At 41.3% G+C, this 60,948-nt stretch overlaps 2 protein-coding genes across 2 annotated transcripts; one reads left to right on the top strand and one right to left on the bottom strand.

Moving 5' to 3' along the window:
• Positions 1–1,610: 1,610 nt before the first annotated feature.
• On the bottom strand, positions 1,611–36,037 carry tmem59 (transmembrane protein 59). Its single transcript, XM_041208791.1, has 8 exons — positions 35,813–36,037; positions 26,037–26,142; positions 23,147–23,241; positions 20,879–21,028; positions 18,897–18,978; positions 15,458–15,581; positions 14,036–14,153; positions 1,611–2,536 (listed from the first exon to the last, which is right to left on the bottom strand). Exons 1-8 carry the CDS (start codon positions 35,990–35,992, stop codon positions 2,384–2,386), a joined length of 1,008 nt encoding a protein of 335 aa, XP_041064725.1. The 5' UTR covers positions 35,993–36,037; the 3' UTR covers positions 1,611–2,383.
• Positions 36,038–36,320: 283 nt separating this feature from the next.
• On the top strand, positions 36,321–54,613 carry tceanc2 (transcription elongation factor A (SII) N-terminal and central domain containing 2). Its single transcript, XM_041208947.1, has 4 exons — positions 36,321–36,460; positions 47,838–47,979; positions 52,646–52,839; positions 54,270–54,613. Exons 1-4 carry the CDS (start codon positions 36,371–36,373, stop codon positions 54,456–54,458), a joined length of 615 nt encoding a protein of 204 aa, XP_041064881.1. The 5' UTR covers positions 36,321–36,370; the 3' UTR covers positions 54,459–54,613.
• The last annotated feature ends 6,335 nt before the right edge of the window (positions 54,614–60,948 follow it).

Here is a 60,948-nt window from a genome sequence, read left to right as displayed (position 1 = left end):
CACATGAGGACACATTCTCCAAATCCGCTCTATCAAGACCCCTCAGGATCATGCATGTTTCAATCAAGTCATCTCTTACTCTTCTAAACTCCAGCAGATACAAGCCTAGCCTGTCCAACCACTTCTCAAAGGACCACCTGTTCATTCCTGGTATTAGTTTAGTAAACCTTCTCTGAACTGCTTCCAATGCATTTACATCCTTCCCAAAAGGAGACGACAATACTGTAGATGGTATTCCAGATGTGGTCTCACCAGTGTCTTGTACAACTGAAGCATAATCTCTCTACTTTTGTATTCTATTCCTCTTGCAATAAACATTCTAATAGTTTCCCTAATTACTTGTTGTACCTGCATATTAGCCTTTTGCGATTCACGCACTAGGACACCCAGATCCCTCTGAACCTCAGAGCTCTGCAATTTTTCACCAGTTAGATATGCTTTATATTCTTCCTACCAAAATGGACAATTTCACATTTTCCCACTTTACATTCTATTTGCCAGATCTTTGCCCACTCACTTAACCTTTGGAGCCTCCTTATATCCTCTTCACAACTTACTTTAGTACCTTTGTATTAAATTTAGCAACAAACATATATGATCCCTTCATCCAAGTCATTTATATAAATTGTAAAAAGTTGAGGGCCCAGCATTGATCCCTGTGGCACACCTCTAGTTACATCCCGCCAACCAGAAAAAGACCCATTTATGGCTACCCTCTGTTTCCTGTTCGCTAGCCAATCTTCTATCCCTGCCAATATGTTACCATGAGCTTTTATATTCCGCAATAATCTTTGATGTGGCACCTTATCAAATGCCTTCGGGAAATCCAGGTACAGTACATCTACCAGTTCCACTTTATCCACAGCACGTGACTCCAATAAATTAGTCAAACATGATTTTCCTTTCACAAAGTCGTGCGATTCTGCCTGATTGTCTTGAATTTTTCTAAGTGCCCTGCCATAACATCTTTAATAATAACTTCCAATATCTTCCCTATGACTGATGTTAAGCTTATAGTTTCCTACTTTGTCTCCCTCCCTTTTTGAATAAGGGAGTTACATTTGCTATTGTCCAATCTACTGGCACCTTCCAAATCTAGGGAATTTTGGAAAATTAAACCAAAGCATTAACTGTCTCGTTAGCCACTTCTTTTAAGACCCTAGGATGAAGTCCATTAGGATTTGTCAGCCTACAGCTCAGTTTGCTAAGTACCACTTCTCTGGTGATTGTAATTTTCCTGAGTTCCTCCCTGCCTTCCAGTTCTTGAGTTACAGCTATTTCTGGGATGTTACTTGTATCCCCTGCAGTGAAGACCAGTGCAAAATATCTGTTCAATTCATCTGCCATCTCCTTATTTTCTATTATTAATTCCCCAGACTCACTTTCTATAAGACCAGCGCTCACGTTATTAACTGTAAGTATTAAATATCTGTTACTGCTTTGCTGATGATACCAGCCTCCAACAACCCGCCAATCATTCCATCTTAGCACAGACAATCCAGAGATCAGCAAACTCAGCGAATTCTGTTTGTTATTGGGGAATAAATCCAAACCTTATAAATATACTTTAAAAAAAAACAGTAGAATAAACAGAGTGCTGCAACAATTGATGAGAGGTGATCAAACCAATATTTATTTTATATGATTCCTTGAACAAAAAAAATCTTGCCCACAAAACCCATTGAGGAAATATATTTGGATCAAAGGCTACAAACACAAAAGCTGGAGTTTGATTATAAGTAAAAAATTTTACAGCAAAATCAAAGCAAAATATTTGAACTTGGAGGAAAAATGGAAATGCATAAAAAGAAAAACTCAGCTGAAATGTAAATAAAAGCCACAAGAGGTTTATCATCAATTAATTACTGACAAATGAAAAATTTAAATTGTGTTCTCAGAGGTTTCTGTGGCTCAATATTTACATAATGTGCGTGCAACTGTTTATGTATCCAAGAGCATATGTCATGTCATGATGCAGGTACAGAAAAAGGAAATACATCAGGCCATAAATTGATTAAAACTTCAGGTAAACGTCCATTCTGATAGTAGAAATAACACATCATAAGAAAAGTTACAGGCAATGACATTTAATATGTACAAAGGAACAATGCGATCAGTGCGATCAAAAAGAGTCCGCTACTAACAAGTTTTCAAACATGCAGACAAGTGTGTTGTGCAACATAAAGCTATCTGAGCTATAAACAGCTCTAATAAAACAGCTTATATCTATAGGTCAGCTTTAAAAAAGTTCCAATTATGTTTGTATCCAGGAATGTAACAAAAACAATATTTATCTTAATTTCAAAATTTCACCTCAATCAGACATTTGGCAAAACTACCACTTCAAATTTCAGAACACAAGTCCAAATTTAATCCCAATTGTCTAAACTGTCGAGTAGTCCAGGTTCACTTTAGTAGGTAAGGGTCCTGCCATGTCCTTTTCATCCTTGGATTTGATGATAATCAGAGAAGATGCTGGATACGGAGTTAGCTTCAATTCATTCATAAACTCCATGTCTCCGTATATGCTCAGTTTCTGTAACAACAAATCACACCTAATCACTGAAAGTTTCCGATTTTCTTTTTTGTTAATTCCCCATGGGGATTTATTTTTGGTAAGGCAGCATTTAATTTCTTTCTGGGTCTCATTAATGGGAGGAGATTTGTGCAGCTGATATGTCTCAGTCACCACCCACACGTGCAGGTTCTGGCAGTTGCTGGCTAACAGTCAATGATGGGGATACGTGTCAGTACCCAAATCACCCCTTCCTCAACACTCTGCAACCCAGGGGCACTGAGTCAAATGCATCAATAGCTGGAAATAGACCACTGATCGAACATTCAATCTCTGATTCGTTCAGCAAGTTTATCCAATAAGTTGCTGAACTATATCAATCTGGGGAACCACCCTTTTGCAGTTCTTATGGTCTAAAAGACAAAATCTGAAGATCTAACAAATATCTGTAAACCTGTGTTTCATGGGGGCAGCAGAACACAAGCATGCACTACAGTAGTCAAATAAAGACAGTACAATTTGGAGCATTAAAAACCCTAGTATCTAATGCCCCTGATGGTTCAGGCATTATGTCAATAAGCAATACAAAGCAGGTGGTTTCAGATTTGACCAATTCATGCCAAAGTTCCAGAACTCATCTGATATGGCAGCATTGGTACAACTGATCTCAGTTTGCCACACGCTCTGAAATCCCACTTCTAACTGCCATCCACTGGAAAGTGGGTGCAAGCTTGCCAGATAAGGATAGTATCAATATCGGGTATGATAACCAGCCTTCACTGTTGAGGCTTAGATGAAGAATGACTGCTTAAGCAAGGTCCCAGAGCCTGCAAGCACTGAGACCCCAACATGAGTCTTCATCTTCAAGACAGGAGGGGAGAAAATAAGGGAGGAAGATGATAAAAATGTATGCAACTATCATAAAAATTTTATCTGAATGGCAGAAATAACCAAGTACTGATTCCTTAGTAATAAAAATAGAAAATGTTGGGGAACTCATCAGGTCTGACAGCATCTATGGAGAGAGAAACAGAGTTAACATCTCAAGTCCGTATGATTCTTCTTCAGAGCGAAAGAGAAGTAGAAATATGGTGGATTTTATACTGCATAAGAGGGGGTGCAGCATGTGGAACAAAATAGGTCAGGGATAGGTGGAAGCTAAGGAGAAATTTGACAAAGATGTCACGGACACAGGACAAAAGTAGCGTTAATGGCAGTTAATGATAATGATTTATTAGTCTTGGTGCGAGAGCTGCTAAGCAGGCAAAGTGCTTTAGTCTTTAATAGGATACAGAATTTGGATTTTTAAATCAGATGTTATCAATGAGATTTTAAATCTATGCTGATGATTCGAATCAGTTCCTTAAATTTTCATAGCTACACTGCTCATTCAAAGAAGAGTGAAGAATCAAATATCAAGAATAAAAATCGAGAGCAGGTTACTGGCAGGCACGGTGAAAACTGGGCTCAGAAGTGCAACCAGTATGATGGGGGGGGTTGGGTGGAAGAGAGAAGTGCACCTTGAATAAGCAAGGAAACTTTAAAATATACCCACCAATCCAAATATGGTGGAAAAGCTTTTCTTTCCCTCAGTCTTAATCTCATTAAATGATAGAACAGGCTTGAGTTAAATGGCCTACTCCTGTTCCTACATTTCTTCAGCACACTGTTATTCCATTCGTCACATTTCTCATTTTCATTTCTCCACCTGCACCCCCCACCCCACCCATTTCCTGTCACAAGATGACATAAAAAGAGGACAATATAGGGATTTAATTACAGTTTTAAAATGCATGGATCATAAATTGAGGCTCTTTCTCTATATTTTCTAGTAACAGGCTTGGAAGTAGATTATCTGTCTTCAGCATCAGGGAATGTTACAATGCATAGAGAATATAACGACGTTGAAAATGGAGAGAATTAGTACTTAATTAGAATTAAGCATTCACAGTTTCTCTAGCTGGCACTGTTGTGCAGCCAAGGACATTAAATTCTCAAAAGCAATTCTTCAATAGGAAGTACTCACTCAATAGGAAGTACTCTTAAAACAAGGATTAAATTAGATGTTTAATTTTTGTCTAAGGATTCTACTGTAATTCCCAATAGCAGAAGATAAATCAAAATACCCAACGACATTACTTGCCACTTATCAGCCCAAGCCTGAATGTTATCCAGGTCTTGTTGCAGGCGGGCACGGTCTGCTTCAGTATCTGAGGAGTTGCAAATGGGTGTGAAAAAAATCATCAGCAAACATTCCCACTTCTTGAAGGGAAGGCCATTGATTAAACAGCTGAAGATAGTTGTGCCTAAAACACTAATTACCCTGAGGAGCTCTTGCAGCAATGTTCTGGAGCTGAGACAATTGGCCTACAATGAGAACCATCTTTCTTTGTGCTAGTATGACCAACCGCTGGAGAGTTTTCAGCCACCACCACCCCCCCTCCGATTCCCACCATCGTCAATATTGCTAGGACTCTGATGCTACATTTGGTCAAATGCTGCTTAATGTCAAGGGCAGTAATTCCCAACTCAAAGTCATCACTTTGGTCCATGGTTGGATCAGGGCTGTAATGAGGTCTGGAGCCAATTGGCCCAGAGTGGCAGAACCCAATTTGAGCATTGGGGAGCTGGGTCTTGCTGAATAAGTGCCACCTGATAACAGCATCAACACCTTCCACCGCTTTGCTAATGATTGAGTGTAGACTGATGGGGTGGCAATTGGATTTATCCTTTTTGTGAACAGGACATACCTGAGCAATTTTCCACATTTTGGGGTACTTGCCAGAGCTGTAACTCTAGTAGAACTGCTTGGCTAGGGGTGCAGCTATTTCTGGAGCACAAATCTTGAGCACAATAGCCAGGATGTTGACAGGGTTCATAGGCTTTGCTGGATTTTTTTTATTCATTCATGGGATGTGGGCATCACTGGCTCGGCCAGATTTATTGCCTGTCCCCAGTTGCCCTTGAGGTGGTGGTGGTGGTGAGCGGCCTTGAACCGCTGCAGTTCACGTGGTGACAGAGTGCCTTCAGCCTTTTCTTCATATCAAGTGGAATATAGGAACAGGAGTAGACCAACAGCCCATTGAGTCTGCTCTGCCATTTAATTAGATCATGGCTGGTCATCTACCTCAACAGCATTTTCTTGCACTATCTCCATATCCGTTGATGTCATTAGTATCCAGAAATCTATCGATTTTTTTTTGAACACACTCAATGGTTGAGCTTCCAAAGCCCTCTGGGGTAGAAAATTCCAAAGGTTCACCACCAACTGAGTGAAGAAATTCCTCCTCATGAGTCTTAAATGGCCTACCCCTTATTCTGAGACTATGTCTCCTGGTTCCAGACACACCAGCCAGGGGAAACATCCTATCTGCATCCGCCTGTCACATCTGTCCAAGTCCACTTGAAGACTCCTTTCGTCCTTCTCACAATTTACATTCCCACCCAGTTTTGTCTCAACAGCAAGTTTGGAAATATTACAATTGGTTCCCACATACAAATAATTTATATAGATCGTGAACAACTGTCGCCCTAGTACTGATCCTTGCAAAACCCCACTAGTAACAGCCTGCCATCCTAAGAATGACCTGTTTATTCCTACTCTGTTTTGTGTCTGTTAACCAACTCTCATCAATCCATATTAGTATATTGTCCCCAATCCCATGTGCTCTAATTTTGTTTACTAACCTGTGTGGAACTTTATCAAAAGCTTTCTGAAAATCCAAATACACCACATCCACTGCTTCCCCTTTATCTATGCCAGAAGTAATATTCTCAGAAAACTCCAACAGGTTTGTCAAACAGGATTTCCCTTTCACAACTCCGTGCTGACTCTGGAAGGAATCGAGTTGGCTGAAGTTGCCATCAGTTCTTCTTGGGGCCTCAGGCAGAGGCCAAGATGAATCATCTACACAGCACTTCTAGCTGAGGATAGCTGTAAATGCCTCAGACTTGTTTTTTCTGCACTGATGTAATGGCCTCCAGCATCATTGAGGATGATGATATTTGTGGATCCCCCTCCTTCTGGTAGTTGTTTAATTATCCAGTACCATTCACAACTGGATGCAGTAGGACTATAGAACATTGATCTGATCTGTTGGGTATGGGGTTGCTTAGAACTATCAAATGCTTCCATTCTTTAGCATGCATGCAGCCCTGTGTTGTAGCTTCACTAAGTTGACACCTCATTTTTAGTTATGCATGGAGCCGCTCCTGGCATGCTCTCCTGCACTCCTCATTGAAATAGGGTTGATTCTCTGGCTTAAAACACAAAGAATGGCAGGGTAGATGATATGTCAAGGCTGCAGTATATGGGAACTCCTGAACAACATTGTGGACCAGGGCAAACACGTCTGCAGTAAGTATTTGCGGCTTGAGGAACTTCGGCTCAGAATCATTGAGCTGGAGGCTGAGCTGCAGACTCTGACACATCAGGGAGGGGGAAAGTAACCTAGATGCTTTATACCAGGAGGCAGTACTTAGGATAAGGTCTTCCTGTTTGGCCAGTGGCCAGGGATAGGAGGGTGTGATAGCGAATGAGGCAGGTAAGCGGACCCAGAGAGCAGGAGTGCAGGAGCATGAGCCTCTGCAATTGTCCAACAGGTTTGAGGTTCTTTCAGCTTGTTTGGATGAGAGTGGGGGCTGTAGGATGGATGAGCAAACTGACCATGGCACAGGAAGCCATCCAAGTGGGGGGGAGCAAAAAAGGAATGTAGTGGTAATAGGGGACAGTATAGTAAGGAGGATTGACACTGTTCTCTGTAGCAAAGAGCAAGAGTCCAGGCAGCTTTGTTGCCTGCCCAGTACCAAAGTTCAGGACATCTGCTTAGGGCTGGAGAAGAACCTGTAGTGGGAAGGGAAGGATCCAGCAGTTGTGGTCCATGTAGGTACCAATGACATAGGATGAGAGAGGAGGCTCTGTGTAGTCAGTATGACGTGCCAGGCACCAGATTAAGAAGCAGAACCTGAAAGGTAATAATTTCTGGATTATTACCTAAACCACATGCAAATTTGCATAGGACAAATAAAATTAGAGAAATGAATGCTTGGCTTAAAGACTGGTGTGGGAGAAATGGGTTCCAGTTTGAGAGGCATTGGCACCAGTATTGGGGAAAGTGGGATCTGTACCATTGGGATAGTCTACATCTGAACCGTGCTCGGGCTGGTGTCCTTGCAAGCTGACTAACTAGGGAAGTAGAGAGGGTTTTAAACTGAATAGCAGGGGCAAAGGATCAAATTTGGGAAGATGTGGTAAACCAAAGAGTAAAGGCAAGGCAAGAGAGACAGGTATTAATATGGGAAATGATAAACAGAATGTGACAGAAAGGGACAGAGTACAATTCTAAGAGTAAATCAGCAGATAAGGCTGGACGCTACAAAAATAATAGAAGGACAAAATTAAAGGCTCCGTATCTAAACGCACGTAGCATTCAAAGCAGATGAACTGATAGCACAAATAGAAATAAATAAGTACGATTTGATAGCCATTACAGAGACATGGTTACAGGATGACTTAGATTGGGACCTGAATATTGAAGGGTATGAGACATTTTGGAAAGACAGGAAGTTATGAAAAGGTGGAGGGGTGGCTTTATTAATTAATAATGGTATTAGCACATTAGAGAAGGATGACCTAAGTTCAGGAAACCAGGATGTAGAAGCGGTTTGGTTTGAGGTGAGGAACGATAAAGGCAAGAAGTCACTTGTGGGAGTGGTGTACAGGGCTCCTAATTGCAACTACACAGTAGGACAGGGTATAAAAGAAAAGAAAATGGGAGCTCGCCAGAAAGGTACAGCAATAATCATGGGGGATTTTAATCTACACAGACTGGAAAAATCAGGTGGGCAAAGGCAGGATGAGTTCATAGAATGCTTTTGAGATAGCTTCTTAGAACAGCACATTCTGGAGCTAACCAGAGAGCAAGCTTTACTAGACCTGGTATTGAGCAACAAATTAGGATTAATTGATAACCTCTTGTGAAGGTACCCCTAGGTAGCAGTGATCATAATATAATTGAATTTTATATTCATTTTGAGGGGGAAACGAGTGCATCCAAGACTAGTATTTTAAACTTAACTAAGGGCAATTATGAGGGCATGAAAACAGAGCTAGCTAAAGTGAACTGGCAAATGAGGTTAAAGGATATGTCAATAGAAGTTCAGTGACAGACATTTAAAGGGATATTTCAGAATACACAATACGTATACATTCCAGTGAGAAAGAAAAATTCCAAGGGGAAGGCCCACCATCCGTGGTTAACTAAAAAAGACGGTATCAAACATGAAGAAAAAGCATATAATTATGCAAAGACAAGTGGCAGGTCAGAAGCTTGGAAAAAATATTAAGAACAGTAAAGAATGACAAAAAGATTAATAAGAAGGGAAAAATTAGAGTATGAGACACAGCTAGCTAGTAATATAAAGATGGGTAGTAAGAGTTTCTATAGATATTTAATTAAGAAAAAGTTAACAAAGTGAGCACTGTTCCTATAGAGAGTGCGTCTGCAGAATTGATAATGGAAAGTAGGGAGATGACGGATGAATTAAACAGGTATATTGCTTCAGTCTTCACTATAGGAGGACACAAGTAACATCCCAGAAATATGTAAATCAGGAAATGGAAGGGAGGGAGGGACTTGGGAAAATTACAAATCACCTGGGAAGTAGTAATGAGCAAACTGTTGGGGTTGTGGGCTGATAAATCCCCAGGTCCAGATGGACTTCACCCTAAGGTCTTGAAAGAAGTGGCTAGTGAGATCGTTCATGCATTGGTTTTAATTTTCCAAAATTCCCTAGATTCAGGGAAGGTTCCATTAGATTGAAAAATAGAAAATATAACTCCTTTATTCAAGAAGGGAGGAAGACAGAAAGCAGGAATCTATAGGCCAGTTAGCCTAACATCTGTCAGAAGGAAAATGTTAGAAGTTATTATTAAAGATATTATAGAAGGGCACTTAGAAAAATTCATGGCAATTAGGCAGAGTCAACATGGTTTTGCAAGTATGTAGTGTGTACTATCTACAAGAGATAGTAGAGATTCACCAAGGCTCCTTCAACAGCACCTTCCAAACCCATGACCACTACCACCTAGAAGGATAAGGGCAGCAGAAACATGGGAACACCACCTGGAAGTTCCCCTCCAAGTCACTCACCATCCTGACTTGGAAATATATCGCTGTTCCTTCACTGTTGCTGGGTCAAAATCCTAAACTCCCTTCCTAACAGTACTGTGGGTGTACTTATGCCACATGGACTGCAGTGGTTCAAGGCAGCAGCTCACCACATCCTTCTCAATGGCAACTAGAGATGGTCAATAAAAGCTGGCCCAGCCAGCGAAGCCCACATCCCATGAATGAATAAAAAAGGGAAATCATGTTTAATCAATTTACTGGAGTTCTTTGAAGGAGCCACATGTGCTCCGGGAACCAGTGGATGTTCTGTACTTAGATTTCCAGTGGGCATTTGATAAAGTGCCACATCAAAGGTTATTGCAGAAAATAAAAGCTCATGGTGTAGGAGACAACATATTGGCCTGGGTAGAAGGTTGGTTAGCTAACAGAAAGCAAAGAGTTGGCATAAATGGGTCTTTATCAGGTTGGCAAAATGTGACATGTGGTGTGCCACAGGGATCAGTGCTGGAGCCTCAACTTTTTACAATTTATATAAATGACTTGGATGAAGGGACTGAAGTGACCTAAGTAGGAAAGTAAATTGTGAGGAGGGTGTAAGGAGGCTACAAAGTGACAGAAAGGTTAAGTGAGTGGTAAAGTTCTGGCAAATGGAGTATAATGTGAGGGTACTAGTGAGACCACATCTGAAGTACTGTGTACAGTACTGGTGTCCTTATTTAAAGAAAGATGTAAATACATTAGCAGTTCAGAGAAGGTTTACTAGATTAATCCAAGGATGGGTGGGTTGTCTTATGAGGAAAGGCTGGACTGGTTAGGCTTGTATCCACTAGAATTTAGAAGAGTAAGAGGGGACTTAATTGAAACCTTTAAGATCCTGAGGGGTCTTGACAGGGTGGATGTGGAGAGGATGTTACCTCTTGTGGGAGAATCTAGAACTAGGGGTCACTGTTTAAAAATAAGGGGTCACTCATTTAAGACAGATGAGATGAATTTTTTTCCGAGGGCTGAGAGTCTGGAACTTTTCCTCAAAAGGTGCTGGAAGCGTATTCTTTGAATATTTTTAAGGCAGAGCTAGATAAATTCTTGATTAACAAAGGGGTGCAAAGTTCTCAGGGTAGGCAGAATTGTGGGGTGGAGTTTACATTCAGATCAGCCATGATCTTATTGAACAGTGAAGCTGACTCGAGGGGGCAAGTGGCCTACTCCTGCTCCTAATTCGTATGTTGATGGTAATGAGAGAGTGAGGGATATGCAGGGCCATGAGGTTATTGATTGTGTTTGAATACAATTCTGCAGCTGATGGCCCAGAACGCCTCATGGATACCCAGTTTTCAGCAGCTAGACCTATTATGAATCTATTCCATTTTGTACTGTGGAAGTGCCACACAACAGGACGGAGGGGATCCTCAATGATAAGATGGAACTTCATCCCCACAAAGACTGTCTCTCCAAAAGATTGTGTGGTGGTCAAAGGTACCTAAACTGTCATGGACCAATACACTTGTGACAGGTAGATTGAGGATAAGGTCAAGTAGATTTTTCTCTCTTTTTTGGTTCTCTCACCACCTGCTGCAGGCCCATTTGGCAGATATGTCCTTCAGGACTTGGCTAGCACAGTTAGTAATGGTGCTACAGAGCCATTTTTGATGATGGGCATTGAAGTCCTCCCACCTGAAGCATATTCTGTGCCCATGCTACACTCAGAACTTCTTCCATGGTGTGCAACATTGAGGAGTAATTGCTCATGGGAAGGAAACAACACCACCAGCTGGAAGGGAGGGCTGTAGGTGGTACTCAACAGGAGGTTTCCTTGTTCACCTGATACCATGAGACTACATGGGATATAATGTTAAGGAATCCTGAGGCTACTCCCTCCTGACTATATACTACTGTGCCACCACCTCTGCTAGGTCTATCCTGCTGGTGGGACAGGACCTATCAGGGATGATGATGAAGAAGTTTGGGACAAGGTATGACTATCTCAGGCTGTTGCTTGACTAGCCTGTGGGACAGCTCTCCCAATTTTGGCAGAAGTCCCCAAATTTAAGTAGGGAAGATATTGCAGGTTGGTGAACAAGGTCTGCCTAGGTCGATGCTGGATGGTCTGTCCAGTTTTTATTCTTATTTGACTTTCTTGTAGCAGTTTGACACAACTAAGTGGCTTGTTAGGGCATTTAAAAAGGGGCAGTTAAGAATCATTCACATTGTTGTGGTTCTGGCGTCACATGTAGGCCAGGCCAGGGAAGGACAGCAGATTTCCTTCTCCAAAAGGACATTAATGAACCAGCTGAATTTTTATGACAATCGAATAGTTTCATGTTCACCATCACTGGGTAGTTTTTAAATTTCAGATTTAATTAATTGAATTTAAATTCCACCCCAGCTGTCGTGGTGGGATCTGAGCTCCTGTCTCCAGAGCAATAGTTTACTGGTTCAGTAACATAGCCACTTAGTTCCCTTAGTAAAATTCCCTACAGTTTTTACTGTAATTTTGTCTTTGACAATTCAGAGTTGGCAACTTCTTACAGGAGATGCTACAAGTTGCCAAATATAAAAACACCTTGTGAAAAGAATGATCAAACATGGCCCACAGCAACAACCATTTCAGAGATAAAAACAATAAACTGGAATAAACAATATGCTGGAAATCCAAAACAAAAACAGAATTACCTGGAAAAACTCAGCAGGTCTGGCAGCATCGGCGGAGAAGAAAAGAGTTGACGTTTCGAATCCTCGTGACCCTTCAACAGAACTGATCTTTCTTTACAAGGAGGGGGAAATATAAGCTGGTTTAAGGTGGGGGGAGGGTGTTAGGATAGGAGCAGATAGTAGATCATCAAAAGATGTCACAGACAAAAGAACACAGAGGTGTTGAAGTTGGTGATATTATCTAAACGAATGTGCGAATTAAGAATGGATGGTAGGGCACTCAAGTTATAGCTCTAGTGGGGGTGGGGGGGCATAAAAGATTTAAAAACAATGGAAATAGGTGGGAAAAGAAAAATCTATATAAATTATTGGAAAAAAAAAACAAAAGGACGGGGGAAGAAACAGAAAGGGGGTGGGGATGGAGGAGGGAGGACAAGACCTAAAGTTGTTGAATTCAATATTCAGTCCGGAAGGCTGTAAAGTGCCTAGTCGGAAGATGAGGTGCTGTTCCTCCAGTTTGTGTTGAGCTTCACTGGAACAATGCAGCAGGCCAAGGACAGACATGTGGGCAAGAGAGCAGGGTGGAGTGTTAAAATGGCAAGCAACAGGGAGGTTTGGGTCATTCTTGCGGACAGACCGCAGGTGTTCTGCAAAGCGGTCGCCCAGTTTACGTTTGGTCTCTCCAATGTAGAGGAGACCGCATTGGGAGCAACGAATACAGTAGATTAAGTTGGGGGAAATGCAAGTGAAATGCTGCTTCACTTGAAAGGAGTGTTTGGGCCCTTGGACGGTGAGGAGAGAGGAAGTGAAGGGCAGGTGTTACATCTTTTGCGTGGGCATGGGAGGTGCCACAGGTGGGTGTTGAGGAGTAGGGGGTGATGGAGGAGTGGACCAGGGTGTCCGGAGGGAACGATCCCTACTGAATGCCGACTGGGGTGGTGAAGTGAAGATGTGTTTGGTGGTGGCATCATGCTGGAGTTGGCAGAAATGGCGGAGGATGATCCTTTGAATGCGGAAGCTGGTGGGGTGATAAGTGAGGACAAGGGGAACCCTATCATGTTTCTGAGAGGGAGAAGGCGTGAGGGCGGATGCGCGGGAGATGGGCCAGACACGGTTGAGGGCCCTGTCAACGACCGTGGGTGGAAAACCTCGGTTAAGGAAGAAGGAAGACATGTCAGAGGAACTGTTTTTGAAGGTAGCATCATCAGAACAGATGCGACGGAGGCGAAGGAACTGAGAGAATGGGATGGAGTCCTTACAGGAAGCGGGGTGTGAGGAGCTGTAGTCGAGGTAGCTGTGGGAGTCAGTAGGCTTGTAATGGATATTGGTGGACAGTCTATCACCAGAGATTGAGACAGAGAGGTCAAGGAAGGGAAGTGTCAGAGATGGACCACGTGAAAATGATGGAGGGGTGGAGATTGGACGCAAAATTAATAAATTTTTCCAAGTCCCGACGAGAGCATGAAGCAGCACTGAAGTAATCATCAATGTACCGGAGAAAGAGTTGTGGAAGGGGGCCGGAGTAGGACTGGAACAAGGAATGTTCCACATACCCCATAAAGAGACAGGCACAGCTGGGGCCCATGCGGGTACCATTTCAGAGTTCACTTAGCTGAAATTTAGCTGCCTGTTTTCATGCCCATACCCTTCACAAATACTTTCCTCATCCTGAGTAACTACATTCAATCTGCAGCTATTTTCTTCAAATTTGGTAGTATTAGGAAGATAACATCAGTCTTACCTCTGATGGAATGTGCTGTTCCACAGCTGTGGCAGCAGTAGCACAACAGATCCACAGCAGCACCAGCACCGAGAGCACCAGGGTGGTGGTTAATATCCAGCGAGGTATCCCTGCATTCCTGAAATAAGACAAACAGTTTGCATTTAGCAATCCTGTATTTCATAGCCCATTACGGCTGATGTAGATTACTGAAAAGAACTGGAACAAAAAAGCTTCGCAAATATATTTCTTTTGCTCTCCCTTCTTGTCATTCCTTGCCTAAGGCACACAGTTCCAGGCCTTTGCGCAAGGTTGTACCAAGAAGACTGCAAGAGTGACCACAGCAGGTCACCTGCCCTGCTTCCCTTCTTGTGAAGTATCACCCATTTTCTGACTCTGCTCAGTGGGACAGTGGGGCATTGGCATCAGCTATGTTACCAGCTTGGGGAGAGTCCTCAATGTCATGTGCCATACAGAAAGTAAGGTGAGAAAATTGTGGTGCCTTAGTGAGCCTATTGCTCATGGGAAGGAAACAACACCACCACCTGGAAGCTCCCCTCCAAGTCATTCACCATCCTGACTTCACTGTCACTGTGTCAAATCCCTTGAACTCCCTTCCTAACAGTGTACCTACACAACATGGACTGCAGCGGTTCAAGAAGGCAGCTCACCACTATTTCTCAAGGGCAACAAGGGATGGCCCAGCCAGCGAAGCCCCCATCCCGCAAATGAATAAAAGAACAAAAATAAAATGAAAGTTAAAAATTAAGTAAAATGAATTAAATGTGATATTTTACAATGTAGTCAAATAGATTTTAAAAAAAGCCTGGCTACAACAATTTTATAATTATTTCTATGCTAACAGTTCAAAGTGGTGACTTACCCTGGGACAATTTTCTAGTTATTGTTGATCATCTAGCTGCTGAAGTTCAAATCTAAGCTCCGAAGGTGGGTATTGGTAGTCTATTATCCAAGGAGAGCTCATATCTGTCTTTGAAAGAATTTCCACCAGTATTTTGAACCTATCACTTGACTTTACTCCCTTCTAGCAGCAATCGATGGACTGCAATCAAGATTCAATAGCATAGGAACTGAGTAGGCTATTCAGTCCCTATACCCTGTTTCATCATTCAATTAAAGAAGGAAGACTAGCATTTATATAGCCCCATTCACAACCAAAAGGATATCCCAAAGCACTTGGCAGACAATGAAATAACTTCTGAAGTGTAGTCACTGTTGTAGAAACCGCAGCAGTCAATTTGCACACAGCAAGCCCCCACATTAGATTATGACTGACATGTATCTTAACTCATCTATTCACCTTAGTTCGGTAACCCTTAGAACACAAATAATCCACTACAAGCAACAATTTTTAGACTGATACCACATCACATCAATCTTATATCTTGGTTTTTCTGAGTCACGATTCACCAAAATATCTACCTTGACAAACATTCCAAGACACTCTGGTACTCCTGCTCATGACCTTCTTTCAAATACAAGCCAGTTCCATGTTCCCTTCTGAAAGCTTTTCGAGTATCATCATAAATAGCTTTGGCTATATGATCTATTGATAAAGAACATTAGAGACATTTTCAGGCACAGTACTTAATTCCCCGCACTAGTACCATTTTTGCTAGCAACCTAGGTGCATGGTCAATACCCATAACTCAAGGTACCAACGCTGAAGACAGCTGGAAAGAAGATCAGGTTTTAAGTAAGTGTTAAAGGTTTGATGATGGTTAGAAATGGACAGAGGAAGGAAACCTAGTTTTGATCAGGGAAAGAATTAATTGAGCTCAAAATTTGGATGATGAGGTCCAATTTCAAAACAGCAATGATACAGAGAAGAAGGGTGTATAGAATGGTATATTAGGAGGAAGTCAGGGAAGCTCAGAGCAACAATGACCACAATAATGACTCAGTAGAGAGAAACAAGGCATTGTAGCAGCTACAGATGAAAAAAAAATCACTTATAAGAATTCAAGTAGTGCAGAAGTGCAAAAGAGGTACAGGGAAATCCTTTAAATGATATGGGGGAAGTATTCCAAGTCCAAGGCAGTTTGGTGCATCATAATTAAACATTTATACAGTAGCCTTAACAGAGAAAAAAAATTCTAAGATACTTTATAAGAACATAATAAATAGGAGCAGGAGTATCCCATTCGGCCCCTCAAACCTGCCCCACCATTCAATAAGATCAAGACTGATCTGCCCCAAGCCTCAACCCCTCTTTTGTGCCGATTCCTCATAGCCCTCAAGCCTGATATTTTAAAAATCTATCTACCTCCTCTTTAAATACTTTCAGCGATCTAACCTCCACAACTCTGGAGGTTGAGAATTCCAGGCATTCACTACCCTCAAAGAAATGCCTTCACATCTCAGTATTAAATGAATGACCCCTTATTCTGTAAATATGTCCCCTAGGTCGAGATTCCCCCACTAGTAGCAACATCTACCCTGTCAAGCCCCCTCACAATTTTGTATGTTTCAGTAAGATCGCCCCTCATTCTTCTAAACTCTAATGAATAAAGGCCTAACCCTGTTTAGCCATTCTTGATAAGTCAACCCCTTCATCCCAGGAATCAGCCTAGTGAATCTCTTTTGAACTGCCTCCAATGCCAGTATATCCTTTCTTACACATGGGGACCAAAACTGTACACTGTCCTCCAGGTGTGGCCTCACCAAAACGCTGTACAGTTGTAACAAGACTTCCCTACTTTCAAACTCTAACCCCCTAGCAATACAGGCTAAAATTCAATTTGCCTTCTTAATTACTAGCTGCACCTGCATGCTAACCTTTTGTGTTTCATGCACAAGAAAACCCAGATCCCTCTGTGCTGCACTTTTTAAGGAGTCTCTCTCCATTTAAATAATAGTCTGTCTTTTGATTTTTCCTACCATAGTGCATGACCTCACATTTTTCTACATTAAACTCCATCTGCCAGGTTTTTGCCCACTCACTTAAGCAGTCTATATCCCCTTGCAGATTCCTTATGTCCTCATCACAACATGCACTCCCACCTATTTCTGTATCAGCAGAAAATTTGGATACATTACACTCTGCCCCCTCCTTCAAGTCATTAATATAGACAGTAAATAATTGAGCCCCAGGATTAATCCTTGTGGCATTCCACTAGTTACATCTTTCCAACCTGAGCAGCACGATGGTACGTTTTTCTCCTTCTACATCACCCCATCCACTGCCTCAACCAAAGGTGCAACTTTTGCTGGGTTAAAGCTCTCTGGCTGTTAGTAGCCCTCTAACACTTGTCCAAGATCCTTCAGATGATCCTGGGTGGTACACCAGTACGCTATTCCACCATGAGCAGGGACAATGTGGGAGGACAGTCAAAACCTAAAAATCCCTGTACTCATTTTGTCTCACAGGTGCACATTTCAACAGGTATTTCTGCAGTGAGAACTGAAATGGTATACAATAGTATACTGGCAACAAAGTTTGGTTGAGCTGATGTCTATGGAGGCTGGAAATCTGGCTAAGAGAACACTGGAACAGTCTGAGGAGATTGAAGGAGCCTGTGCCACAGCTACAAGTTTATGATGGGGTCAAAAGATGATGGATTTATTTTTCCCCAGTGTGCAGGAGGAAATTGTGGCTCATGCAAAACTGAATGTCAAGGTCTTGGCAAGGATGCAGACGAGATTTACTAGAAAAGTACCATGTTGAGGGACTCCAGTTGTCTGGAGAGACTATAGAAGCTGGGAATATTCGCCTTAATAGTGGTGTCCAAATTATATGCCATTTTGATAAAATAGGTAGGGAGAAACTGTTTTCACTAGCAGGAGTGTCAGAATCAAGAGGACACAGGGAACCAGGGAAGCAGTGAAGAAAATGTGTTAATAGTAACTTTCAAAGGGGAATTGAATATACACTCAAAAAGGAAAAAAAAAATGAAGGCTATAGGGAAATAGCAGAAGAGTGTTGTCTGACAGCACAAAGAGGTATTGGAGAGATATGGCTAAGCTCATATGCAGACATGTGGGTCAAGAGGTCAACAGCAGATCTTTGATGAACTCTGGGGCTATGGTGAGCTGGCTGGAAAGAGAAGTCAGTAATCAAAGTGCTCTGATTATAAAATTGGATGAGTAGGAGCAAAACCAAGCACGGGAAATCCTAGCAAGCTAAGATTCAAGAAGACCAATTATAGGATGGCGTGTCCGATCATCCCAAAGATTGTCAGAAGGTCAAAGAGGATAACTAAGGTTGATCACAGTCAACAAGAATGTTATACATGACTTTTGATGGACCCAGTACTGTGGTATGGGAATGGCAGCGATCCATCTGGAGAGACTTAAGCAAAGAGGTGCGGGAAAGATGAGCACGGATCTGAGTGCTAAGGACATAGTAACAAGATTTGAAAGGGAAGAGGTGGTTGGTAAATGTGCTTTAGTTTGTAAAAGTTTTTTTGAGACCAGGATGATGACGAGTCTTGAAATGGAAGGGAACCATTAACAATTCTAGCTAAAATAAGTTAGATAGCACAAACCTGGATTCACACTCCAACATTCTGGTCTGTAAGTTTCAAGTCAATAGTGAATGTAGCCACAGAGTCACTTGTAATTAATCCCGTGCTTTTTTTAAAATCATAGGATGTGTTAAATTTGTGCTGTACTGTTGGACTGAATCCTACTCCACTTGATCAGTAGTGGCAGTATGTAGCAGTTCAGGTATTTAAACATCTGGAATGTTGCAATTCCATTTTTAATCCCAAGTAATTCAGCCTTACCATTTGGTTGATTAGCCCCAATTATCCTTTGCCAAGATAAAAAGCTGCTTTGCCACATACCTGAAAATTAACCCTTTTTAACTGAACAATGGGCATTTGACACAGATTGGGGAACAAAAAAAAAAAGGATTTACCTGACAATGCCTGAGAAGTTTCTTTTATATTTTCTGTTTGAAGTTCAAATTGTGGAACCATAAACTGTGCATCTGGTTCAGACTTGGAAAAAAAAAGGCAGAGAGAAAAAATTTACTATAGTTTCAACTTACAACATAAAGTCTTCTGTGAAAATCATCCACAAGCTCAAAGCCAGACCTGGACAGAGGAAATTCAAAGTATTTCGCTGCCAAAGTACAGATTTCAGTATAAGAACCTTTTAACCAAGATATCTGGCAGGTCCAGAAAGTGAGCATGTCATCCAGATTCTATACCTGTACTGTAATACTGATTCAAAAACTAATATGTGACAGTAATAAAACTAATCAAGCGTAAGTAGCTTTTCTACAATATTAACCCCAAGCTATAAATAATCTAAAGCAATTTTAATATATTTTGAAAACTATCTCTTGCTTTTCCCTAATTATGTTCCCCTTTGTTTTTCCTATTTTAATTCAGCCTTCCAGGTTTTTTAAATACTTTTTCGCTAGAAACAACTTTCAATTAGTTTATAATTACTTACCATCTATCCAGCACACGCACTTCATGAAAAGTTAAGTGATGGGATTGCTGTGCAGTTGACTGATTTGATTAAAAACATATACTTCAACATTCATTATTACTTGTACCTGATTCTTGGATCACAAACTTGAAACAATTATGTTGCAAAAGTTACAGCATAAGGAACGGTTTCAGAGTTTAAATTTATAGTCATACTAGCACTGGTAGGTTTATGCTGACAAAATGTGCATAAATTATCTTCCAAGGACATTCAAGTACGTGAGGATGATGCCTCATTGACAACTAATCAAAGAATTTTGAAGACAGTGCAGAATTTAAGGCTACAGCTGAAAACTCATTCAATGTCAGGATTCAATAGTGTGATTCCAAACCTTACAGATTAGAAGGTCCTGTTGTCAATCCCCAATCCAAACAGAATTAGCTAATTCTCAGCCAGGGGAGAAATGGGCAATGGAGGGATTTGACAGAAAAGAGTGGACAGGAATCTTATTTGATAGCTGCTGGAGGAATAAAAACTGTGTAGAAATCAAGTGAGGACACAATGAGGCTTAGCTGTGGTTTCCACTAAACTCACTCAATTAGTGCGCACAACTTGTCTTATATTAGCTACAGACAAGGTACTGGAGGGTTGCGAGCATCATATAATCAATCCACATAAAGACACTATGGGAGGAGGGGCAAAAACTGAGTGGCACATGCGATGGTAAAAAAATATAATCAAGTTCCTTATATACAATGCAAAAATTTTCAGATGCAAAGATTATAAACTAGCAAAGTTTTGACATTGAAGTACATTATGTTTACTGTAGCTTAAAATGGCAACTCATGGGTAAGGTTTGAGGTCATGAACATTTTAGTTATAGACCAAGCATGCTTCCTCCAAGTGACTACTTAAGTGTATTCTGAATGCACGGTGGTTAAGAACATTTCTGGAAACTCCTTCGTGAACTCCAGTGTGAAAGCAACATTTTTATACAAAAATCTGCTAAGACATCAGAACCTAGTGAACATTTAAGCTCTAGTGGTCAAAGTTCCAATTATTTCTGTTGACTTTCAATTCTGTACTGCCTGCATTCCACTTTTTTTCTTCTAATTGCTTGAATATTTTCCTTCTTTCCCTTCATTCTCATGCATTTCCTTGGTGAAAATGAATTATTTTCTCAAAGATGCAGTGTATATAATTCTCTTTTCAAACAAACCAATAATAGTATACATTAGAGAGAAAAACAAAATCTACAGAAAGGTACAAATACACTGCAGATTCATCAACATCTAGCAAGGAGTTAACATTTTTCACCTAGACCTTTTCTCCAGGCAGTTAAAGAATCAAATCCAAAGATTTTAGACCATCTTATATCAGATGCTGTACACTTGGTCAGCACCATTTCCTTTTATTTATGCACTTCATTTAATTCACCAGCTGAAAATGCAGTTCTGTTACCTGGAATACAACGACTTTGCCATCATCAGTTTGCAGGTAGAAGGTCCATGAGGTGAAGAAGCTCTGAGCCGAATTCATTAAGTCACTGTAGAAAGCAGACATTATGCTTACGGGGTAAACAAAGTGGATTTTTGGCACCATTGACATGAGCTGTGGGGGGAAAAAGGATAATTTGCCATTTAAAATATAACAGAACAATATATTCCATTCCAAGTTAAAACAGGAAAGGGAACAAAGTTTATATTTAATGGTGATCACTTGTTAACAATTCCTATGAAATTACATGACATAGCTGATGCAACATGCATTTTGGATTAGATCTGGAGTTCTTAAAACTTTTTCAGATTTTCATCCACCAAATTCTCTGTCTCCCACAGCTGACAAGCTACAGATACAATCTACAAAGTTTTCAATCTCTTCATTGCTGTTTTCCAATTTCATTTCTAATACTCCTCTCTGCACCTATAACTGACATCTTTTTTCTTTGTCACTCATTTTAGTGTTTTTAAAAGAGCTTAATTTAAAAAAATTAATTCTAACATTTTTCTCCTTTATTAACTGTAACTTTCACATGAGAAAACTAACTGGGAGTTAGTCAGGGGGCAGACTGGCTGTGACAATCCATAATCAAGCTGACAATCACTCTCCACAATCACAAATGAAGAATGGCCACTAAGTTATTGTAACCGAGGAAGGTCTGTACCTGTAGACCTGTGCCAAGCACTAAGACACTTTTTTCAGGGGCAAAAAAGGGAGGAAATAAAAAAACTTCACCACTAGTATAGGGTAATGAGGGAAGCCAACACCTGCACTCCTGCCCAAATGATCAAAAACAAGGTACCCATCTCGCTTGCATTCCAAAAAGCACTTTAAGCCTACAGGACTCCCTACTGACAAGGATGAAGGCTCAAAATGATATTATTTGACCAGTGCCATCTGAAAACGTCTGCTATTCAGCTGCTCGGCCTCAGTGCTTGCACAATCCATTTCCTGAATTCCAAAAGTACTTCTTTGTACTCCTGCCCGCAGATGCCAAAATTTATGCTGCACTTTCCAGTCAGTTAGGACAGGATGCCAAGCTGGTAGGTAGACCAAATGTTTTTTCAAAAACACATTTGTGAGCATTCACAATTCAAGGAATTGTGCTCCCTTCTGAACAGGCAATTGTTCATGGAGGATAAATGTTCAATTAGGCAGCCTTCCATCTCATAACAATGGTTGGCACCATGATGATCAACTCTGTTAAGCATCACCTGATGTGGCTCAAGTCCAAATCTGGCACAACATCTCTACCATATTTGCTGCAGAAGACGACAGTGAGCTGAGAAGGTCATTGATGAAGCAACTGAAAATGTTTGGGCCTAGGACATTATCCTAAGGAATTCTTACAGTGATTCCTGGGGCTAAGATGATTCACCGCCGTAAACAGCAACCTCCTTCCTTTGTGCTAGATATGACTCCAAACAATGGAGAATCGTCCCAAATGAGTTCAGCTTTACTTGGGCTCTTTGAGGCCACACTTGGTGAAAGGATTTGCTTTGATTTCAAAGGCAGTCACTCTTACCCCACTTCTGGAATTCAGCTCTTCTGACCATGTTTTTTTTTAAGTTTCCTCTACTTCTCAAAAATAAAAGAATGGACATTTTCAAGAGCATGTCGGGGAACTTCACAAAATTTGCATTTTTTCCATATATTTAACTTTTGCAGAAGATAGATGTGGTAAAGTAGCACCAACAATGCCAGCCACAGGAAAAATTAGCTAGATAACTTTCTCAAAATCTAACATTTGGTATGGAAACAACCTAGCTGACTTACTGGACATACACTGCTCTGAATGAACATTTCACCATCTTGTTACCAGTTGGTTTTATTATTGATCGTGAGTTTTGTTAAAGTAGGAGAGCTTACATTTGAATTACCACCAATCCTATGCCAGAGATCAGAACCATTTATTTTTTCTTTCCAACATTTCTATAACTATTGATCATTTTTACTTCACTTTTTCCATATTTTTCTTTTAATAATTCTAAGGTTTTCCCTTTCTCGTCTCTGCACATTACACACAAGCACACACACTATTAAAGCTTAAATTATTGAAATCTTTTATTCAGAGGTTCCATTAGGACTTTGTTATTTTGGTATTCATTCTTTTCTAACTAATTTGCTTCCATGCCTTTCATATTTCTATTCCCTTCTATTAACTTTCATTCTTCCTAATTGTAACTGGTATCCATTCAATTTATATGTTCTCTCCTGTTTTCCTCTTACCTGTTTCTGTCTCTGTTCAGCAAATGGCAGCTGGTTTTCACATCCCAAGTTGCAAGCAAATTGCTCACCTTGCTGTTTATATGCTTCAGCACAAGCTAAAAAGGCACGTAAATTGTAAAAAGAAAGTATTTTAGCTTAGGACCAAAGTTACCAAGATGGTCTATGTAACAGTCTTGCATAAATATGTATACACTGTAGTTCACGGAGTTCTTGAAGCCCAGGGACCTCAATTCAATTTATGCTTAATGTTGTAATAAAGCTACTCTTCACATTTGATTAGCTTTATTATTAGTACATATTGGTTTTGTTTTACTATCACAATGCATGAGGAGTTTTAAGTGTGAGAAACTCCAAACCATGGTCCACGAACTGGGAAAAACACTCAGATTTTTTCCCTGCTGAACATGATTTGGGTAGGGTACAGGTCAGATGGAAGCAATTCCAGGTAAGGGATTAAACAGTATCACACAAGATACTTCACAGCATTGAAGAGTACCATCTTCAATACATTTTTCCTTTAGTGCATTTGTAGCAACATACTAAATAAACCTAACAACACCTTTGTAAACTATGATATTTCTGTCCAATTAAATCAGATCTCCAGTAGAGGAAGAGGTGCTGCATGAGTAGGGAATATGTTAAATCATGAATTCAAAGGGCAATTAAACACTAACAAAATGATACAATCTAGTCTCCTTTTGGCTTCCAGGAAGAAGGGTGTACATTTAAAATTAGCACATGCACAGCTGATGTATTTAAGGCTTAGGACCCCAAATCCACCCTGTCAAACAAACACCTTTACACTGGTGAAGTCACTCAAATGCCAGGAGTGGTCTTATTTAGGCAATATTACATTTTAATAAGCACTTAAAACAATAATTATGCTCAGTATGTTTTTCTACAGCATTCTCAATCTGTCCTTTTAAGCTCTATGTTTATTTCTTCTGATTTATCCTAATATTAAGAATCACAATTTTTTTCTTCATGCCTGCCTTCTTTCTCCTACACCCATCATTTTTTTTTGAAGTAGCACATATTGTTTTAATAAAAAGGTATTGACCAGGTTTTTTTCAGTAACCAAAAACAAAACCAGAATGTTAGTACAGCATGGCTTCAGCACAGATCTCAAAACACAACATGGCAAACAGTACACTAATCATCAGCCTCAGAGTCCAATAATATCTTGAATGAACTCATCCATGACATTGAAAAAAAGTCAACAACTGAGTCATACAGTATTTCTAATGGTTTGTGTATTTGAAGAGAACAATAATAAAGACTTACCTGTTTTCACAATCCCCTCTGCCATTCAACGACACTGCCAAATATCCAAAGCCAGCAACCAGAGCACTGTAACATGGGTTTGTTGTTATCTGTCATCACTAAGACTACCTATTTCCATCTCAATAACACAACCCAAACCCATCACTACCTCAGCTGTTGAAAACCTCATTGTTGTCTTTGGTACCTCTAGACTGGACTATTCCAATGCTCCACTGCAGGGCTCCCACATTCTACTCTCTGTAAACTGGAAGTCATTTAAAACTCTGCCCAAGACCTAACTCACACCAAGACCTAGATAAAAGCAAAAAACTGCGGATGCTGGAAATTCAAAACAAAAACAAAAATACCTGGAAAAACTCAGCAGGTCTGGCAGCATCTGCGGAGAGGAACACAGTTAACGTTTCGAGTCTGTATGACTCTTCAACAGAACTAAGTAAAAATAGAAAAGAGGTGAAATATAAGCTGGTTTGAGGGGGGCGTAGAGCTGGTCAGAGGGCCAGTGATAGTTGGAGACAACCAAAAGATGTCACAGACAAAAGGACAAAGAGGTGTTGAAGGTGGTGATATTATCTAAGGAATGTGCTAATTAAGGGTAGAAAGCAGGGCGAGCAAGGAATACAGATAGCCCTAGTGGGGGTGGGGGTGGGGTGGGGTGGGGTGGGGTGAAAGAATCAAAATAGGCTAAAAGGTAGAGATAAAACAATGGATGGAAATACATTTAAAAATAATGGAAATAGGTGGGAAAAGAAAATTCTATATAAATTATTGGAAAAAACAGGGGGTGGGAGATAGAGGAGAGAGTTCATGATCTAAAATTGTTGAACTCAATATTCAGTCCGTAAGACTGTAAAGTACCTAGTCTGAAGATGAGGTGCTGTTCCTTCAGCTCAATGCAAACGGAAATGTTAACTGTGTTCCTCTCCGCAGATGCTGCCAGACCTGCTGAGCTTTTCCAGGTATTTTTGTTTTTGTTTCACACCAAGACCTGTTCACCCATCACCCCTATCCTTGCTAATATACAATGGCACCTGTTTAAGAAGCTCATGCTTGTTTTCAAATCTCTCCATGACCTCGCACATCCCCATCTCTAATCTCCTTCAATCGCGCAACCCTCCAAAATATCTGCACTCCTCCAAATCCGGCCTTGCGCATTCTTGATTTTAAAATCAATCCACCATTGGTGGCTATCCCTTCAGATATCAAGGACCCAAACTCTGGAATTCCTTCTTTAAACCCCTCCATCTCTCTACTCCTATAAGAGGTACCTTAAAAGTCACCTCTTTGAACAAGCTTATCTGCCCCAACTGCTTTTTAAATAGCTGTGTCAAATTTTGTTTCACAACGTTCCTGTGAAGGGCTTGGGACATTTTATGTTAAGAGCACTATATAAATAAGTACAGCTGGTTCTTATCTTAACAGTAGTGTAGAGTAACTCAATGGATGCAAGTCTCAAACTGTTTTTTGCAGTATAAATCATTAAAGATGTGGGCTTGACTAGGTTAGATTTTAAAATCTAACAGGATCCACACATCATCAGGTTCTCGTTTAGCCAAAGGTTCTGTATATGACCACAGCACACCATGCCAATCCAGAATTAAAATCTTACCTGATTCGCATTCATTTTTGGTCCTGTTTAAGTCAGCACCATCATCAACAAACTGACAGATAGAGAAGAGTCTGCAGCCTCTCTGACAAGCATAGAGTTCCTCCTCCTGCCATTATGGGGAAAAATAAAACAAAAATGTAAACCGTCCTTTTAAATGATACATCCAAGCTCATAAGGTCTGTGCTATCATCAGCAGTTGCTGTTCATTTCTAAGATGCATTGTCCAAAGTTAAAATTGGAAAAAACCAAGATCCACATTTGTACAAATACCAAACCTCTGGTAAGACAATGGCGTAGTGGTATTGTCACTGGACTAGTAATCTAGAAACCCAGGGTAATGCTTTGGGGACCAGGTTCGAATCCCGCCACGGCAGATGGTGGAATTTGAATTCATTAAAAAACTGGAATTAAAAACCCATCTGGTTCACTAATGTCCTTTAGGGAAGGAAATCTGTCGTCCTTAACTGGCCTGGCCTACGTGTGACTCCAGGCCCACAGCAATGTGGTTGGCTCTTAAATGGCCAGCAAGCCACTCAGTTGTGTCAAACTGCAACAAAGTCACAAAAAAGGAAATGAAACCGGACGGACCACCCAGCATCAACCTAGGCACCGGACCCTGCAAAGTCCTCCTTCCTAACATCTGGCTAGTGGTCTCACAGGCCAGACAAGCAACAGCCTGACAGTCATGCTCACAGAATCATATCTTACATATAATGTCTCAGGCACCACCATCGCCAGAGATGGCAGCACAGTTGGGAGAGAGTTGTCCCCAACATGGGGTCCGGACCCCTTGAAGTTTGATGGCATCAGATCAAACATGGGCAAGGAATTCTCCTACTGGTTCGCTACATAGCGCCCTCCCTCAGCAGATGAATCAGTGCTCCTCCATGTTGAACCCCATTAGGGTGGCAATGGTGCAGAATGTACTGTGTGGGGGACTTCAATGTCCATCACCAAGAGTGGCTCAGTAGCACCACTACTGACCGAGCTAGTACAGTCTTAAAGGACGTATCTGCTAGACTAGGTCTGTGGCAAGTGGTGAGGGAACCAGCAAGAGGGATAAACATACCTGACCGCATCTTCACCAACCTGCCTGCCACAGATACATCTGTCCATGAGAGTATTGGTAGGAGGAGTGACCACTGCACAGTCCTTGTGGAGACAAAGTCCCGCCTCCACATAGAAGATACCCTCATTCATGCTGTGTGGCACCACCACGCTGCTAAATGGGATAGATTTCGAACAGATCTAGCAACTCAAGACTGGGCACTCATGAGGTAATGTGGGCCATCAGCAGCATGGAATTGTACTCGAACACAATCTGTAACCTCATTGCCTGGCTTATCCCTCACTCTACCATTACCACCAAGCCAGGGGCTCAACCCTGATTCAATAAGAGTGCATGCCAGGAGCAACGCCAGACATACATAAAAACGAGGTGTCAACCTGGTGAAGCTATAACACAGGACTACTTGCATGCCAAAACAGCATAAGCAGCAAGTGATAGACAGAGGTAAGCGATCCCACAACCAATGGATCAGATCTAAGCTCTGTAGTCCTGTCACATTCAGTCATAACTGGTGGTGGAGAATTAAACACACTGGAGTAGGAGGCTCCGCAAATATCCCCATCCTGGATGATGGAGGAGCCCAGCACAGCAGTGCAAAAGATAAGGCATTTGCTACAATCTTCAACGAGAAGTGCCGAGTGGATGATCCATCTCAGTTGCCAGTCTTCTGTCAGTTTGATTCACTCCATGTAATATCAAAAAATGGCTGGAGGCACTGGATACTGCAAAAGCTATGCACCCTGACAATATTCCAGCAACAGTACTGAAGACTTGAACTCCAGAACTTGCCATGCCCCTAGCCAAGCTGTTCCAGTACAGCTACAACACTGGCATCTACCCAGCTACGTGGAAAATTGCCCAGTTATGTCCTGTACACAAAAAGTGGGACAAATCCAACCCAGCCAATTACCGCCCTATCAGGTCTACTCTCGATCATCAGTAAAGTAATAGGAGGGTTCATCAACAGTGCTATCAAGCGGCACTTGCTTAGCAATAACCTGCTCACTGATGCCCAGTTTGGGTTCCACTAGGGCCACTCAGCTCAGACCTCATTACAGCTATGGTTCAAACATGGGCAAAGGAACTGAACTCCCGAGGTGAGGTGAGAGTCACTGCCCTTGACATCAAGGCTGCATTTGACCTAGTGAAACAGTAGTCAATGGGAATCAGGGGGGGAACTCTCCACTGGTTGGAGTCATACCTAGCACAAAGGATGATGGTTGTGGTGGTTGGAGGTCAGTCATCTCAGTTCCAGGAAATCACTGCAGGAGTTCCTCGCCCAACTGCTGCTTCAATGACCTTCCTTCCATCATAAGATCAGAAGTGGAGATGTCCGCTGATGATTGCACAATGTTCAGCACCATTCGCGACTCCTCAGATACTGATGCAGTCAGTGTCCAAATGCAGCAAGAGCTGGACAATATCCAGGCTTGAGTTGACAAGTGGCAAGCAACAGTCGCACCACACAAGTGTCAGACAATGACCAGCTCCAACAAGAGAATCCAGCCATCACCCCTTGATGTTCGATGGCATTACCATCACTGAATCCCCCACTATCAACATCCACTAACCAGAAACGGAACAGGACTTGCCATATAAAAACTGTGGCTACAAGAGGTCAGAGGCTAGGAGTTGTGCAACAAGTAACTCACCTCCTGACTCCCCAAAGCCTGTCCACCATCTACAAGGCACAAGTCAGCAGTGTGATACAATACTCTCCACTTGCCTGGGTGAGTGCAGCTCCAACAACACTCAAGAAACTTGACACTGTCCAGGACAAAGCAGCCCACTTGATTGGCACCACATCCACAAACGTATACTCCCTCCACCACCAACGCACAGTAGCAGCAGTGTGTACCATCTATAAGATGCACTGCAGGAATTTACCAAGGCTCCGTTGACAGCACCCTGCAAACTCATGACCACTGCCATCTCGAAGGACAAGGCAGTAGATTGATGGGAACACCACCACATGGAAGTTCCCCTTCAAGTCACTCACCATCCTGACTTGGAAATATAGCGCCATTCCTTCACTGTCGATGGGTCAAAATGCTGGAACTCCCTAACAGCACTGTGGGTGTACCTACACCACATGGACTGCAGCAGTTCAAGGAGGCAGCTCACCACCACCACCTCAAGAGCAACTAGGGATGGGCGATAAATGCTGGCCTAGCCAGCGAAGCCCACATCCTGTGAATGAAAAAAAAAGGGAAAAAATGACAAATACTGAAATTGCACAGGGCAGTCAGCATCTGAAAAGACTAATGTAAATATATGTTTCTGGTTACAATTATTTAACTCAATTGAACGTCTCTTGAAAAACAGCAGCGCAGAGCAGGGTTTGAACCTTGAACCCACAGCCTGCTGACCAGAAATGTGTAAATGACATTTGAATAGTGAAAACAAATAAAAATACAAATATTTTTAAAAATGCAAACTTTTATACATTTCTCATCTCAATCAGAGTGGAGTGTTCTTAATGGGAGCACCATCTCAAATGTGCTCTTTTAAAAATAAATTGCATGTATTTAACGCTTAAAATGAAGCAATGCTTGTTCTGTCCTTAGCACTGAACTTGGGACTTTCTTGGTCTATATATTTCAGCTGTTCACAGGTAAACTCACTGAATTATTAAAGCATTTTTATGGATTTGTTAACCAGAGTGGACAAAGATTAAGATTCCTGCTAACTGTATTAATTTCTCTGCATATACCTAATCAAAAGCATCAGATTACTATTGATAAAGTGTTACAGAAAAAAATTGTCATATACTCTAGATTTCCAAAAACATTAAGACTTTTATAAATGACTCCATGGGTAAAATAGGAACTTGAAAGAAAAGCGGTCAAAGAAATGCAGCCCTACTGACAGCTATCCCAATAGCTTTGTAGAAAAATGTACGGCCTGTCATATTATTGGAAAAAACAGATTAAACAACCCCAGGTTTAATCCCTAGTTTGTATGGAGTGAAAGTGTCGGACAGGTCAACAACAGCCTGCAGTTAGGAAAAGGAAATTATCCACTATCCATACTCAATTGGAATCCAGTGTCCTCTAAAAGTTTGTGGATGTCAGTTTAAAAAATGACTGGGTTTAGCCAATATCCTCCAGGGCTAAAAAACTTGACTGTTCGCAATTCAAGTTTATGCAAATGATGGATACTTGGAAGAAGAGTTGACTGTGCCTTGATTTATGGGTGACATCTACTCAGGGATTAGAGTTTCTGGCACGGGTCTTCATGTGACTGGATCTAAATCGACTTGTTCACATATCTTTGAGCACATGGCACAGGACGTCCCAGCAGTAGTAGTATCTGGAGTGCAGGGTTTGTTTCCTTTTCCTGTTGCCGCTCTGCCTCATCATGTAGACATTATGACTCAAAAGCATAATGCAGCCTGATGAACAAGTTGTTGCCATTTTGAATAATCTCCTCCCGGTCATTAATGTTAATACTGCCACACTTTAAGGAGAACTTGTGTCTTTGAAGCATTTTCTTTGCCCTCCCCTGGAATGTTAGCCATTGAGTTGAGGAAATGGGACCAGCTTGATGCTTTTTGGCCACCCAGACAGTGTGCAATCCAAAGTTGATTTTGTAGGAGTTTTGCCTTAAATGCTTGTGGAGCTGGCTTCAAAGGCACTAGTAATCATTCAATAGTCCTCCCATTATTAAAGAGGATGCAACGGAGAAAATACTGGTGAAATTTCTCTAGTGCTCAATGGTCCCTGATACACAATCCAGATCAGGTGTACACTAGGACTTTTGTTGACTAGGAGGTCTTTTGTTGTCAAACACTTGTTGCCATAGTTTGTAGAAGACAGAGTTGATACAAATGTTGGATCTCTTCGTCAACACTGGCCTTTTGAGAGAGGTGTCTGCGAAGGTGTGGGAATTGCTCAACACATTCCAGTGTTTCTCCCTCAACATATGGGAGGTGGAATACTTGACTGACCAGGTGTGGGTTGATATACGAGTTTTGTTTCAGCAACATTCAAGGCAGTCTCTTGTATGCTGAATTAAAGAGATTGAGGGTGGCTTGCAAATCTGCAGAGTACAGTGGGCAATGACACTGCAGTCATCCGCACACTGTAGATCATATACATCTGTAATGGTCAGTTTTGTTTTGGCAGAGGCATCTGTGGTTAAGAGTTTTCCATTTAGGTGGTATTTAACGCTGACACCAGAGACAGTTGATCTTTGGCAGTGACTTGCCACTTTCAGGTACATTGTAAATAGTATGGGGGCTATCAGACAGCCTCATTTGTCCAGATTTTGAAGGGGGCTGTTTCAGATCTATCACTCAAGGCAGTTGTAGTAATCATGAAGCAATTACAGGATTGTGATGAAGTTTTTTGGACATTCAAATCTTTGGAGCACAATCCATAGAGCCTCGCAAATTACTGAATCAAATGCTTTGGTCAGGTTGATAAAAACAATGAAGAATTCCTGTTGTTCTTGACATTTTTCTTGGATTTGTCTGGCAAAGAGCACATCGGAGGCTCCTCCAGAAGGTTTAAAACCACACTGTCTCTGGGAGGATTTCCTCAACCAGGGGAAGTATGCAATTCAGGAGAATGTGTCAGGATTTTCCCTGCAATGGGCAAGAGGGAATTGACTTGATAGTTTCTACAGCATGATTTAATCTTCATTCTTGTAGTTAAAATTGTCACATTCCTGAAGTTGTGGTGGAGGTGGAGGTGGTGGTGGTGGTGGTGGTGGTGGTGGTGGTGGAGGTGGTGGTGGTGGTGGTGGTGGTGGTGGTGGTGGTGGTGGTGGTGGTGGTGGTGGTGGTGGTGGGGGGGGGGGGGGGGGGGGTGTCTGCTTTTCCTCCCAAATGTGTAGGATGAGTGCATGGAGTCTTCATGTCAACAAAAGTTTAGTAACTTTGAAGACCTCAGTTGGAATACCATCAGGGCCACAGCTTTTATTGTTTTTCATCCGTTTGATTGCTTGCTGCAACTCTCCTGTCGATGGTGATTCTAACTCAGGATACTGGGGGATAGCCTGGAGATTATCAGCCACCACTCTGGATTCATGGTTGAGGGGTTGTTGTAAAAATGTTCTTCCCAGTGTTGACAGATGACAAGTGTCATCCTTAAGAGGAGAAACACAGCCCTGTGAGCAAAGGGTATTTTGCCCATATGACCTTGGTCTATAGATGGCCCTGGTGACTTGAAAAAAAAAGCTTTGTTCCACCAGGCAATGAAAGCTTCTCGTTTTGGAGTAAGGATTGGTTAACAGGCAGAAAACAGAAGGCATAAATGGGTCATTCGCATGTTGGCAGGCTATGACTAGTGAGATACCACACTGCGAATGCCTGTCAGCTGCCAGAAATCAGTGCCGTTCAGAGTTGAGTGATCTTTAAAACAAAATTCACACGCTTCCTCCCCTCCTTCCCTGAAGCCATTTATGCAAGTGTATGATTTCATGCACATCAGCATTATCCCTGTACCTCATCCAAGGTATATATCTTAATCCATAAGAAATAGAAGAGTATGCCATTTGGACCATCGAGCCTGTTGCACCATTCAAAACCATGGTTGATGTGATTATCACCCTAACTGAATTTTTCTGCCTGTCCCCCATAGTCCTTGACATGATCCTAGACAGCATGACCACACACACATCCCCACATTTGAATCACAAAATTTGAGATGGAACAGAAACTCTGACTAATTCAACCTCCAGCCTCTTTGCTTATAGGGCGGAGAACAATTGTAGCCTCTCCCCAATCATCACCCTGACTAAAATTAGCTAATTCAACACAAACCAGGATCAAACCAGAGAGACCGAACACTGAAGCCAGAGTTCTCCTGGTTTACATGGAGCTTCGAAAATCAAGAAATTGTGCTAAAAGTAGACAAAAACATTGTGCACTCCTATTGTACATTTTACAGCTCTGCATGTAATTGGTAGTAATTTCAAATTACTCAAGCTTATGGCCTCACAAAAGTTCAGTCAAGTTCATTGTGGATGCATAATTAGTTATAAGGGAGTATGAAGAAATCAAACTTCCTCTAGCAGTTCCCATTACAGATATAAAAGCAAAATACTGTGGATGCTGGAAATCTGAAACAAAAACAAAAATTGCTGGAAAAACTCAGCAGTTCTGACAGAATCTGTGGAGAGATAAAGTTAATGTTTCAAGTCCGTGTGACTCTTCTTCAGAACTAAAGAGAAACATTTTGAAAGGTAAACATTTCAATATTCCCACCTACTCCAAATGTGGAAGCAAGATTGTACGAAAACATTGTGGGAAGTCAGGGAGGTTGCCATCTCGCTGTATTAAAACTAATGGTTAATTATGCAATATGTCACTTACTTTAGAAGCTCTGCTTCCTCCATACTATGGGCATTGAAGCTTTTAAGACTGTCTCAATTGTTGTCTTTTATCTCAGTCCTGATTAAGGGTCTAAGACCAGAAACTTTAAATGACTTCTTCTAAGGTGCTGCCTGATCTGCTTATTGTTTTCAGCTTTTTCGGTTTATCTTCAGGCTTTCAGCAGCTGCAAAATTTCACTTTTGCCCCCTTTTATCATACTAGTGTGGAGAAATTAAAATAGGAGGGATTTTAAAATCCTATTTCCAGTCACCAAATACACTTCCTTCTAGTTGCAACTTACCATTTCAGTAAAAGGAACATTTTTGCTTCCTAGGACCTTGAAGCTTTCCATATTCCCTTACTCCCACTATTTACAAGGTTTGTAAACTCAAATTTGGCATTACCTAATAGTGTTTATCCATCTTCTGGCCTTACCCACCACCCCTACCAAATGTGTCAAATCATACTTCCAAGTTCTCTGATTTCAAGACTGCCACAAAAAAAATCTAAAATTGCTGTTAAATCTGAAAACTTCAACATTCAAGGTGTGCCACGTGAAACAAGCTTTTTGTTCAATGCAAGGACTTCACCTACTCACTGAATGATGTTCCAATCATTTGCTCAACTTTAAAAGTGAATCAGTCAGAATTGGACCAAACAGCCAGGGAAATGAATCATTTTATTTGTCGTTGAGAACCAAGTGGTGTACGGAATGATGCTCTACATTTGCCAAAAATATCTCATAATAAATAAATATCTCATAAAATAAGAGCTAGTGAAATATTCACCTTAAATGATACAGAACAAAAAATGTTATATTGGGGAAGGTAACACTGAATGCAACTAATGACGCACATCAACTTTTTATTATACTAAACAAAAAGCAAGCATTTAATCTTAATTTGGTCCTTACAAATATATCAGCCAAACTATTTTGAAGCTAGAAAATTTTGGATTTACAGTTTATTTTTGGTCCAGAATTTCATTGCAAATGAAGTGAATGACTTATTTTTGAGAAGGTTCAACTATGGGTCTTGGTCCTTCACCTAGATTTCTCAATAAAAATATTATGACATCACAATGATATCAATGTCACAACCTAGCATCAATTTTCTTAAACTACTACAAATTTCAACATTTACCTTTAAAATACACAATATAAATACAATACTTGACAACTTGTTTGGCTAGCTTTATACAAGGATATCAATATTTAATCATAGCCATGACACATGCCTTCTCCCTAAACTCAACTATGAGTTTAATACGCACTTAAACCCAACAATATATTTTTTAAAAAGTATCCAAATCAAGCTCGAGAAATGCTTACAAGCAAAGTTTCTCAAAGTATGGCATGTACTCACTCTGCAGGGTTATACCCCAATTTCTAAATCCAAATAATTTAAACACAAAGTGTAGTCTAGAACATAACCAACCAAACCACAAATCTATCACCGAGCACTAGAAAGTAATTACACTAATTGACTCAGAATTTCAATAAGTTGCTGAAAGTATTGAATTGTTATTTGCCCCTTTTATTAGTAGTTTGGCTGGCTCATAAAAATAACTTGCAGGACGATGTAATCCAGACATCGACCGATAGCTCATAATGCAAAAATTTTGACTCTTCCCAGAGATATTGCAAACTGTTCAATATCACACTGTTGACTGGACAAGGAGACAATTTTTTGCACTTATCTTTTGTTATTTTCATAACTTCAAAGGAAATAAAATTACTTTATTTCAGATTAAAATATAAAAATGACATACACTAAACATATATCAATGTCATGAGTGCATGGGATTCACACGTACACATCCACAAAGCTGCTAAAGATATGTACCACATAGGAAAACACTGGCTGTTACATATCAAAATTGTTCTATATATTATATCTATATATACAATAACCCACATCGAAAACATTTATTCCCGAATAAAACTGCCAACCATAAAGCAATTGTCAGCGTAGCAAAGCAGAAATAAAAACTATAACGAGAGCTTTTTGTATGTAAATGAGAGATTTTAATGTTCAGATTAGTTAAAAACTACTCCTGCCCCGCTTTCATGAGTTTCCCTGATCATACTTGGGTTAATTACTTCTCTGTGCACCCAACATCGTATTTTGAGCATTGAAAAAAAAATTCTATGGGGTCCGTCAAACTCTCTGCTTGGGCAAACTGTTTTAAACAGAATGTGGGTTTTAATTATTTGGATCACAGAAGCAGTCAGCATCGTTAAAATAAAACCCAAGCAGGCTAGTAATTAAAACAAGAAACACGATGACAGACTTCAAAAATAAACAGACAGGCTTCGGCTACTGCCTGCTACCGCCCAGCCTGCCCTACCTTGCCTAGCCGGCCGGCCAGCCAGTCAGTCAGCCCTACCTTCGGGTAAGTGTGCAGGCTGTAGGTCATCTCACAACTTCTTTGACACGATGCTGTGTCGCCCAGAACCGCCTCGAAGGCATCGGAAGCAAGTGATGGGGTGAAGGAGGAACATAAGGTGAATCCTAAGCATAGAGCAAGACTAACGACAGCAGTACCACCTCCAGCTGCCTCCGCCATCTTCCGTCTGTTTGTTATGATCCCACAGCTGCTTCCTCCCCTTACCTCACCGCGCATGCGCCCCTCTTCAGTGACCTCATTTTTTTATTGTCAGTCTTTTTTTTAAATCTAGTTCTCCTTTAGATAAGATCGCATGGAGTTAAAATCCCAAGGCTTGCCGTGAAACTTGTGTTGCTTATAGATTTCTTTTTAAAAAAAAATGAAAAAAAATCATCGGAAGCTGCTGACCGGTCTGGCGTAAGGAAGGCTGGGATATGTAGTTTGCTTTTATCTGGGATTTGTAGTTGTTGCGTGGCGGCAGGAACACATACGGCTCCCAGAATGCAGTGGGGAGGGAAAGGTGTGAGTCCCCGGATGTGAGGCGCCCGTGATTGGCCGATGGAGCGTTTCTTGGTAAAGGGCAACGCCGGGGCTTCAGCGGTACCGCGACCCAAGGTTTACCGCCAGGTCACTCTCGAGTCTTTAAAGGTACAGTCCCGGTTTCCAGAAGGCCGAGGTTTAACATCTGGCTAAAATAAAAGCAAAAAAAAACTGCGGATGCTGGAAATCCAAAACAAAAACAGCTGGAAAAACTCAGCAGGTCTGACAGCATCTGCGGAGAGGGACACAGTTAATGTTTCCAGTCCCTATGCCTCTTCAACAGAACTAAGTAAAAATAGAAGAGGTGAAATATAAGCTGGTTTAAGGGGGTGGGGTGTGGTGGTGGGACAGGTAGAGCTGTTTAGAGGGCCAGTGATAGGTGGAGATAACCAAAAGATGTCACACAAAAGGACAAAGAGGTGTTGAAGGTGGTGATATTATCTAAGGAATGTGCTAATTAAGGGTAGAAAGCAGGACAAGCAAGGTACAGATAGTGGGGCTTGGCCTAAATGGCCAAGTGGTTATGGTACTGGGCTTGTAACCCTAAGATCAAGAGTTCAAATTTCACAATGGCAAACTATGAAACAATATAACTTCATCTGAAAACAGATGGAAATGTGTTTGTACTCAAAAGAGGTACAGATAGTGGGGGTGGGGTGGGGGTGAAGGGATCGAAATAGGCTAAAAGGTAGAGATAAAACAATGGATGGAAATACATTTAAAAATAATGGAAATAGGTGGGATAGGAAAAATCTATATAAATTATTGGAAAATAAAGGGGGAGATCGGAAAGGGGGTGGGGATGGAGGTGAGAGTTCATGGTCTAAAATTGTTTAACATCTGGCTTTTTTTTTATAAAGAATTCAGAATTGTTTAGGCTGATCGCAGGTTGATCGCTCTATACTTTGTTTTCTTTGTGAGCCTGTTGGTGTGAAGGAGGAAGAGAATTAAACCATTGGTGGCCAGTCAAAAGATTCCGCTCTGAAGAAGGTTCATACGGACTCGGAAAGTTATCTCTGTCTCTCTCCACAGATGCTGTCAGACCTGCTGAGTTTTCCCAGCATTTTCTGTTTTTATAATATATTATTCTAAAAGATTCCTCTGTGTTGGTATGTTTTTGAGGATCAAAGAGAGACGTGTTATTCAAGAGTTAATTTCAGTTGCAGATCAATGTATTTTCTACAGCATGCAAAACATCCTTGCAGGCTACCGCCCCTGTCTCCAATAATAATAAATAAAAACAGAAAATGCTGGAAAAACTCAGCAGGTCTGACAGTGTCTGTGGAGAGAGAGAAACAGAGTAACATTTCAAGTCCATATGATTCTTCTTCAGAGCTAAAGAGTAGAAACGTGATGAAATTTATATTGAAGGAAATTGAAGAGAAGTTTAAAAAATTAAAAAAGAAATGAGAGAGCAGAGGTGCAGGGTAGTGAAGAGGTGAATGATAAAGTGTGACAGGAAGGGGCAGAAAATATAAGCAGAAGAGTACAGCAGAAATTAGAACCAGAATGAGTAATAAACGTAAAAAGTCAAAGCTTAAGGTTCTTTATCTGATTGCATGTAGCATTTGTAACAAGATAGATGAGTTGACAGCACAAATAGAAATAAATGAATATGGTTTGATAGCTAATACAGGTTGCATGGTTGCAGGGTTGCCAAGACTGGGAACTCAGTAATGATGTAGGTGTAGTAGATCATGATGTGGAATCAGTTTGGGTGGAAATAAGGAATAGCAAGGGGAAGAAGTCACGGATGGGAGTGGTCTATCGGCCCTGGAAAAGTTGCCTTATTAGGACAAAGTATAAATTGGAAATAATGGAGGCGTGTAAGAATAGTGTAACAATTGTCATGGATGATTTTAATCTGCATAGTGACTGGACAAATCAGATTGACAGGGTTAGCATAGAAGACAAATTTGTAGAGTTGATCAGGGAGTGTTTCTTAGAGCAATATGCTGCAGAACTTCTATGGGAACAGGCTATTTTAGATCTAGTAATGTTTAATGAGGTGGGATTAATAAGAGATATCATAGTTAAGGATCCTCTAGGTGGTAACGATCAAAACATGGTAGAATTCAGTTTGAGGGTGAGCAACTTGGGTCTCAAAGCAGTATCCTCAACTTTAAATAAGGGCAATTACAGAGGTATGAAGAAAGAGTTGTCTAAAGCGGGCTGGGAAAATAGACTAAGGGGAAAGTCAGTGGTTGAACAGTGACAGACAGTTAAGCAGATATTTCATAACGCTCAGCAAAAATTTATCCCAATCAAAAAGAAGGACTCTATGAGAAGGATGAACCACCCTTGGTTAACAAAGGTGGTCAGGGAGAGTATCCAATCAAAAACTAAGGCATACAAAGTGGCAAAAACTAGTGACAGGCCAGAGGACTGGGAATTTTTTAGGAGCCAGCAGCGGATGACTAAAAAGCTAATAAAGAAGGAGAAAATTGATTATGAAATTAAATTGGAAATAAATATAAAAACAAACAGCAAGAGCTTCTACGGGCATATAAAAAGAGAGAGTGGCTAAAGTGAGCGTGGGACCCTTGAAGGATGCGACTGAAGAAGTGATAACGAGTAACTGGGAAATGGCAGATAATTTAAACCAACACTTTGCATTGGTCCTCATAGTGGAAGACACTATAAAAGTCCCAAAGATATCAGATAAGCAAGGAGCTAATGGGAGGAAAGAGCTTGTAACAGATTCTATCACAAGGGACAAAGTACTTGTCAAAATAATGGGACTAAAGGCAGACAAGCCGCTAGGACCTGATGGCCTGCATCCAAGGGTTTTAAAGGAAGTGGCTACAGAGATAATGGAGGCATTGGTCAAAATATTTCAGAACTCACTGGATTCCGGAAGGGTGCCAGCGGATTGGAAAACCGCTAAAGTGATACCCCTGTTCAAGAAGAGAGGGAGACGAAAAGCAGGAATCTATAGGCCAGTCAGTCTAACATCTGTAGCTGGGAAAATGCTATAGTGCATTAATAAGGAAGAAATAGCAGGACATTTAGAAAAGCTTAACGCAATCAGAGTCAAAATGGTCTTGTGAAAGGGAAATCATATTTGACAAATTTCCTAGAGTTCTTTGAGGATATAACAAGCAGAGTTGATAAATGGGAACCGGTAGATGTAGTGTATTTGGATTTCCAAAAGGCATTCAATAGGGTGCCACATAAAAGGTTATTGCACAAGATAGGAGCTCACGGTATTGGGGGTAATGTATTTGCATGGATTGGTTAGCATACAGAAGATAGAGAGTCGGGATTAATGGGTCTTTTTCAGGTTGGAAAGAAATAACTAGTGGAGTGCCAGATCAGTCCTAGGGCCTTAATTATTTACTATCTATATATTAACGACTCGGAAGAGGGGACAGAGTGTTGATAATACAAAAATAGGTGGGAGGGCATGTTATGAAGAGGACATAAGGATTCTGCAAGCGAATATAGATAGGTTGAGTGAGTGGGCATAAACTTGGCAGATGGAGTTTAATGTAGGAAAGTAAGAGGTCATGCACTTTGATAGGAAAAATCAAAAGGCAAACTATTATTTAAATGGAGAGAGGCTCCTTAAAAAGTGCAGCACAGAGGGATCTGGGTTTTCTTGTGCATGAAACACAAAACGTTAGCACGCACGTAGAGCTAGTAATTAAGAAGGCAAATGGGATTTTGGCCTTCATTGCTAGGGGGTTGGAGTTTAAAAATAGGGAAGCCTTGTTACAACTGTATAGGGTGTTGGTGAGGCGGCACCTGGAGTACTGTGTACAGTTTTGGTCCCCATATTTAAGAAATGATATACTGGCATTGGAGGCAGTTCACAAGAGATTCACTAGGCTGATTCCTGGGATGAAGGGGTTGACTTAGCAAGAATGACTAAACAGGTTAGGCCTTTATTCATTAGAGTTTAGAAGAATGAGGGGTGGCCTTATTGAAACATACAAGATTGTGAGGGGATTTGACAGGGTAGCTGTTGAGAAGATGTTTCCACTTGTGGGGGAATCTCGAACCACGGGACGTATTTACAGAATAAGGGGACACTCATTTAAACCTGAGATGTGAAAGAATTTCTTTTCTCAGAGGGTAGTGAATGTCTGGCATTCTCTACCCCAGAGAGTTGTGGAGGCTAGATCACTGAAAGTATTTAAAGAGGAGATAGATAGATTTTTGAAATATTGGGAAGTAGAGGGCTATGAGGAGCTGACACGAAAGAGGAGTTGAGGCCTGGGGCAGATCAGTCATGATCTTATTGAATGGCGAGGCAGGCTCGAGGGGCTGAATGGCCTACTCCTATTTCTTATGTTCAAATGTATATTGTTTAAAGGGGGGTTGTGCAGATAGAGGTCAGCAATAGGTGGGGGCTAAGGAGAGATTAACAAATATGTCAGGGACAAAAAGACAAAGGGAATGTTGATGATAGTGGTAAGGGCTAAAGAAGGTGCTGATAGCAGCATGAAGGTAAGAAAGCAGAATCTGTTAATAGCAGAATAAGGGTAAGCACTCTGTGAAAGAACAACATGGAACTTGGCCCTTTAGGAAGTGGGTTGGGGAAAAAGGATAGAAAACAGGATAAAACAATGAATAAATTACTAAAAATAAAATTGCATTAATAAAAAATTTTTTTAAAAAGGGGTGAAGATAGAAGAGAGAGTTCGTGGTCTGAAGTTGTTGAACTCAATGTTAAGCCTGGAAGGCTGTAAAGTGCCTAATCGGCAGATGAGGTGCTGTTTCTCCAGCTTACCTTGGGCTTCACTGGAACATTGCAGCAGGCCAAGGACAGACATGTGGGCATGAGAGCAGGGTGGAGTGTTGAAATGGCAAGCGACAGGAAGGTCTGGGTCATTCTTGCAGACAGACCGAAGGTGTTCCGTAAAGCGGTCACCCAGCCTGTGTTTGGTCTCTCTAATGTAGAGGAGACTGCATTGGGAGCAGAGAATGCAATAGACTAAGTTGAAGGAGGTGCAAGTGAAGCACTGCTTCACCTGAAAGGAGTGTTTGGGCCCTTGGACGGTGAGGATGGAGGAGCTAAAGGAGCAGGAGTTTCTCCTTCTGCAATCGCATGGGAAAGAGATGAGGTGTTGGGGGTGATGGAGGAGCGGACCATGGTGTCCCAGAGGGAACGGTCCCTACACAATGCTGACGGGGTGGGGAGGGGGGAGAAGATGTGTTTGGTGGTGGCATCATGCTGGAGTTGGGGGAAATGACGGAGGATGATCCTTTGAATGTGGAGGCTGGTGGGGTGAAAAGTGAGGACAAGGGGACCCTATCATGGTTCTGGGAAGGAAGAGTAGGTGTGAGGGCAGAGGCGTGGGAGATGGGTCAGACATGGTTGAGGACCCTGTCTACCACAGCAGGTGGGAAATCTTGGTTAAGGAAGACATGTCAGAAGCACAGTTTTGGAACATGGGATCATCAGAACAGATGCAATGGAGGCAAAGGAACTGAGAGAATGGAATGGAGTCCTTACAGGGAGTGGAGTGTGAGGAGCTGTAGTCGAGGTAGCTGTGGGAGTCGGTAGGCTTGTAATGAATATTTGTGGACAGCCTATCACCAGGGATGGAGGCAGAGAGGTCAAGGAAGAGAAGGGAAGTGTTGGAGATGGACGATGCGAAGGTGATAGAGGGGTGGAAATTGGAAGCAAAATTAATACACTTTTCCAGGTCCAGACGAGAGCGTGAAGCGACACCGAAACAGTCATCGATGTACCGAACAAAGAGTTGTGGGAGGGGGCCCAAGTAGGACTGGAACAAGGAATGTTCCACGTACCCCATAACAAGACCGGCATAACCGGGGCCCTTGCGGGTACCCTTAGCCGCACCTTTTATTTGGAGGAAGTGAGACAAGTTTAAGGAGAAATTGTTCAGTGAGAGAACAAGTTCAGTCAGACGGAGGAGAGTGGTGGTGGATGGGGATTGTTCGGGCCTATGTTCAAGGAAGAAGCGGAGAGCCCCAAGACCATCCTGGTGGGGGATGAAGGTGTAGAGGGATTGGACGTCCATGATGAAGAGGAGGTGGTTAGGGCCATGGAATTGGAAATTGTTGATATGATGTAGGGCATCAGAGAAATCATAGATGTAGGTGGGAAGAAACTGGACAAGGGGAGAGAGATGAAGTCAAGATAGGAAGAAATGAGTTCCATGGGGCAGGAACAGGCTGGCATGATCAGTCTACCAGGACAGCTCTGTTTGTGGATTTTGGGAAGGAGTTAAAAGCCCGGGGTTGTGAGACTGAAGTTGGAAGCTGTGGAGGACGTGAGGTCAGTGCCAGTTCTGGAAACAATGGCTTGATGTTCAGTGGTGGGGTCATGGTCTAGAGGGAGGTAGGAAGAAGTGTCTGAGAGTTGGTGCTCTCTGCAGGGTAGAGGTCAGTACACCAGACAACAACAACATTAACCTGGTCGGCAGGTTTGATAACAAAGTCAGGATTGGACCGAAGAGAACGGAACGCAGCAAGTTCAGAAGGAGACTGGTTAGAGTGGGTGAGAGGAGCAGAGAAATTGAGATGGCTGATGTCACGCCGACAGTTCTCATTGAAAAGATCCAGGGCTGGTAAGGGGCCAGAGGGAGGGGTCCAGATGGAGGGAGAATACTGGAGGTGGGTGAAAGGCCTTACCACTCCCATTAACACTCCCTTTGTCTTGTATCCATGGCATCTTTGTCAATCTCTCCTTAGCCCCCACCTATCGCCGGCCTTCTATTCGGCTTCACCTTCATCCCCCTTAAACAGCATAAATTTAATCACGTTTGTACTTCTCTTTAGCTCTGAAGAAGAGTCATACGGGCTCGAAACGTAAACTCTGTTTCTCTCTCCACAGATGCTGTCAAACTTGCTGAGTTTTTCCAACATTTTCTGTTTTTATTTCAGATTTCCAGCATCCGCAGTATTTTGTTTTTATCTATGCCCCTATCTCCAACCTCCCTTTCCTCATTAGAGTCCTTAAACGTCTTGTCGCCTCCCAAATCTGTGCCCATCTTTCCTGGAATTCCATGTTTCAATTTGAATCAGATTTCTGCTCCTGTCACAGTACGAAAATGGCTCTTATCAAAGTCACATATTAAATTCCATGTGACTGTGACAAAGGTAAACTATCCCCATCCTTCTGGACCTGTCTGCAGCCTTTGGCACCACACCATCTTCCTCTAATGCCGCTCACTGTCATTCAGCTGGGTTGGACTGCTCTCACCTGATTACATTCTTAACTATCTAATCAGAGCCAGAGAAGGCGGCTCTGATTAGATAGTTAAGGATGTAATCAGGAGGAGGTGATGGCATAGTGGTATCGTTGCTGGATTAGTATTCCAGAGACCTAGGGTAATGCTCTGGCGACCTGGGTTTGAATCCCGCCACGGCAGATGGTGGAGTTTAAATTCAATAAAAAAAGTAAATTGAAATGTCTAATGATGACCATGAAACCATTGCTGTTTGTTGTAGAAACCCACCTGGTTCACTAATGTCCTTGAGGGAAGGAAATCTGCCACCCTTACCTGGTCTGGCCTACATGTGACTCCAGACCCACACCAATGTGGTTGACTTTTAAATGCCCTCTGAACAAGGGCAGTTAGAGATGGGCAATAAATGCTGGCCTCGCCAGCAACCCACACCCCATGAACAAATAAAAATATCCCTGCAATGCCTGATCTTCCTGCTTTGCTGTTCCCGAAAGGCCCCCATCCTTATTTCTCATTTACGTTCTGTCTCTCAGTGGCATCATCTCATAGAGTCATAGAGGTCTACAGCACAGAAAAAGGCCCTTTGGCCCATCAGTCTGCACCGTTCAAACAAGTACCTATCGATTCTAATCCCGTTTTCCAGCACTAGTTCCATAGCCTTGTATGCCATGGTATCGCAAGTGCACATCCAAATACTTCTTAAATGTTATGAGGGTTTCTGCCTCTACCACCCTTTCAGGCAGTGAGTTCCAGATTCCCACCCCCTTTGGGTGAAAAAATTCTTCTTCACATCCCCTCTAAACCTCCTGCCCCTTATCTTAAATCTATGCCCCCTGGTTATTGATCCCTCCACCAAGAGGAAAAGTTCCTTCCTGTCTACCCTATCTATGCCCCTCATAATTTTATACACCTCAATCATGTCCCCCCTCAATTTTCTCTGCTCCAGGGAAAATAACCCCAGTATATCCAATCCTCATAACTAAAACTCTCCAGCCCAGGCAACAGCCTGGTAAATCTCCTCTGCACTCTCTCTAGTGCAATCACATCCTTCCTATAATGTGGATTTCAGAACTGCACGCAATACTCTAGCTGTGGCCTAACCAGCGTTATATACAATTCCAGCATAACCTCCCTGCTCTTATATTCTATGCCTTGGCTAATAAAGGCAAGTATCCCATATGCCTTCTTAACCATCTTATCTACCTGTCCCGGTGCCTTAAGGGACCGGTGGACATGCACACCAAGGTCCCTCTGATCCTCGGTACTTTCCAGGGTCCTACCATTCATTGTGTATTCCCGTGCTTTGTTTGTCCTGCCCAAGTGCATCATCTCACACTTATCTGGATTAAATTCCATTTACCACTGATCAGCCCATCTGACCAACCCATCTATATCCTCCTGTCATCTAAAGCTATCTTCACTGTTTACCACCCCACCAATTTTCGTGTCATCCACGAACTTATTGATCAAGCCTCCTATATTCAAGTCTAAATCGTTTACGTATACCACAAACAGCAAGGGACCCAACACCGATCCCTGTGGAACCCCACAGGACACAGGCATCCAGTCATAAAACAGCTGCCACATGTCTGCAGACGATATGCAGCTATCCTCCCCATCACATCTCCTGACCCCTTCACTGTCTCTAAATTGTCGGACTGTTTGACGTCCAGAGACAAATGAACAACATTCTGGGGGTTACCATTGACCAGCAATTGAACTAGACCAGCCATATAAATACTATGGCTACAGGAGCAGGTCAGAGGCTCGAAATTCTGTGCGAGTAACTCGTCTCCTAACTCCCCAAAGCCCGTCCACCTTCTACAAGGCACAAGGCAGGAGTATGATGAAATACTCTCTGCTTGCCTAGATGAGTGAAGCTCCAACAACACTCAAGATGCTTGACACCATCAGGACAAAGCAGCCCGTTTAATCGGCACCCCCTTTCACAACATTTACTCCCTCCACCACTGATGAACAGTGGCAGCAGTGTGTACCATCTACAAGATGCACTGCAGGAACTCACCAAGGGTCCTTAGAAAGTACCTTCTAAATCTTTGACCTCTACCACCTCGAAGGACAAGAGCAGCAGATGCATGGGAACACCACCTCCTCCAATTTCCCCTCCAAGCCACACACCATCCTGGCTTGCGACTATGTTGCCATTCCTTCACCACCACTGGGTCAAAATCCTGAAACAGTCTTCCTAACAGTATTGTTGATGTACCTACGTCAAATGGCCTGCAGCGGTTCAAGAGGGTGGCTCCCCATCACCTTCTCAAGGGCAATTATGGATGGACAATAAATGCTGGCCTAGTGAGCAATGCCCACATCTCATCAGAGAATTAAAGAAACTAAACATTGGGAAAACTGAAGCTATTATCTTGGTCCCTGCTCCACATTCTGTTCCCTAGCTACTAGCTCCATCTCTCTCTCCCTGGCAACAGTCTGAGGCTGAACCTTGGTGTCATATTTGATCCCAAAATGAGCTTCTGACCGTATGTCTGGGCCATCACTAAGACAGCCAATTTCCACCTCCCTAACATTTCCTAATTCTCCTGCCTAAACTCCTCTGCTAACTGAAATCCTTGCCCATGCCTTTGTTACCTTCAGATGTAGCTATCCCAATGAACTCCTGGCTGGCCTCCCAAATTCTACCCTCCGTAAACTTAAGGTGCAGTGAAGGAGTAGTTGTGAGGAAGGGGCGGGGTGGGTGGAAGGTTGGTCAAGTGGTGGGGGTGTAGTCAGATGGTCAGGCTGCCGGTGGGAGCGGGGTAGTCAGAATGGTGGTTGGGAGGTAGTTGGGGGAATGGGGGGTTAGTCAGAGGAGTATAGTTGGTTGTCCTGTGGGGAGTCGGGGGGCCAAGTAGTAAAGTTACCCAGGAGTTAGACCTGGTTTCAATCCTTCTAACTTTTCCTGGGTAACTATTCTGCTAAGTGAGTCAGATCCATCCAAACCCTCTGACTTTAAATCGGAGCTTCAGAGGGTTCCGGGCACAGGGTAAATGTCCAATGGAAGTTGAAACTTCCACAGCAATTCCCACAGAGCCCTTACATGGGGACATCCAAGGAGTTCCCCAGCGCATCTTCCAGGGTACAACCCTCCGGAGAATGGAAGATCTGAGCCATGATACCTAACTCATTTCCTTGTTACTCTGTATAGCCAGATATATAACTTGTATACGTATGCCATAGTCCAGTAGTTTGAAAACATGGGGAATTATCATGAATGCCGAACTTTATAAAGATGATTGTGTTTTAAAACGTCCCTATATAATATTAACAAAGAGATATAAACAAAGTAAAACTCAGAGTAAGATTGTTCTGAAAGGGGTTCGGTGAATTCCTGACAGAAACCTCAGTTCGAATAAATGCCTATTTGACTTCAGATTGTCATGTTGCCATGGTGATGAGAGTTGAGAAGGGAGAGAAAGTCAAATAGAAACCCGCTGAGGTGTGGAGTGACAGTCTCTAGCACCTGTCACGGAAGCTCACAGAACAAGAACAGGCTGCTGCTGCAAAGCAGGCAGCAGAAAATTGGAACTCCCCCAGGAACAGGTCTTCTCTGTTCTGTAGGAAATGATGGGAAACTGAAGTAAAACTCTCTACGGGGGGAAAAACATTTACCTCAGCGATTTAAACCATTTAAAGGTTTTGGATGTAGGAATTATGGAATTCTGGATTGTCAGGACTGTTGTGATCTGAAGGAGAGGGGGATTCATTGAGGTGACCCTAGCTGGTGATGATCATATCTGGGAAAACTTAGTGGGGGTGAAGCAGTTGGCGACACTAGAAGATTCAACTTGGCATGGCAAGGAGTGATCAAACTTGAGGGAGAGTTGGGACAAGCTTTTGGACTACCCTTTCATCCAAACGTTTGGCTGAAGCACGGCGTAAAATTAAAGAAATCTACATTTTTTTTAAGCTGATGTGCCGTTTGGCTTTTAGTTGATGTTTGAATTATGTTGTTTTTAGTTTCTTACAGTAAAAACTTCTTAAAAGTTAAATCTTGTCTTTTGGTTATTTTCTGTTGGGTCATTTAAGAAATTCACCTATTTTTAAAAGTTTGCAGTCTTTGTGGGGGTCATAACAAATGTACATGTTATTCTGGTACTAGATAATTTATACAATTTTAGATGATCTGCATTTTTGTCAGTGCTCAAATTTCTGCAAGTTTAATCTTTAATGTCCTAGCCTTTATAATGTAAAATACTCCCTTTTTATTCCTCTCCGAAACCTTAAACACCACAGATTCATAGTATGGCTTTGACATTTACAAGTAGTGTTTGAGTCATAACTAATGTCTTTTATTCTCAAAACAGAGGGTTGTGGTGATTGAAGATATTAAGAGATATAAATCTATATTGGAGCTCCCTAATCAAACAAAGGAAAATTTAATAGAAGCATTACTTGAACTAAAGAAGAAAATACCATCACAAGAAGTATTGTGCTCAACTAAAATAGGTAAAGACTGTAATTAGACAATTCTTCCATTCAAGATTGAAACTTTGCTTCTGCTAAAATCTTTTAAAATCGTGACATTGGCTTAAATTCTGTTTTTATAGCTTTCTAATGACCTTACTAAAATTGCACTTCTGTTCCTCATGCCTTTTGAATCCAGTATTTTGAAGTGTGGATCGTCCCACTGAACCAGTAGAGAGATCAAAATTGGATGAGTGGATTTTTAAAAATTCGTTTACGGGATGTGGATGTCACTGGCTGGACCAGCATTTATTGCCCATCCCTAACTGTCCTCAAGGTGGTTGTGAGTGGCCATCTTGAACCGCTTCAGTCCATGTGGTGTAGGTACACCCACAGTGCTGTTAATTCCAGGATTTTTGACCCAGCGACAGTGAAGGAACAGTGATATATTTCCAAGTCAGGATGGTGAGTAGCTTGGAGGAGAACTTCCAGGTGGTGGTGTTCTGCATGTATCTGCTGCCCTTGTCTTTCTAGATGGTAGTGGTCATGGGTTTGGAAGATGCTGAATAAGGAGCCTTGGTGAGTTCCTGCAGTGCATCTTGTAGATGGTACACATGCTGCTACTGTGCGTTGGTGGTGGGGTGAGTGAATGTTTGTGGATAGGGTGCCAATCAAGCAAGCTGCTTTGTCCTGGATGGTTTTGAGTGTTGTTGGAGCTGCACTCATCCAGGCAAGTGAAGAGTATTCCATTACGCTCCTGACTTGTGGGATGTAGATTATGGATAGACTTCGGGGAGTCAGGAGGTGAGTTACTCACTGCAAGATTTCTAGCCTCTGACCTGCTCTTGTAGCCACAGTATTTATATAGCTAGACTGGTTCCATTTCTGGTCAGTGGTAACCCCCAGGATGTTAGTGTGGGATTCAACGATGGTAATGCCATTGAATGTCAAGGGGCGATGGTTAAATTCTCTCTTGTTGGAGATGGTCATTGCCCACCATTTATTTGGCGTGTATGTCACTTGCCGCTTGTCATCTCAAGCCTGGATGTTGTCCAGGTCTTACTGCATTTGAACAGGACTGCTTCAATGCCTGAGGAGTCGCGAATAGTGCTGAACGTTGCACAATCATCAGTGAACATCCCCACTTCTGACCTTATGATGGAGGGAAGGTCGTTGATAAAGCAGCTGAAGATGGTTGGGTTTAGGACGCTACCCTGAGGAACTCCTGCAGTGATGTTCTGGAGCTGAGATGACTGACCTCCAACAACCACAGCCATATTCCTTTGTGCTAGGTACAACCAGCACAGAGTTTCCCCCCGATTCCCATTGACTCCTGTTTTGCTCGGGCTCCTTGATGCCACATTTGGTCAAATGCAGCTTTGATGTTAAAGGCAGTCACTCTCGCCTCACCTCTTAAGCACATCTCTTTTGTCCATGTTTGAACCAAGGCTGTATTAAGGTCAGGAGCTCAGTGGCCCTGGTGGAATGCAAACTGAGTGCCAGTGAGCGGGTTTTTGCTAAGTAAGTGCCGCTTGGTAGCACTGTTGATGACTCCTTCTATCACTTTACTGATGATGGAGAGTATCCTGATGGGGCAGTAATTGGCGGAGTTGGATTTGTCCTTTTTGTGTGCAGGACATACCTGGGCATTTTTTCACATTGCTGGGTAGATGCCAGCATTGTAGCTGTACTGGAACAACTTAGCTAGGGGCGTGGCAAATTCTAGAGCACAAGTCTTCAGTACTATTGCCAGAATATTGTCAGAGCCCATTGCCTTTGCAGTATCCAGTGCCCTCAACCATTTTTGATATCACATGGAGGATATCAAATTGGCTGAAAACTGGCATCTGTGAGCTGGGGACCTCTGGAGGAGGCTGCGATAGATCAGCTACTTGGCATTTCTGGCTGAAGATTGTAGCAAGTGCTTCAGCCTTATCTTTTGCACTGCCAAGCTGGGCTTCCCCATCGTTGAGGATGGGGATATTTGTGGAGCCTCCTCTTCCAGTCTGTTGTTTAATTGTCCAACACCATTCACGGCTGGATGTGGCAGGATGTGGCAGCTTAGATCTTATCCATTGGTTGTGGAATCGCTTATCCCTCTATCACTTGCTGTTTATGCTATTTGGCACACAAGTAGTCTTGTGTTGTAGTTTCACTAAGTTGACACCTCATTTTTAGGTATGCCTGGTGGTGCTCCTGGCATGCCTTCCTGCACTTTTCATTGAACCAGGGTTGATCCCCTGGCTTGTTAGTAATGGTAGAGTGGGGGCTATGCTGAGCCATGAGGTTAAAGATTGTGTTGAGTACAATTCTGCTGCTGCTGATGACCCACACTGCCTCATGGTTGCCCAGTCTTTGAAATCTATCCCATTTAGCATAGTGGTATTGCCACACAACACGATGGAGGGTATCCTCATCGTGAAGACAGGACTTTATCTCCCCAAGGACTGTGAGGTGGTCACTCCTACTAATACTGTCATGGACAGATGCATCTGCAGCAGGCAGGTTGATGAGGATGAAGTCAAGTGTGTTTTTCCCTCTTATTGTTTCCATCACCGCCTGCTGCAGACCCAGTCTAGCAGCTATGTCCTTTAGGACTCGATCAGCTCAGTCAGTAGTGGTGCTCCTTAGCCACTCTTGGTGATGGACATTGAAGTCCCCCACACATTCTGCACCATTGCCACCCTCAATGCTTCCTCCAAGTGGTGTTCAACATGAAGGAGTACTGATTCATCAGCTGAGGGGGGCAGATTTTCTATCACTGCTGACAATGCCATAACTGAGGAAGAATTATAGTTTTGAATACCTCTAATTTTCACTCGCTGTTTTCCCTCACCCTAAGGGAGATATATCCAAGCATTCTGTCTTCAAAAACTACATGTACAAGAGCTCCAGATACAAATACAAACAGAAATTGATATTCTGGTTAGAAGTTATTGATCAGTGAGGCTAAAGACCTTTTAATACTTCAGTTAAAAATGGCACAAAGTAACAAATAAGAAATATCAGTACAAATAGGAATGAGTTGCAAAATTTTTGGATGCTGAAATATAAAAAAAATGCTGGACATACTGGGCAGGGCAGGTCAGGTAGTATCTGTGGAGAGAGAAGCAAAGGTGAAACCCTGCTGTGTGAAAATGTATAAGGTTCAGAGAGAAGCATAAGGGACCTGAGTGTCCAACTTAAGTCTTAAGAAGAACAGGCAAAAGGATGAAAAGTAACAGACAGATCAATGTACTGGTGTGTCCAAGTTTGATGCACAGAATAAGTTCTCAAAATCATTCAGCAATAACATGTGACATGACTGAAAAGGTAATAAATATGTTGTGACCAATGTAGAATAAGATTATTGTGGAGTTCGTTCATAGCTGAATGAAAGAGTAACTGTATTGCATGGTTGGTGGCTGAATTGTGCTCGTCAGCAAGATCCCAAATTTGATCTTTGGTTTTTTGATAAGTTTAATGAATTGAGCCAGGGCAGTATTTGGGTGCTGTATTTGGTGTTGGTGTCTCTTTGCTGGATAGAAGTCCCTGTAATGGAAATGAGTCCTGCTTCAGTTATGAAATTTCATGTTTTCTGCCCTTTCATTTTGTCATGAAAGTATAATGATTTTCATATTTTTCTGGTCTATTGTGAAATAGGTTTATGGGGGTAAGTATAGTTTGGTCTGTCTGTGTGTGCTTTCATTTCATTTGGAGTCAAGGAGACTGCAAGTTTAAATCAAAGGAAGCTAGATGCTTGACATGCTAATGAGTAAACATGGATACTGGCTTAGCATGTAAGGTGTGAAGGGATATTTGGATTTCAAAAGGATTTTAGTCTGTTTATAACTAGCCAGATAAGTAAGGTTTAGGAATGAGTTTATTTTCCCAAATGTTACTGACAATATATAGTGACAACTTTTATGTTATGAGGGAGATACAGTTTCAAAGATGTATGGTTCAATAGAATTTACATATTATAAAGGAGAATGAAAGACTATGTGTCAGGAGAAGGCCATGTAAGATCTAACCAGAGTGTGTGAAATAGCCTTAATGAAGTCTCCAGCATTTGTGCATAAGTCTGCTGTCAACTGAAACTGAAGCTGGAGAAAAGCCATTTGGAATTCCACTGTCCAGGGACTTGCTGGATCTATTTTTGAACTGTTGTCTTAAAGGAAGTGTAACTGGGAATCAGGTTAATTAGGAATTTTAGGAGTTATTGTAGTAGTAATGGTAGTCTTATGTATGTGCTTGACATCCTTTTATTTTGTTAATAAATATTTTAATTTTTTAAGTCCTTTAGAGATTTTATTACTTCTGAGTTGGGTGTACGTATCACATGATAAATACAAATTGCAAAACCATTGTGCTAGCGCAACCAAGTTTCCTTCATGGATTTGGTCCACCTAGCACACATCATCTGCCACATCATAACAATTTAGATTGTAGCAAAGTTAAAGGTCTGATAGTTAAAATTTGAAGCCATGGCTGCTGCTTCTCTAGTTTTCTTCTGTCCTGTAATTGGCAAAACAAAAATACGCTTCTGTCTCAAAGATTCCATATTAATAAAAGTTAAAATGTGATCCTAATGCTATGGAAGCCCCAATAGTTGAGATTGCCTGCAGTGAGCAATAGCTCATTTTTAATTAGAATCAGCCATCCTTCTTCGTAATAGCATCCTGCTTTAACTTGTGATGATTTGAATCTACTTTCATGCATTTCTTAGGGCACACGGTAAACAAGATGCGTAAAAATTCAGATCCCGAGGTGGCCGATCTTGCTCAAGTCATTTACACAACGTGGAAAACCTTCATAAAAGAAAATAGAAATAAACCATCCATTGAGGTGCGATGTGATTCTAAAACAGAGAGTCTTAGGAGTAATGCTCGCAGACTGTTAACTGAAGCCTTGGAACTGAAGGTAATTTTTAAAATCAAACTCTCCACATTAAAAGAGAGTAAAACAGGATTTCTAATAGTATATTGTAAATTGGGGACTTAAATTTTCTCTCTTTGTAAAAAAAAAAAAATCAATTTACTGGAAAAATGTTTTTGCTTATATAAAAGAAATTGCAATATAGAAACCGAATGGTAGGGTCCCACTCCATTCCAGCCCATTCATCAGTTGTGAGAAGTGGAATAGTTCAGTTGTGCAGTGGGGACATGGCCCTGCACCAGTCTGAAGGCTGCTTCACATTAGCCGAAGGGCTTCACAATAGCTTCCTCAATTTAGGGAACAGCAAGGTCCGAGCTTTTTGTTTTTGGGCTCTGGGCAGGCCAGTATTTATTCACCAACCCTAGCTGCCCTGAAGAGATTAAGAGTCAGTTGAGTAATATGGTATTGGTGTCGGCTGTGGCTCAATTGAGGAGAATGGTAGCATATTAGTAATGTTACCAGACTAGTAAGAAAGAAGCCCAGACTAATGCTTCAGAAACATGAGTTCAAATCCCACTACAACAGCTTTTAAATTGGGTTAATGAACTAGTCTGAATAAGTCTGCAATAAAGAAAAAGGCTCAGTAATGATGAAACTACTGGATTCTTTGTGAAAACCCATCTGCTTATCTAATGTTCTTCAGGAAAGGCAATTGGAGATAGACAACAAATGCTGGCCTTGCCCACAACACTTGTAGACCATAAAAGAATTTTTAAAAATCAACATCTCAAAAACAGATCAGGTGATTATCACATTACTGTTTCTGGGAATTTGCCGTGTTCAAATTGGATGCCGTATTTCCTACAACGATGACTACACTTAACGTAAAGCCCTTTGAGGCATCCGGTGGTCATATGTAAATTAAAGTCCTTCTTTTTGGAGTCACATACAGACCAGATTGGGTAAGGACAGCATGTTCCCTTCCCTGGAGAACATTTGTTGAACCAGTTTGGTTTTTACGATAAACCGGAAAATTCCACCATGGTCATTTCCCAGCTTGTAGCATGGGTTTTATGGGTTGGATGAACTGAGGGCAGTCCTTGGGCCAATCAAGTCATATCCTTGCTATTTGCAAAAGACATCCCGGGAGATTCCTTGTAATTGAGATCACTGAAGAAGCTAATAAGGGAGGGAGGAAAACCTTAATTAGAATGAACATGTCTTCCGCATCACTGCTTTTTTTTAAGGCAGGATCACTTTCTACAAGTATAGAATTGCTTTGTTGCATTACTTCTAGTCAGTACCGTGCTGTAGAACCTCATAATAAATTTCACAGCTAGTAATCACTATTTCAGGGTACTTTGTGTGGGTATGTGTAGCTTTAGCATTTAAAGGCATATTATTAGTTTGTCCAGATCTTGCTGTTTTTACCACTTACTGTAAATTTATAAATACATTGTTTAATATTTTTATAGCATGATGACCCTCTGACTGAAAACATAGAGCGAGAGATTTTTCATCACTGTTCTCGTCTGATCAACATCTCCTACCGCCGGACAGTACGAGCACTGGTCTTTACTTTAAAACATAAGCCTGAAGTCCGAGAGCAGGTTAAAAGCTACAGACTCCCAGTGAAACAGCTTATTGAAAACCACAAGAAGTGATTCATTGTGGGTTTTTAAAAGTTATTCATACACATATAAATCATGAACTTCTAGAACTGCTGTGGCCTTTTTTATTTAAACCATAAATTTTATTTTTGGAGGAATATCAGTGAGTCAAATGTGTAAACTCTATGAATAAATTCCTGGTGTTTGTACAGAGGTGCCGGAGAATTCTTTTGTTTTGGTTGTGATTCACTGTCCATAATTGCATGATGACATAAAGTTGACAACGAATTCTTCTGGAGTCTCCTGAGGGAATCGTTTTGGGTGAATGATAATTCGTTGGGCGGAAGAAACTGCTTCATTGTAACTTGAATGTATTTTTCAACAACTTGGTGCATTTGACAACTTGTTCTGTCACATCATTAAGAAGATAAGAATCAGGCTGCTCCTGATGCTGCAGACTTATAATCGTGGTTCCTTAGGCATGCAGATTAGTTAGGTTTAAGTTTTTGATTATTAGATTTGTTGACCTTAGCTGGGATCTCTGGTTAAAGTAGTACAATTGACTATGGAACCCTTGGGTTAAGGAAGGAAAACATTACCCATGATTTCACCCCCTTTTTCTGAACCCCTGGCTGGAAAGTGTATATATATCCAATGCTGAATAAAGACAGGATTGGTCTGAGCTGCAAGTCCCCGACAAATTGGTGTGCAGAAGGCTGACACATCCATTTATTTTTAGGGAAAGCGAGAAGAGGAAAAGGTCATTAGTTCCAAAAAGCTTATCATGTTATCACAGAATTATCCCAACTACCTAATTTACCCTTCAATCCATTTTCTCTGAAATGTAATTGCTTCGTGAACCAATTTATTTTCAGGCAATGCTAGCAGGCTACATTTGCTGTCCATTTCTAGTTGCTCTGAAAGAGTGGGGGTGGCCTTGCTGAACTGCTGGTCCTTGTGATGGTGCTCCCTCAATGGCACTGGGTAGGGAATTCCAGGGTTTTAATCCAGTGCCAAGAGCAATGGTGATTTACATATCCAAATCAGGCTGGTGGGGAACTTGAAGGCAACAGTTATCCAACCTTGCTAGTAAGTATTATATCTTTTGGATGCTAAAGATGCAATAAGACTCACTTTTTGACTTTGTTTAAACTCATTAAAATTTTGATTTTTTTTTATTACAAGTTAACTAGTGATATTTTACAGTGGCTTTATTATTAACTAGGAGACTGCTTGAGACAAATTCTGTTCCAGGATAAACTGGATCAGAAAAGATGAGGAAAGAGGAAACATTAAAGCTCACTGGTTTACCAGAAAATGGTAATCTGATGAAGGATTTGATCTGGGTTTTTTTTGCTCTCTCCTGCTTTGCCACATGTTGAGCACAAGGACACAATTGCTTTTCTCCAGCTTCATTTTGGGAACATTAGCAAGAGGACTACAGTACTGTGGAAATTCAGTTTGGAGGCGGGCTGGATACTGCGTTTGTTTTAGAGCGATGTTGTTCCATCAACATTGGTGGAGCAGATCACCCATCTGTTATAGAACCCACTCTCTCTTCATCAGCTGGATTTTACAATATGTGGGTGAAATGCCACAACAAGTTAATGGCCAGATGCTAAAATATCAAATTATATGAAAGACCTTAAATTCTACCATGCTTACTATTGCAACAGAGAGTTTAATCCTGCAACAGTAATTTCCACATGGCTCTGGTTCGAGTAGTTTCAAACAATAAGCTTTAATATATATTAACATAACAGTATTATCATAATACAGCTATTCTACAGTATTCTATTAAATGACAGCCTAATGACCTGCTCCTTGGGCTCAAAGTGATCAGTTCCAGCTCTTGTGGCTGTGAACTTCTGACTGTCCTGAGAATTCTAACTTTCAAAAGGGGAAAACTCTACATTTATACCATTCAGCTGCTTTAGGCTGGGATGTGCATGCATCTCATCATAAATTCTCCCACCATTCTGGCTCTGTTCTGGCTGACTGCTGATGTGTCTCCAATTCTTGGCTTGAGACACAGTATATACTACTCAGGAATGCATATAAGACTTATCAAAACACTAGTTATTTTATGATCGTCAGGTCCTATAAGCAAGAACAGTTTCCTATCTTGGGTATGTAGGTTTCCTAGCAACCAGCTTTCTTATTTAAGTAAGGGTCATCTATTGACTTCGACAACTAAGAGAACTGTAGCATTCTCTGCCTTTAAACTGCCATTGTTCACAAACACCAAGATTCAATCCACATCACTTTTCATATTGCTCTCTGCCTAAAATGTTAATTCAAAGCTTGCTGTAATATTTGACTATTTAAACCACTAAAATATTCTAACAATATGTCAATTATGATTCTGTATTATTTTGTTGATGCTGATGTGGTTCTGTAATGAAACATGGTTTTCTCCCCCTGACCACTTCCGAACATTTACTATTACTAATTTTCTTTCCACTTTAGTTTGCTCCTCTTCCCTGAATACGTTAACTCATGCTGATATGCTGTTACTTACCCTTATGGATTCTCATTCAAGTGGCAATTCTTTATGCATGAGACAGGTAAGCTATTGACCACTGGTGGCATCATCAGTTGGTGCCTGTCTCAGCCCTAGCTGAGATCAACTAATTTATTTCAGACTTGGGTCCTTGGTTTTGTACCAAACAGCAGATGATGCGTGTACCTACAAATCTGTCACAGAAGCTCATTTCACTTCTAGCATTTAGAAAACAACAACAACATCACATGATGCTGTTTGGTTGTTGTGGTGAAAGAAGTATACAGAGAATGGGAGTAGATAAATGTCATGTTTGTTTTAATTGTTGGTAGGTAGTAAAGATTTTAACAAAGGAGTATTTTTGTAAGAACCTATATATAAAAAAAATTGCCAATTTAAAAACCTAGTTTTCTGGGAATGTTCTGTTTCTATTTTTACTATCAAAAAAACAGTATTTGGAGAAAAATGCAAAGAAAACTTAAAGGGGGGTATAAAAGGATATGTGAGCTCCAATGTAATATCCATTTTCATTATCACACACTTCAGTTATTTTAGCAGTTAAATACATATACAGTACTTGCGATTAGACTGTGCTCAAAGCTTACTGCATAAGTGTATGTTTAAAGTAACTCATCACAAATCATCGTGGAGCACAAATACTTTCAGTCTGACTAATATAAAATAGTTGATGCTAAAATTTAATTTTGAAGTATGTACTAAGGCAAATTGTAATCATTGAATGTAATCATTTAAATTATGTTCCATGAATGCTAAATTGCAAACATTTTGTAAGTGACATAGTATTTGGTTTTATCAACACTATTCACATAGACTTCATTTTGTAAATTCTGCTTCATCATTTCACAGTATAATAGCTCTTAATAATCATACATGTTGATACCAATTTCTGTTTATTTCTTCCTCCTCCATGTTATATACCATAAATACTCTTACTTTGCTTAATTCAGTCTTGCGCTGTTCTGTGCGGTACATGGCGCTGATGCATGGGTGGCCAATTATCAGATTGCTACCCATAAAATGTGCAAATCTTATTACATTTTGTCATAATATCTGTGTAAAATACTTCTTAATTAATACTAACTGAGTTTCAGGCATTGGTAGGACACAATGGTAGCAAAGAATGCAATGTCTGATAGAACAATTGATGCTGGTGTAGAGTGCACTAGCTCTCCAATAAGTTGTGCGACTGAGTGGTGCAACATTGGTTCAACACTGCATTGCACAAATAATTAATTTCAAAAGTAACTTGCAAAGTAGATCCTTTCAGTATAATACACCTCTCTCGACCAAGATCTCAATTTGAAGTATTCCCTTCAGTGCAGGGAGCTGTTTCATTAACAGCTTCTAATTTCAACTAGGGTAGTGGCAGTTAGGAGTGCTACAACTGGGTCCTTGTGCATTAGCTACAGAGTGGGAAAATCAAGTTGCCCACAGAGATCTCTACTAAAAAATCCTGTTTTCCCCTTCCTCACCCCATCCCAACATAACCCCTCCGCCAAGTCAAATGAAGTGTCTACACTCACTGTCAAGGCTTATGGAGGAAGATTGGTTTTTGGTCACCAGAGAGATTTTTTAAAAATAATGACCAGGGTCATTTTGGGCAAACAACTCAGTTTTGGTTAATCTGAATGGGCCAATAACACTTGTTATATTAAAAAAATAGGTTTATCTGACTTCCTTTCTGACTTGTAACTTCCCAATATTTAACTACAAAAAAAAACTGCAGATATTGGAAAACTGAAATAAAATACAGAATGCTTTAAACATTTGTGGAGAGAGAAACAAAGATTTAACATGTACCTTGGTATTTAGATTTCTTTTTCCTCAAAGTGAATGATTTGCCTTTGTCACATACATGAAAAATTCAATTCCATTGGCTCAAAACAAACCCAACATCCTCAATCTTTCCTTATAACTTGGATTTCTGATACTAGCAATATCTTAGTGGCTTACTCATTTAGTTCAAGTCTAATGATACCCTGACTACAGTTAGATAAACTGAACCATAGAACAGCATAGCTTATTGTGTAAATTTTGCAGGAGAGAAAAGTAATTAAATTATGCTGTTTTATAATGGCTGGAGTATACTACTAGAGATCTCACAGCCGTAGAACACTGGAAAATAACTATAAGGATCACCAGTTTTCAGAAAAGGTGGTTACCCAGAGAAGTCCATTGAATACAGAGTTGATAATTTAAAACATCTCTCCACTTTCTTCGTCAATGGGTACACGGTCTGCTTTATATGAAACCGTGTTACATAGACCAAGTAGTTTCCTGGTTCATGCTGAATTGGTCAGCATCCATGGACTTTGTAAGCCAAAACTGGCCAGGACTCTTGTTCTTGATCACTACCTAGTGACTTCTGCCGGAAAGTACGTGTGACCGTCAGGTCAAATAACTTGTTAATACTTTGATTTAGATGTGAAGAATGGCCACTTGGACAAAGTACTGAGAGCTGCTGGTGCTGAAAATAAAAGTACAAAGGAATATTAATAGACTAGGTGAATGGGAAAAACCACGGCAAATGGATATCAATATGAGCAAGTGTGAGGTCATCCAGTTTGGATCTAAAAAGGGATATATCAGAGTACTTTCTAAATGATGAAAAGCTAGAGGCAGTGGGAGGTCCAAAGAGACTTTGGGGTCTGTGTGTGTAAATCATTAAAATGTCACAGGCAGGTACAAAAAATAATCAAAAGAAGAAATGGAATATATCTAGAGGACTAGAATATAAGGAGGTAGAAGTCACACTGCAGCTATACAAAGAACTGGTTACACACCCGGAGTACTGTGTTCAGTGTTGGGCACCACGCCTTAGGAAGGATATATTAGTCTTGGGGGGAATACAGGTAGATTTACTGGAATGATATCTGGACACCAAAGAGTTAAATTATGAGGATAGATTAACCAAACTAGGGTTGTATTCCATGGAATCTAGTAGGTTAGGATTGATCAAATTTTTCAAAATATAAAGGGGAACCAATAGGGTAGATAGGGAAAAAACTATTGCTGCTGGTTGAGGAGTCTAGTACTGGGATATAGCCTAAAATTAGAGCTGGGCTTTTCAAGAGTGAAATTAGGAAACATTTCTACATACAAAGGGTGGTAGAAGTTTGGAACTTTCCTCTGCAAATGGCATTGATGCTGGGTTAGTTATTCATTTTAAATCTGGGATTAATGATTTTATTGATCAAAAGTATTAAGGGATATGGGACAAAGAGGAATACAGGTATGTGCAGTCAGGCTGCAGATCAGCTGCACTCTCATTGAATGGCAGAACAGACTTGAGGGGCCAAATGGCCTGGTTATTGCTATGACTATGAACTGTATCTAAATACCAGGCATGCTGTTTTTTTTTTTTTTGGGGGGGGGGGGGGGGGGGAAGAGGCTAGCGGGGAAGGGAGTCCTCTTTATGTTTCCTTAGAAATTGGTTATGTTGCTATACTACTTACACTCACATTCTCCAGCAGGGGTCACTGGATAACAATTTCAGTCAGACCTGCTGAGTTTTTCCAGGTATTTTTTGTTTCAGTCTAGGATGGTACATGCAGGAAGAATACCAGAAGGCTGCCTGTATAAGTGTACCCCAGCATAAGTTTGAGGCTTATGAAAGAAAATAAATAAATAGAGTCAAATTAAAATGTTTCATTATGGAGAGAATTTAAGCTCCTTCACATTGTTTTATATGTCCTACAGCATCGGTTCTGGTAAGTTGAAGGATATGCTGATATATAATGACTGGAGTATAATTTCTACAGACGATAGACAAGGTTAAAAGGCAGTTAATGGAGTTAAAGTTTATCAAACAGTGTTAGCCTTGTTTTGATGTGTCAGGAGGTGTAATGATAATGCCAAAATAAATATCCTGAATTCAATTAAAGCACTGAGGCATTTTGTTGCCAATGATGTTATTCATGCCCCTATTATTAAACACATCTTTCTCTATAACCAGGACCTGGTCTCTGTACTAGACATTATCACCATCTTCTGACTGCATCACCCTTCCCAAGATTAGAC

This window comes from Carcharodon carcharias, chromosome 16, assembly GCF_017639515.1.
Source record: "Carcharodon carcharias isolate sCarCar2 chromosome 16, sCarCar2.pri, whole genome shotgun sequence".
NCBI classification, from domain to species: domain Eukaryota; kingdom Metazoa; phylum Chordata; class Chondrichthyes; order Lamniformes; family Lamnidae; genus Carcharodon; species Carcharodon carcharias.
This window is presented reverse-complemented; position numbering and strand designations above follow the sequence as displayed.

What these genes read in the sequence shown, in the direction of transcription:
- tceanc2 (XM_041208947.1), top strand. Translation starts at nt 36,371, where the DNA reads ATGGAGCGTTTCTTGGTAAAGGGCAACGCCGGGGCTTCAGCGGTACCG. An exon ending in TCACTCTCGAGTCTTTAAAG is followed by an intron (nt 36,461 to 47,837) that starts GTACAGTCCCGG and finishes TTCTCAAAACAG; the next exon opens with AGGGTTGTGGTGATTGAAGA. An exon ending in ATTGTGCTCAACTAAAATAG is followed by an intron (nt 47,980 to 52,645) that starts GTAAAGACTGTA and finishes TGCATTTCTTAG; the next exon opens with GGCACACGGTAAACAAGATG.
- tmem59 (XM_041208791.1), bottom strand. Translation starts at nt 35,992, where the DNA reads ATGGCGGAGGCAGCTGGAGGTGGTACTGCTGTCGTTAGTCTTGCTCTA. An exon ending in GCCTGCACACTTACCCGAAG is followed by an intron (nt 26,143 to 35,812) that starts GTAGGGCTGACT and finishes CCATAATGGCAG; the next exon opens with GAGGAGGAACTCTATGCTTG. An exon ending in CTGAACAGAGACAGAAACAG is followed by an intron (nt 21,029 to 23,146) that starts GTAAGAGGAAAA and finishes TTCCCCCCACAG; the next exon opens with CTCATGTCAATGGTGCCAAA.